Below are 71547 nucleotides of genomic sequence, written 5' to 3' on the forward strand. Positions count from 1 at the left end.
CCGTGCTCGAAAGCACGTCAAAGTGCAAGTAGATGAATAGGTACCACTCCGGCGGGAAAGTAAACGGCGTTTCCGTGCGCTGCTCTAGTTTGCCAGAAGCGGCTTAGTCATGCTGGCCACATGACCCGGAAGCTGTACGCCGGCTCCCTCAGCCAATAAAGCGAGATGAGCGCCGCAACCCCAGAGTCGGCCACGACTGGACCTAATGGTCAGGGGTCCCTTTACCTTTACCTAAGGGGGCCATAGCAGTGGTTTCTTAAAAAGGTATCCTACAAAGTCTGCTTGATTATTCTCCTTGGGTTCACCCTGAGAGCTTGTTTTAAAAATACAAGTTGAGCAAAGCTCAACCCAAAACATTAAGATCTTTTTGCAATAATCCAAGAAGCTCTCAGCCCCTTGTAAATAATTATCCTTCTTGCCACTGGGATAATTCCATGCTTTTTTCTGCTGCTGTTACAAATAAACAGATCCGCAGAGAGCAAAAATGCCATGCAGTCACCTTTTTTATTGTCTTATGCTTGGGAAATAGCTTTTGGAAGTTAGAATAGGAAATATGTTGGAGATGGGTACAAAGGAAAGAAAACAAGGCAGCAAGCCTTCAGTGACCCTTAGAAACAGACTTTGGAAGTCCTAAATACAAATGTCTTCCCTTTAAGGGAGAACACTGGGAGGCATAACATCTTGAGGAATATAAATTTAATGTCCGGATGCTTTCAAAGTGCCATAACTTAGTCGTCGTCGTCATCGTCGTCGTCATCATCATCTTCATCTTCATCATCTTCATCAACATCATCGTCTTCAGTGTTTATCTTCCCAGAAAGCACATCCTCTATCCAATCTTCCAATTCCTCAGCTGTTGGGAGGTCATCATCATCTCTGATATCCATCCAGACACTATCAGCCTAAAAGAAAAGGCAGTATAGAAAGAAAAATGAAGATTTGCTTCATGTAAAATAGCAGGAGATTGGGCCAAACATTTAAATCCTGATCTGCCCAGTTATGTGTATAATGAGAGGTGTTAAAAGGTAAAGGGACCCCTGACTATTAGGTCCAGTCGTGGATGACTGGGGTTTTGGAGCTCATCTCACTTTATTGGCCAAGTCAGCTGGCGTTTGTCCACAGACAGTTTCCAGGTCATGTTGCCAGCATGACTAAGCCGCTTCTGGCAAACCAGAGCAGCGCACGGAAACGCTGTTTACCTTCCCGCTGGAGCGGTACCTATTTATTTACTTGCACTTGATGTGCTTTCAAACTGCTAGGTGGGCAGGAACTGGGACCAAGCAACGGGAGTTCACCCCGTCGCAGGGATTCGAGCCGCCGACCTTCTGATCGGCAAGTCCTAGGCTCTGTGGTTTAGACCACGGCGTACCACCTTCCAATTCCTTTAGGTGTTTTCTCCTCAGCTGAGGGAAGGGTAAGCAGTGAGAGTCCAACTTTCCTTTTGGCTATCTGTCATAGCTGCTTGAGCTGAGATTCCTGCATTGCAGGGGGTTGGACTAGATAACCCTTGAGATCCCTTCCAACTCTACAGTTCTACGATTCTGTGACTCCTCCCCCTTGCACTGCTTTTGCTCTAAGCACTGGCCCTTACACTGTTCTGAAGTAAGCCCAGTTCATCCTCACTGGACTTTTGCTATGATAAGTATTTGCAGAATCAGCCCTCTGAGATGTGCATGGAACAATACATAGCAATACATACATAGAAAGTTACAATGAATAGAAATAAAAGTTGAATTTCCCTCCGCACCACATTCCTTTTTGTAGTTGTCACAGGACCCCAGCCACACCCCTGCCCATGTGAGCACCTCACCACACTCAATTGCTCTCCCCTTCCCCAGACTTCCCCACTGTCCCCAGGTGGAAATTCTTCATTTAACTCCCCTGACAGCCTCCATGAAACAATCTATGCTCTGCTGGACCTCGAGAACACCTTCGTAGATTGGCGTTTCAAAAGTTTACTTAAAAAATAAGAAGATATTTCTTAGTGGGGGGGTTAGCATGGTTATATGCACATAAAATGGGACACGGGTGGTGCCGTGGGTTAAACCACAGAGCCTAGGGCTTGCCGATCAGAAGGTTGGTGGTTCGAATCCCCGCGACGGGGTGAGCTCTTGTTGTTCGGTCCCTGCTCCTGCCAACCTAGCAGTTTGAAAGCACGTCAAAGTGCAAGTAGATAAATAGGTACTGCTCCGGCGGGAAGGTAAATGGCATTTCCGTGCGCTGCCCTGGTTTCGCCAGAAGCAGTTTAGTCCTTCTGGCCACATAACCTGGAAGCTCTCTGCAGACAAACTTCAGCTCCCACGGCCTGTAAAACGAGATGAGCGCCGCAACCCCATAGTCGTTTGCGACTGGACTTAACTGTCAGGGGTCCTTTACCTTTTGTGCACATAAAACATTCGCCAAAGGGAAAGGGAAATGAAACAGGATAAATACACCCACCTAGTCCTATCTAAAACTCTTTTTCATTTCCTCAAATTCTTTTAAGTAAGATTATTTCAGTGGAGAGTTCTTAGGCTCTTCTGTCTGCTAGCAGCCCTCGCTTTTTCCTCCTGCACCAGGCTAGAGTTCTTCAGCTCTTCCTATATGCTGCTTCTCATCTCTGCAAGCACACACACACACACACACACACACACACACACACACCCCGCCGCCATCTGGATCCCTGAGCTACCCTTTTGAAATCTCAACCCACAAACAAACCAGACAACAAAAAGTTCACCTTTGTCTCAATTCCATCTACAGACAAGATTTCAAGCAACCCACACTTTACCTCATTATTTTTAACACCTCCTGAAAGGTTTACCTGCCAGACAAAGTTGGCTCCAGTAAAATAATAATAATAACCATAATTCTAAAACCAAACTACATCCCAGATTTTTTTATTTCTTTGTAAACAGGAGGGCATCCAAGTCATTCCCTCAGCATCCCAGAACAGGATGAACTGTTTTTAACAAGTGACGGTTGGCAAGTTCTAGTCTACATCAGTTGAGATTTTAGCATTGTCGTGGGTCCCTTCCAATTCTACAGTTCTATGAGTTGCTACCAATGACTCCCAATAAAAACCACTATCACCAAGAGAAGGGTTGTAAGTTGTTCTAATATTGTTTTTAATGCTGTCACCTGCTCTGGGACCTTAGCGTGAAGGGTCTCTTATGAATAAATTAGTAACAGAAAGGAGTATGGGAAACATGGAATAAAAAAGGAGGGAAACGATAAAAGATATAAATGTAGGTGCCATACGGAGTCAGTTTATCATTGTATCTGGATTTGGGAGCAGACGGCCTCCAGTATGAAGTGTGGAAGATGGTTGGGAAAATAAAATGCTTGTAAAAATTTGATCAGGTGTAAGAACACGATTTGCAAAAAGAAATACAAGACTGCCCTCTCTAGTTTGGTGGTTCCTATAATCAGTTATAATAGTTTGAACAAGATATCTCACTCCTGACAGAACAGTGCTCTGCCAAATTGCTGAAATGAATGTTTGCTTTTCAAATTAAGAGCAATTGACAGAATCAAGCGGATAACGCTTTTTCTGGGCTGCTCCTCTTCAGACTGCATGCATACTCATGACAGCACTGAGTTTTCTGTGCCTCCCTCATGTCTTCCACTTGAACCGGGGAACCACCTATGGGCAGTTTGCTAATCTCACTGCTAGTGCTTCTCTAAGGGGCAGAGGCTGACTGCAATACAGAATATTTTACAATATTCAGCCAGTTTTATTTCTGTCCTTAAGAGATTTCAAAGCTCAAATTTAGCTCTTAGAATCAATTACGCAAGGCAAGAATCTTGTCTAACTTATTCTGAAGTTTGACTTGTGAAACGTTCGACTTCCAAAGCACGGCTTCTGATTGGCTGCATGAAGCTCCTGCAGCCAATCAGAAGCCGCAGAAGCCCCATCGGACATTCGGTTTCTGAAAGAACGTTTGAAAACCGAAACACTCCAAGTTTCTGATGGTTCGGGAGCCAAAACGTTCAACTCCCAAGGCGTACAGAAGCCGAGGGACAACTGTATCTGAATTTTTGTACCACTTTATTGACTTCATGAATCAAAGGAAAGATGCCATAACTGGGAATTAGCAGGCTTCCCTCCCCCACCCACTTGCTACTGAACTGACTTCCAAGCTATCTATGATGGATCAGGGTTGGCGCCACCACAACCATAAGTGGGACACCACTCCTGAGTCTGAATATGTATATGATCATCCTCAGCACGCAACTATAGTTCTGTCTCTGAAATAAGCAAGACTTAAGTTGGCAGAGGACTTCCTAGAAGTATACTGCAGTGGGATACCTGGAAGAAGAGAAGAGTATGGGTGCGCCAAACGAAGAAATCCAGTTTTTGGACTTTGGATAGGCCCCATGTCAGTTTGTCTCTTCCTTGAACCTAAAGCTACCAGGTACGTGAACTTGCTGATACTCACATCTGTGACATTGACCACACCAATCTGTGGCTTGAATAGGTCGATCTTGAAGGTCTTTTCCCAGTACACAATGAGCTGTAGGAGCAAAAGAAAAGGAAGCATTTCATATAAATATGGTGATTTATTAAGCGGTGCACAAATCCAAGTTCACCCAAATAAATAATGGGGCCTGACAAGGCAGAGACTAGAGGGAAAGAAGTGAGGTTGCCATCCAAATGTGTGTGTTATTTTTGTAAGACTTGGGCTGTTGTTCTCCATTTCTCGTTCAATATTTTCTTTCCCTTTCATCCTTTGTCTCCACCAACACCTTCCCGAAAGTAAGGGTTAATTTGAGCCAAGTACAGCTGGCAGAATGGTACTTTCCGTGCCAGAGTTCATCTCTAGGAGATTTGCCGTTGTAGAAGTAGATAGGAGGGTGCCTATGAATCTATCTGGAGCACTGGGAAAATTACAACAAAATGACAATAACGCCAGGCCATCGTACTCACCAGAGGAAAGTCGTCTGGGTCAATCCACACAATGCTCAGTTCAGGGTTGTCGGTATTGTCTTTAGCAACCTGCTTGACAATTTCCAGGAATTCAAAGCCATCTGAAAAGAAATACGGTTTAAGTTCCTCTCATGCACAGATGTCAGAAGAACCCACTAAGCTATCCTAGTCGTCGTCGTCGTCAGGGTGAGAACAGGATGTCCCAAGCAACCCTGCCAGTGGCTGAAGAGAATAAATAACAAATATTGGCCCTCTGCATTTTCTCATTGCCATTCAACTGTCCTTTCTGTTCTGGACATGGGGAGTAGGCCGATAATCTCTTCATTTCTTTGCCCATCTTCTCCTCTGCATGAAGAACATCATGACTTAGATGGCATGTAAACCAAACATTCCTGGAGCAACAAAGCCATGTTGGAAACCCCTGCAAACAAAGGAGCTGAGCTGCGGGGAAAGGGTTCCTGTGAGCAGCAGTAGTTGGCTGTCCAAAGTGCAGATTAGCTGGTGCCTCTGATATCACTGGCCCCCTTCCTCCAAATCCCTGAGGTAGTTTTGCAACTCAGGAAAAGCTGCACACTAATAATAATAATAATAATAATAATAATAATAGGGGACGCGGGTGGCGCTGTGGGTAAAAGCCTCAGCGCCTAGGGCTTGCCGATCGAAAGGTCGGCGGTTCGAATCCCCGCAGCGGGGTGCGCTCCCGTTGCTCGGTCCCAGCGCCTGCCAACCTAGCAGTTCGAAAGCACCCCCGGGTGCAAGTAAATAAATAGGGACCGCTGACTAGCGGGAAGGTAAACGGCGTTCCGTGTGCTGCGCTGGCTCGCCAGATGCAGCTTGTCACGCTGGCCACGTGACCTGGAAGTGTCTCCGGACAGCGCTGGCCCCCGGCCTCTTAAGTGAGATGGGCGCACAACCCTAGAGTCTGTCAAGACTGGCCAGTACGGGCAGGGGTACCTTTACCTTTACCTTAATAATAATAATAATGATGATGATGAAATGAAGCAACATATTTGCACTGTTCGTAGCCATGAAATGCAAGAACTGTAGTCTCCGATAGATTTACACACTCTCACATAAAGGAAAGGTGTGTTCACAACTGTCAGAGCTGCCTCAGGTCCCAGCTCACAGAGGACCAACGCCAGTCCGTTGTTATATAAAATAGTCTTTATTGAAGTTCAGTTTCTCATTTACAGCCATGGCGCGCAGCTCTACGTCTTAAACCCTAGACCGCCGAAGCTCCGTCTGAGTCTCCTCCCCCCAGACACCAGTTTAAGACCCTAGCCTTGCTCCACCTCTTCCTCTGCTCCCTCCTCCTCTGGGTCCGCTTGTCCGCCGAGGTCTTGCCCTTCCTAGACTCTTCTGACGCTGAGTCCCCTGAGTCTTCCCCCTCCCTCCGGCGGGCTTTAGGACCTGGTTCCCAATCCGGGTTTTCTGCTGTCCCGCGCGCCTGCACATTTGAACTTGGCGCGCGCGCCCAGCCTGCCACCTTCCTTCTGACCGTTACACTGCTCCTGTCGCTGCTCCCCTCTTCAGGGACGCTAGCTGGGCCTGACTCCTCCTCCCTGCTTGCCAGAGGAGACGCTGACTCTGACCTATGGGGCTCTTCCCCCCCACTACGCTCTGGTGGGGAAGCTGGTCCTGATTTCCAGCTACTGCTTTGGGAGTCTCCGCTGGCCCCCTGCTTCTGGTGTGTCCCCCCTGGGACCCCCCTTGCCCTGGCCATCGGCGCCCCCTTTTGGGAATCTTCTGATTCACTGGAGAGGCTCATGGAATCTCTCGGGTCACTGTCATTCTGCCCTCCGCTGCCCTCAGATTCTTCCCCTTCGCTCTCCATTTCCTCTCTCCCCTGTGCCTCTGCTCCTGAGCCCCTGACAACAACAATTCTTTCAAACTGTAGTAGCTTGTTCTTGCATTTACGTCAGCAGTAAATTACTTCACATTTATGCAGTTCAAACACAGCCAAAGCATGAGGGAGCAAATTACTGCTGCCTTTACTTTGTCCCCAGGGTGAGTAGAAAAGTATCACTGACCAAGTATGAATCCTACAGACATAGGAGGGTTAGAGATATCCAAGCAAATGGTTTTATTCCATGATCTGCTCTCTTGTGTTATTGCACGTAGGAAGGGATATGTTGTAATTTCCACTGATCTCTGAGCTCCAGAAAGGTGGACAAAGAAAGAATCATAGAATCATAGAGTTGGAATAGACCACAAGGGCCATTGAGTCCAACCCCCTGCCAAGCAGGAAACACCATCAGAGCACTCCTGACATATGGTTGTCAAGCCTCTGCTTAAAGACCTCCAAAGAAGGAGACTCCACCACACTCCTTGGCAGCAAATTCCACTGTCGAACAGCTCTTACTGTCAGGAAGTTCTTCCTAATGTTTAGGTGGAAAGATTCCTTACCTGGGTCATCTTCTTCAGCAAATGCCACAATGTGAATGCCATCGAGGTCATCCTCCTGTGGACAAGAAACATGTGATTGGTGAGCTGAAAGGGACGACAGTGCGCTGGGCATGGGGAGATGGACCTGAAGATCGGTCAACCAGAGAATGTCAAGAAAAATCTATGATTAGAAGTGTTTCTAGAAATTAACAGAAAGATAAATATGAACAGAATCAACAACAAAAAATTAGGCAAAGTTCAGTGGGGGTCTGAAAATAAATGAGCAGACACAAGATGGAGATACACTGGAAAGGGTTCTAAATGACTTGCCTCAATATGCTAATTCCGCATTTTATACTCATGGCTCCTACCAATAAAATGTCGTCCTTGTTTGGGTCCAACAGCAGTCAATAATGACAACCTTACAATGAATTCCAGGCTTCATTGTAGACTGTCTCACCAGAGTGGTGCATGCTCTGGTCATCTCCTGCTTGGACTACTGCAATGCACTCTACGTGGGGCTACCTTTGAAGGTGACCCGGAAACTACAACTAATCCAGAATGTGGCAGCTAGACTGGTGACTGGGAGCATCTGCCAAGACCACATAACACCAGTCTTGAAAGACCTACACTGGCTCCCAGTACGTTTTGGAGCACAATTCAAAGTGTTTGTGCTGACCTTTAAAGCCCTAAACGGCCTCAGCCCAATATACCTGAAGGAGTGTCTCCACCCTCATTGTTCTGCCCGGACACTGAGGTCCAGCTCCGAGGGCCTTCTAGCGGCTCCCTCATTGCGAGAAGTGAGGTTACAGGGAACCAGACAGAGGGCCTTCTCAGTAGTGGCGCCCGCCCTGTGGAATACCCTCCCTTCAGATGTAAAGGAAATAAACAACTATCTGACTTTTAGAAGACATCTGAAGGCAGCCTTGTTTAGGGAGGTTTTTGATGTTTGATTGTGTTTTTAATATTCTGTTGGAAGCTGTCCAGAGTGGCTGGGGAGGCACAGCCAGATGGGCAGGGTATAAGTAATAAATTATTATTATTATTATTCCTGTGATTGATCGGCAGGTTCCATGGTCCATAAGGCTCTTCCCCCACAAGTTATTTTTCTTGCAGAGGGACAAAGTGTCCCAGAACACATATGGCAAGCCACTTATTTATAATGACTCAAGAAAAAGACTTGGGGAGTACATAGATTCTGTCTAAGACATGTAGCACAGTTACTAATCTGAACTGCACCTGAACAACCGTTGACTAAATATTGTATTTAGTCAATTCACCAGCTCTCTCCTGTGGCCCAAACCCCAGCAATCGAAAACTCCCAACCGAAAACTCCAGCCTTTTTCACACAACTCCATCATGTGGTCAGTGAATGTATGAATGGCAAGCAAGAACACATCAGATAGTGAAGATCAGCAAATCACTCTGCCCAACCCTGATTGCTCCACATTGTTGTCGTTTAGTTGTGTCCGCCTCTTCGTGACCCCCTGGACCTGAGCACGCCAGGCCCTCCTGTCTTCCACTGCCTCCTGCAGTTTGGTCAAACTCAGGCTGGTAGCTTCGAGAACACTGTCCAACCACCTCATCCTCCGTCGTCCCCTTCTCCTTGTGCCCTCCATCTTTCCCAACATCAGGGTCTTTTCCAGGGAGTCTTCTCTTCTCATGAGGAGGCCAAAGTATTGGAGCCTCAACTTCACGATCTGTCCTTCCAGTGAGCACTCAGGTCTGATTTCCTTAAGAATGGATGCGTTTGATCTTCTTGCAGTCCATGGGACTCTCAAGAGTCTCCTCCAGCACCAGAATTCAAAACATCAATTCTTTGGCGATCAGCCTTCTTTATGGTCCAGCTCTCACTTCCATACATCACTACTGTACTTAAACCATAGCTTGAACTATACAGACCTTTGTTGGCAAGGTGATGTCTCTGCTTTTTAAGATGCTGTCTAGGTTTGTCACCGCTTTTCGGAGCTAAATATGTATGGCTGAACACAAATGTTGGGCTTCCACACCATCAGGGATCTACACCATCAGGGTTTTCAATTATTTGAAGAACAAAAGAAGCCTTCTGTATATGCAGTTGTATGCATGTAAGGACTCCTTTTATGCATTCAACTTTATATGGCAAGATGGAAAGGCCAACATAGGAGGCATGATTGCATGGTTCTCCTGTAACTTTGTATGAGGAATGCTTACGAAGTTAAGAGGGCTCCCACCTTTCTACAAAATTCTGATGGGTATAACATTTCAAAGACTGTAGATGGACTCCAAGTCATTAAGGACCATTAAAGTGGTTTCGTACAGGTCATGATCACCCATAAAGTTTGTAAGGCAAAGCAATAGACCAATTCATGAGAAACAAGGCAACCAAACAATCACAGAAGGTTCTTTCTGGTGCTGTCCAAAAGTGAGAATTGAAGGGGACAGTTGGGGCATAGGAATGGGAGAAAGGAACAAAAAGATTCTGGCAGGGGTGTCTGTAAAATCTAATAAGAGGAAAAGAGAATTGAGAAAGGTTAGCATTTAAAAAAAATAAAAAATAAATCTGGGATGGTTTTCTTTCCTAAAAGCCACAAGGTTGGCAGCAAGGCCTTGGGTATCTGGGCACAATGAAAATTATATTGGCAAAGGCCATCTGAGTTGGCAGTCAGGTTGTTTATTGTGCACCTGCTATGAATGTCATCTTGGAATTATACCATGGAAAACCCTCATGTTCCTTGTCTTCCACCAATCCCAGCTTTCAATTTCAATTGGTATTAATGCAAGAGGAAAAAAATCCATCTAAATGCTAATTTCTTTCCCCTCTGAGCCCACCAGTTACAGAACCCCCATAAAATGAAGAGCTAAAAGAATAAGTGGAAAACATCTCTGGGGGAAGGTGGGGGAATTGTAAGAACGAGGCTTTAGAGATGTTTGGAGCAGATTTACTACTGAAATGAGAGCAAAAATAGTCCACTGTAATGTGTGGTTTGTGTGTTTCTTTTCTCCCCCCGCCCCTCGCCCCACAAGACAATTCAAACTGTCTTAGCACAAACACAATTCCAAAGTCGATAACTCATTAAACAAGTGGCAAAGGCTCATCTCTGATGCAGTGGAAGAAACCCGGGCTTCATTTTCCTAGCATCTCCCAGTGCCAGTGTGTTAGAGGCTGCCATTCAACTACCAATGGATGGATCTGTCCATTTTGGTTTATCTGTGATTTTGCCATATATGCATATGACAATTTCTCTTAGATTTGTGTACACTATTTTCATGAATACTGCCTTTGACTGGGGGGGGGGGGGGTTGGTCCTTGAGGGTGCCCCCCTAGTGAATGCTGGATAGCAGAGCTACACGAGTCCCAGGTTCACATACCCAAGCTTCAAGTAGCAAGTGGGGGGGGGGTATTTCTTCCCAGTTCTTTGCTGCATGGCTGCGGTTTGCAGCTGTTAACATGCCCAGGAGATCCGAGGGCTGTGATTCTTCCTTATGACATAATCCACCTTCCCAGATGCCTTGGATTTGGTTGTAGCAAGCATAACAATTTTACCATATACTTTGCATTCTGAGTCTTCTTTACGGGTGTGCTTGACAATGCAGCTAGTCTAGATACTTTCTCACGAAAATATCCCCATCCCTACAGCTCCCAGTGCTCCCAATTTGTTTCACTTACCCAGGTCTCAAACATATCTTCTGGGCGCAGCTTGCGCAGTGTGGCTCTGAAAAGAAAGAATAGAGACCTCAGTTTTATGGGTGAATCTGTATGGTGATTATGATTGTAAGAGATTATGTGTAACAAAAGTAGACTCAGAAGACAGGAACTTCCACTGGCAGGCGTAAACCAGATGGACACAGTGGTCCATCTTTTTTTGCAACTGCAGTAAGTCTGATTCCAAACCATACGGGAGAATCAGCAATTTCCATTACCACAAACAGCAACAACGTGGGAGCAAGGAGGAATAGACCCTATCCGGGCACAACATATCATGTACAGTGGTACCTTGGGTTAAGAACTTAATTCGTTCTGGAGGCCCGTTCTTAACCTGAAACTGTTCTTAACCTGAAGCACCACTTTAGCTAATGGGGCCTCCTGCTGCTGCCGCGTGATTTCTGTTCTCATCCTGAAGCAAAGTTCTTAACCCAAGGTACTATTTCTGGGTTAGCGGAGTCTGTAACCTGAAGCGTATGTAACCTGAAGCGTATGTAACTCGAGGTACCACTGTATTTTTTTCTTTTGTGAGTCGAGGCCCCACCCCCACTTGGAGTGAAAATAATACACATGGACACAAGTATTTAGGTTAGTGAGCTAAGAAGGCCACAAATATATTGGTTACAGAATGTGAGTGGCATTGGCCTAGGCATTGGATCGGACAGACTATACTTGACTCCTGCCCGCTCTGCCGGGAGTCACACAAGGGTTAACAGCCAGTAGGGGGAACTTGTTGATGCAAATCAACTGGAAGCTTTCCCCTAGCATCACTGGGGGTCGAGCCATGGCCCTAGCCACCCCCAGGGCATAGGACAGGAACCACGACCTCCAGCTTCCTTTAACTCCCCTTCAAGGGGAGTGGTAGGTGATGGCCACAGCCTCCCCGCCAACACACAACAGCCAAACCTGACAAAGTTGTGACGAGTTGCTATGAGGTAGGCGAAAAAACCAAGTGGCTGGTACCAATCTGCCAAGTGGGAAAAAATTCCTACCAGGCCCCCTGGACAACCAAGGCGACCAACCGAAGTCCATAGCAAGGTCAAGAAACGAAGGAAGAAACCTAAGGGAGGGTGGGCGGGTGATCCGAGGAAGCCAGGAACAAGAAGGGAGAGTCTGTGTGCCCGCAATTGTTCAAATACAGCTAAGCCATGCCCCCACCCAGCCGTATAGGCTGGCTGGTGAGCGTGACGCGGGCACAAGACTCAGAGACGCAGGGGGCTGAGTTACGCCCCCTGCCAGCGCGGGAAGTGGTTCCCGCTCACAACACCTGCCCTCCGTGAAGAGGAGAGGCCTTTTCTGATAATTTTTATTTATGATTTTCAGTTTTATGCATTTCAATAATTTTACAATCATTTTAATGTTTTGAAACTCAACTTCCTTCCCCCTCTTTCTGCGGTTCCTTCAATTAATTTTTTTATATTTTCTGCATATTCCAAATTAACTTAATCATTTATTCATCTACTTTAAATGCAAACTCTTATAAAACTGCAGGTTATTACAATAATCCTGCCACTGTTCTTATCTGTTTACAGTTTGTTTGTAAATATTCAATAAACCATTTCCATTCTTTTATCAAAAGTTTGTTATCTTGATTTCTTATTTTTTCTGGTAAGTTTCGCCATTCCTGCATATTCCACAAATTTTTGTATCCATTCTTCTTCCGTCAGGACTTCTTCTGATTTCCATTTTTGGGCAAGTTAAATGTATCTTTTTCTACCCACCTACTATTTGCATACCTTTAAAGGGTTAGCAACAATGGTGACCACCAACATCCAGAAGGATTTATGGTATTTTATGCCACCAAAGAGTTTGGCAGAATCAACAGGAACGCGCTCCCTTTCCATGTGAAAGTCATCTACTAAGACAGCGAAGTTCATGTCTGTTCCACGACCAGACTTGAAGCCAGATTGAAATGGGCCTAGGAAATCAATTTCATCCAGGGAAACCTGGAACCAAGACACCAACACCTGTTTCTGTTTGGGCAACACTTTGCCCCCTAAGGAACTATTTCAGACTGACCAATAGTTGTGCAATGCTGTCAAGTCCAGTGACAACTTTTCAAAAAGTGGCCTTCCCTCCTCTTACTTGAAGCCAGATGGCATTATACCTTGCTAAAAAGAGAAATTGGGCACAACACAAACCTATGTGGCCAGACCTTCTCTGGCAGCTTTTATTAGCCAGGATGGGCAAGGATCTAAAGCACAGGTGGTGGGCCCATATCTCCACAAATCCTAGCTACATCCCTGGGCAACACAAGCTGCAAATAATTCTTCATTGCAATCCATGTCCTGTATGTGTGTGGGTGCAAACATGGCCATGCAGATTATAATGTTGTGAGCCTCTCAGGAACCCTTCATTCTATTGTTCTTTTCACAAATAAATAAACCCTGCAGGATTTCCAAATTATTGGTCTATTGGTACACCCCCATTTTGAGTTACCATATATCTGCAAATCACTCATGAAGAGGTTTTTGTGCAGGCTGTGAGGAGAAGGAGGAGGAGGAGGAGAAGAAGAAGAGGAGGAGGAGGAGTTTGGATTTGATATCCCGCTTTATCACTCCCCTTCAGGAGTCTCAAAGCGGCCAACAATCTCCTTTCCCTTCCTCCTCCACAACAAACACTCTGTGAGGTGAGTGGGGCTGAGAGACTTCAGAGAAGTGGGACTGGCCCAAGGTCACCCAGCAGCTGCATGTGGAGGAGCGGAAACGTGAACCCGGTTCCCCAGATTACGAGTCTACCACTCTTAACCACTACACCACACTGGACACAATAATCAAGAGACCTGCAATAGCAGGGCCTGTAAAACACAAGCCTTCAATAGGATGTTTGCCACTCTCAGATGAGAGACAGATTGGGAAGACAGACACCTGAACTCATACCCTCCAACATTTCTCTGATGAAAAAAGGGACGTCTATTCCATTCTTATTCTTATTCTTATTCTTATTCTTATTCTTATTATTACCCCACCCATCTGACTGGGTTGCTCCAGCCACTCTGGGCAGCTTCCAACATCTAGAAAAACAGTAAAACTATTACAGGGCTGCTTTCAGATGTTTTCTAAAGTTTATAGTGTTACTAATCTCCTTGGCTTGGGAGTCGCACAACTCCATATCTGTCAACATTTCTCCGTTTAAATTGGGAAAAGTGAGATGTTCTAGGATCAAAATCAAAAACCAGGATGGCTTCTGTAAATCTGGAACGGTCCCTGGAAAATAGGGACACTTGGAGGGTCTGCACTGCAACTGGGATGCCCTGACCCTATAGGACAAGGGGTACTATTCTGAGTTCCATGATTGATACCTTCTGTGCTCATTCACAAAATCAACCAGTTCTTCTTCTGTATATGGCTTGTCAGGGACATGGACTGGTTCATCCATAAAAGGCTCATAGAAATCCACCTCATTTAGCTTCAGGCCCAGTTTCTTTGCAACCTATAAACAAGCAAAGACACTGGTAAATTATGGGCATTTCTTTTGCTGAAAAACATTTCTCTCTAATATATTGTCAGCTCACACTGAATACTTTCTGAATGATGGAATTATTCAACATGTTAGTATGTGGAAAGTTAAAATACCGCAACAAAGAAATATAGCACTACATACTTTCATAACAACAAAAACACTGCTATCATCAGAATCAGCAATGCTCTTCTGAAAACAAACAAAGCAAAATTGAATCTAGGAAGGTTGGATGGCAGTTTTCGTTTGTTTGTTCTTTAATCCCACATGCACAGTTTTAAAATCCCCTTTCTATATTCATATACAATAATTTATTATGATAATTTACATCTAGTCCAAATATTTTAAGCGGCTTGCAGTTAACAACACAAATAACAACATTAATAAGTTAAAGCAAGAACATCCACAGTTGCTAGGAAAAGATCTAAAACAAGTTAGCATTAAAAGCATCAGGCAAAAAAAAGTGTTTATCTGGTGCGGAAGAGATATCAGGATCGGCAGCACTGAGTGAGTCTCCTTAGGGACAGTATCCCACAGCCAAGATGCCAGAACAAAAATACAATTTCACTGGTCACCATCCACCTGACTTCAGAAAATGTGGGAACTGAGAAAAGTGGAAACTCGGATGGCAAGGATACTGTTACATGTGGGCAGATTATAGGAGTGAATGATTATTTCACACGAATAAAGAAATACACAAGACCTTTATATGCCCCTTAACAACTATGAAACACTGTACACAAAAAAGAAGCAAGCTAAGAAAAATGCAAAAGAAATCGAATACACTCCTCATCTTCTTTTGAATTTCATTCCAAGTCATCGAGGTTTGAGTATCAAGTCCCAATATAAATGGCAAGAAAAACTGTGGCCCACACCCCACTTCATCAGAGGAATGAAGTGTTATCCTGAGTTGCAGGTACACAGATATACGATTGGGTGTGAGATTGTAAAAAGTAAAGTCAGAGGGAGATTAATTTTTGAAAACTACAGATAATGATAATTACATTCTCAGCAGCGGTAATTCACAAAACAATTTTGATAACACAAACATCAGCTCAACCACCCGGCTCTCATAAGCCATTCTTGAGTTACTATACCAATAATTTAGGAACTTTCACCACTTTGTAACTAAGCTAAGTGCTACTGCCTCTGTAACTTTTCTGACTGATGTATGGAAAAGCACATGACTCTGACCTTTGGAGAGTTTGTAAGTAAACTCTAAACGTGTTTACTAAACGTGGTCTTTTTCCTGTGCTGGGGGGAACGGGAAAGTTTGGAAAGAAACTTTTGAAGGGGACATTCTGGAATTTACTTGGTAGGGGATATTTAAAATGTCTAAGAGCCTATGTTTCCACACATTACTTTGCTGCATATTTTGTGACTTTAAACCTCTGCTAAGGTTGTCTCTCCAAAGAGTACTTGCCCCAAAATTGAATCTTGGCATTCAAGAATTCTCCTTTACACACTTGCCCCAACACCTAGGACCCTGAACAGGAGTTCTTGCAAGCCACGCAGTGAACAACTGGCAAACTCCCTTGCCATGGGAGTATTGCATGACTTAGGGATCAGCAACCTTTTTCAGCCGTGGGGCGCTCCACCGTCCCTCAGAACATGTGGTGGGCCGGACTATATATTTTTTTTTGGGGGGGGGGGGATGAACAAATTCCTGTGCTCCACAAATAACCCACAGATGCATTTTAAATAAAAGGACACATTCTACTCATGTAAAAACATGCTGATTCCCGGACTGTCCGCGGGCCAGATTGAGAAGGTGATTGGGCCACTTCCGGCCTCCGGGCCTTAGGTTGCCTACCCCTGGCATGACTCTTATTTAACCACCACCAGATTTAGCCATTGCTGCAATCCTTCCTAACAGCTCTTCTGTGGAATTTGCGGGGTTCCAGCTGCTTACCCCTTTGTCAAAGGTGGCAAAGAACTTGACGTAGGGCTGGAAGTGTTCCGCTGCCTCCTCAAATGCTTTGTAATCTGAGAAGCAGAAAGGAAGGAGAAGATTATTTCCCATTTGGTCATCTTAAATGAAGATTAACACATGCACTGGCATCAGCTTCTGAAAGCTGGATCAAAAATAACTCCCACGGTAGTCAGTCTAGAAACCAGCGCTGCATTTCCACCCTTGCTGCTGCTGCTGTGCTATGCAGCCTGGCCTGATTCTGCCATTACGGAGCCCCTCTTTCCTCACAGAATAAGTGGGAAAGAGGGAAAAACACAAAACCAAGCTATTCTCATAATATGAAACGGGACATGAGTTAAAATATCACTTTTCAAAAGCACGGAGAACCCTTTAAAATGAGATTTATTTGTCTATACTATCCTCGTTTGAAAACCACATGCATCCAGCTCTGAAATTTAAGGAATCCATGTTGTGGATTTGCAAGAGCTCACATGTGTTTTCTCTCTCTAGCTTTTGCAGTGAATGGGAAAGTGAAAATGTTATGTAGTTAGGAGAGGTTCATGGAGGTGGCAACCTAGCTGCGGCTTGAACTGAAAAGTTTAATAATAATAATACTAATAATACTAATAAGAATAAGAATAATTTACTATTTATAGCCCGCCCATCTGGGCAGCTCCCAGTATAATATTAAAAACTTCCCTAAACAGGGCTGCCTAGCTGTGGCTTGAACTGAAAAGTTAAATGCCTCAAGAGAGTGAGAGACGCTCTCCCGAAAAATGTATAAAGGGGCACAAGGGGCTACTTATACAGAGGGGTGGATCTAATCACCCCAGATCAAGCTTGGAGCCTAAGAATGGTTCAGGAAGTTCATGTAAGGACAGCCCCTGCCCTGCACTCCATCCCACATTGTTCAGGGGGATGCAGGAGTCTGCGGAGGCAGGAGGGGATGAGAAACTTTCCTTCTGTGTGTAAGCCTACACGCTTAGGATCTGCTCAGACTTTTGGATGTGCTGAGGATGGGAGCAAGGGCACCAGCCACCCCTTGCATTCCATCTCCACTGCACACATTTCGTGACCTCTTTCGGTTTTCCATTAACATGCTGAACAGAACACGGGAATTGCATCACAAGACCAATTCGGTAGCAAGGCGGACAGAGCTCCCTTAAGCAAGTCTGTCTATCTTGCTGCAGAATTTGGATGAGACCCCTTCAGAATCCGCCAAGACCTACGAATCCCCCGACCAAACCTACGTTCTGAGTCTTCTCCTTTGAAGTAGCCAATGAGTTTGGTCTCTTCTTCCATGTGGTCAAAGGCCTGCAGCTCCAATTTGCTGTTGATGATCTCCACTGGGTCTTCCATCAGCTGCCATGAAGAAAGAATTTGGTCAAGAACAACTTATTAGCAATGTAAATGGGGTGCTTACTGCCTGATATGAAACAAAGGGTGGATCTACAAACAGGGGGGAAAACACGCTATAAATAAATCAGAAATTAAATCATTATAACAAAAGGGGAAAAACACTATGGAAAATAACATAGTTGATTTTTTTTTGCTCTCCAGCACCATCTGGTGTTGCATGTTTGTAATGCATTCAAAATGCTGTTTTCTTTTACTAATGTAACTTTTGTAGTCCGAAGTGTCTCATCAAGTGGGACTATTTCTCTATATGCCATCTGGGATTCTTCACTCGGCTCCATAGTATTGAGCACTGGCCAGATATTTTTGACTATAATGCCCATCTGTCTGGCCAGTTATGCTGGCTTGGAGTGATGGGTGTTATAGTCCAAAACAGATCAGGGAAGATTGCTGTATACAAACTAGGTGCTGAGGATGCGGTTCTACAAGAGCTGATTCAATGGCATTGTCTGCATATTAAAATCTTCAGAATCAGCATTTAGGGAATATGCCAGAAATAACAGGTATTATTGCAACATAATCCTAAACAAGTTCACTCAGGAGTAACCCTGTGTGGGCTAACTTTCTAGTGTTACGATTTGTGGCCATGCAGTCCAATCTAATGCACAACTATTCAAAAATAAGTCCCATGGTATATAGTGAAGTTTACTCCCAATTAAATGTGCACAGGATTGCAGTCTCAGGTAGTGGCCATGCTTAGAACAAAACAAGAGTTCAAAATTTCTACTTGAACAGTATTGGAGAAAAAAGGAGACAGCGTTGAGAACAGCCCTTTTTAGACAAAAACACGTTTCCATTCACAATTTATGGCTTATATATTACATTTGCCCGGAGACCAAGAATAAGGCAGTGGCGTAGCATGGGGGGTGCAGGGGGGGCCGGCCGCACCGGGCGCAACATCTGGGGTTAGGGCAAATCCACGGGTTAGGGGGCGCAAATTACTTGCCTTGCCCCGGGTGCTGACAACCCACGCTACGCCACTGGAATAAGGTCTTACATAAGTTGCAAAGAGCACTAACACCAATACATTATGTCAACTATAAATGTGGGAGAATTTATTGGGCCAGTTCTGGTTTTGTTTGTACTTACATCTAGGAGGAATTCAACCAAGACGTCTGCAGCCATTTGCCCATCAAACTCGATGATGTGATCCTCCTTAAAGATGTACAGGCTCCCTTCTTCATCCAGACCTGGAGAAAGGGCATACAGAGAGAGCAACGACTTTGCAGTTAGACTAAATGGGCTGGTGAGGTTCCTTCCAGCCCTGTGATTTTATAGCTGTAAAACTGGATGGTGTTGAAAAAGAGCCTGCTAAAATGGTCACACTGGGTCTATTAAGAATCTGCTGTGTGATGTTAGCTGGAGACCCTTCTGGAAGGTGAACAGCCTTCCTTGGCTGGAGGTGGTGCCAGCAATATCTGCATCTGAAACAGAACAAAGGACAGTCGGGGCTCATCCACACTGCCCTTTGTCCCACAATTTCTCCTATTTGTCCTGTGACTTCAAAGTTCTTTTCTTGTCCTGCTGCTCTGCCTGGCAAAATAAATCATAGGACAAACAAAGGTGTGGATGAGCCCTCAGTCCTGGGACTGGAGTTGAAAAGATTCAGATGGCATACCCTCCAACAGTTCCATTTTCTCCAGGGTCACAGTATACAGCAAATATTCCTTTTAACTGTTTAAATATTTCAGAGTGTTGCACTCAGTTCCTCCAGGTCCTTTCCCTCTTGCTAGACAATAAAACATCTCTGGGCAGTATGAAGCTATCTTGTTCTATCAGCACAAGGATTTCCACTTGTGCAATGAAACTGTCAGGAGCTTGTCCTACACTCGAGTAGGATGCTGGAAAACACACATGCTCGACTGGCATGTTCTCTCCCTCCTGGTTGTTGGTTCGGGAGCTTCAAAAGCTTTCTTCTGCCTGAATATCACTGAGACCAATGCCAACAGACACCGGCACACTTAGGGATCCGCAGAGTCTGTGCAGTTTGCGTAACAGACCTCAGCAACTCAGCATTTTGGCTAAACTACTTTATTTACATATAAACACACACGGAGCACTGCAACATGGCTCCCTCTCTCTCTAGCATCAGACAGCAAAGAGAAAAAACAAAGGACAATAGTCCCACTTCATGGAACACAGTAACACAAACATCCTGTCTCCGTCACTTCCCACTTTGTGGAGTCAAAACAGACACCGCCATGTGATAGACAACAATCCCATGACTGCAATCATGGAGCAGGAATTCTAACAGAAACCTCCCCCCTCTTCTCTCCCCACGCCCTCCTCAAATCTTCTCTGGAGGGTTCAGGGGGGAACGCAGAAAAGATTTGAGGGTGTATGGTGGAGTGTTCCATTGCGCACATGTAAATCCTTGCAGTGATGAAACAAGTTATTTGGAGACTGCCCTTTGTCTCCATCTTCTCCTTTTAATCGACCACCGTTAGCTACAGACTGAATTCTTCCTCTGCTTCCATTGCTGTGCCAAGATCATTGTGTGGCAATCCAGTTCCCCTGGAGATGTCAGTGCCTCCATCTCTCTCTCAGTCTCCTTTACTCCTGCTGGGGGCTTGATCTCTCCCTTCTTTGGACTCCTTCGGAAGGTGGTGGACTCGCCTTCGAGGATGGACGGCCATCTGTCAAGGATGATCTAGTTGCAATTCCTGCACTGCAGGGGATTAGACCAGTGGACCCTTGGGCTCCCTTCCAACTCTAGAATTCTATTATTATTATTATTATTGTCAGGGGTTCAGGGAGAGAGGCACAGATGAGGGAGGAGACTGAGAGCGAGGGGGAAGAATCCCGGAACGAGGAGGAGGAGGATGACAATGACTTGAGGGTTTCCATGAGTCTTTCAAGTGAATCGGAGGATTCCCAAAAGGGGGCGCCCCTGGTCAGGCCAAGGGGAGCCACAGGGGGGACTCGTCAGGAGCAGGGGAGCAGCAGGGAAATCCCGAGTGGGAGTGGGAGATCGGGGCCGGCTTCCCCGCCGGAACGGAGTGAAGAGGGTGGAGTTCCCAGTGTGACACACGGAGCAGAGCAGGAAGCAGAGAGGGGAAGGAGATCGGGGCAAGACGTCCTGCCGGAAGGGGCGGAGAGTAGTACAGAGAGTAGTGTAGCTGTCAAGAGGAAGGTCAGGGGTAGCGAACGCGCGCCAAGTTCAAATGTGGAGGCGCGCGGAAATGCGGAGAGCCCGGAGGAGGAGCCTGGTCCCAAAGCACGGAGGAGGGGGGAGCAGGCGTCTGGGGACTCAGCGTCAGGGGAAAGCAGGAGGGAAGGAACCCAGGGGGGCAGAAAGACCCTGCGGAAAAGGAAGGACAGGAAGAGGTGGACCAGCACAAGCCTCTTAAACTGGTGTAGAGGCGGGACTGATTCAGAGGGGACTTCAGCGGTCTAAGCGTAACAGACGTGGGGCTGCGCGCCTCGGCTGTGGAACAAACAATGTACTTCAATAAAGACTTTTGTAAAAAAAGTGGACTTGGCGTTGGTCTCTTGTGAGCTGGGACCTGAGGCGGCCCTGACAATTATTATTATTATTATTATTATTATTATTATTATTATTATTATTATTATTATTATCATCATCATCTCATTTACATTTTAAAATATTCATTTAAACAAACTTTAATCAATGGCTTCCATTCTTCTCTTTCTGTGGTTCATTTTGCATACCATCCATCCCTGAACATTTTACATGAAGTAAACCATTCAGTAATCCATTGTTACATCCATCAAAACTTACTTACACTGTTGAATTTATCTTAATGCTACCAGCGTTCTTAAATAAACACAATTTTCAACCATATAAGCATTTTTCACCCATACAAACAATTTTCACCCATAAACGTACATTCTTCGTGTTCTCTTATTCTATATGTTAAATCTGCAAGCTGTGCGTATTCCATTAATATAATTCTATGAGTCTATGTTTGTGTAACCAAAGAGGTAACTTCCCAAGTAATATAAACTGTGTCCTTTACCAATGTACCGTAGTTTCTTACAGGTCCTACTCCAAGCCTTTCCAACAATCTCCGTCTTCTGCCTCCTCTCCATCACTTTCTGTTCCTCCTTGAGGCTTTGTCCCCTGCTATTGGCGGCTCTCACTTTGAGTGCCATACCTATTTTTAAGTACCCGCACAGTCCTTTTAAACTACCACAGAAGTACAGCAGCTTTAACTTTGCTCCAGCGTAGCCATGTCATTGTTGTCAAGGGCTGTTTCGTTCACGCTGGTATCATTGGAACAATTGCATATGAAAGACTGAATTCATCAACTGCTCTAGAGTGAAATTTGGGCAAGGGCCTCATTGCAGCCAGCCTGAGGCCAGATGGCCGCTGCAGCGCATCTTGTTGGATCAGGGCCCTGGCAAGGGAAGCCTAGGCGCTGGCGGTAATGTGTAAACACCCAGCAGAACATTGGCTGCTCTGCGAATCGTAATTTGACTTTGGTCACTGGATATGTGACACTGGAATCCCCTCAACATTCACCCATGATTATCTTCAGCCTTATAAACAGATCACACTTACCCAGCTTTTTGGCAAGTTTGGCATCTTTCTTGGAATCCACTAATCCAAAACCAATGCCTTTCTCTTCTAGGACCTGTGCAGCGAGCTGAAGGAAAACACAGACAAGGCTGTCAGTCCAAACTTCCTCAGGCAAGTATCCCACAGATAATATTTGATGGAGCAGAAGACAAAGCCGGCCATTTTGAGAGCCAGTGTGGTGTAGTGGTTAAGAGCGATGGACTTGTAATCTGGTGAACCGGGTTTGCTTCCCCGCTCTTCCACATGCAGCTGCTGGGTGACCTTGGGCCAGTCACACTTCTCTGAAGTCTCTCAGCCCCACTCACCTCACAGAGGGTTTGTTGTGGGGAGGAAGGGAAAGGAGATTGTTGGCTGCTTTGAGACTCCTTAGGTAAAGGTAAAGGTACCCCTGCCCGTACGGGCCAGTCTTGACAAACTCTAGGGTTGTGCGCTCATCTCACTCTAGAGGCCGGGAGCCAGCGCTGTCCGCAGACACTTCCGGGTCACGTGGCCAGCGTGACGAAGCTACTCTGGCAAGCCAGAGCCGCACACGGAAACGCCGTTTGAGACTCCTTCGGGTAGTGATAAAGCGGGATATCAAATCCAAACTCTTCTTCCTCCCATTAAGCGAAGTGCAGCAGTTGCTTCAGGACAGATATGCAAGAGGAGGCGTTCCAGCCGCCCCACTGCTTCCGCCCCACTGCACTGCCACTCGTCCTCCCCACCCCTTGGGGGAACAGGGGCCAGCCCTGTTTCACATCAGGTGGCGAAACAGGATGGGCTGCCCCTGGTAGAAGACCCTCCAAGTGTCCCAATTTTCCAGGGACAGTCCCAGAGTTACGGAAACCGTCCTGGTTTCTGATTTGGCTCCGGAATGTTCCACTTTTCCTTAGGACATCCCTATTTCCATCAGAGAAAGGTTTGAGGGTATGTTACGTGACCCCCGAGCCAAGGAGATAAGGAACTATAACACCTTTAGAAGACATCTGAAGGCAGCCCTATATAGAAAAGTCTTTAATGTTTTATTATGTTTTTATATATTATATATTATGTTTTTATATATGTTGGAAGCCACCTAGAGTGGCTGGGGCAACCCAGTCAGATGGGCGGTGTATAATAATAATAATAATAATAATAATTGAATAGGACATACCTATTTTCATTGGAGAAGTGTTGGAGGGTATGTAGAAGTTCTAAGTACAGGGCAATGATTTCCTTGTTTTGTTGTAAAGTCAAACCTCTCTTTTGCTTCTGCAATTGGAATCTGTTCTCTTGCTCTTGCTCCCCTGTTACTGGCATGCAAGGCAACTCAGCAGCCTGCAACTCCAGGCCCAAGGCTTCTTCTTTTGGTGACACATCTACAAGATATCCCCCCTTCAATGCATCAGCATCTGAACATGGCAACTGGCCTTGCAAAATTGGCAAAGGGCCACACTTGCAGGCAGATAGGCCGATTTTTAAAATTCCACCCACAATAAGCACAACACCCGGGAAGTCTGAGCATAAACTCAGGACTTGGGGCAGGTTGCTGTCATAGCACATGCCAAGACACATTCCCAAAGTGGCAGCTCCCAGAAAGGGGTTTGCCTGACAGCTTGCTTTCACCTTCCCATTGTGTTCAAGTGACACACCTCTGCCTGGAATGGAAGCATTCAGGTCAGGCAATGAGGCAGAGGAGAAAAACAAAAGTCAAGCCCTGCGGAATTTCACCAGAAAGGCCTGTCTCTTTTTCGCTCCGCTGCTGTCCATCTGCTCCCTTGTTTGGCAACACTTGGTTTCAAGTGTTTTCCTTGCAATCGATTAAAGGAAAAAAAGACATTTTGTCAACCAGAGCCAGGGCTTTTCCTGACGTGGCCCCGATCTGCTGGAACGCTCTGTCACAAGAGACTAGGGCCCTGCGGGACTTGACATCTTTCCGCAGGGCCTGCAAGACAGAGCTGTTCCACCAGGCCTTTGGCCAAGGCACAGTCTGACCCCCTCCTTTGGCAATCCTCACAGAACTCTAGCCCAATGGTTGCCATTAATTTTATCCTGAATTAATTTTATTCTGAATTGATTTTAGAATGTATTTCAATTAATTGATTGTGATTTTATGTAAACTGTGTTATTTTTACTGTTGTTAGCCGCTCTGAGCCGCTCTGTTGTTAGCCCCCCCTCCCCTGTCGCTGTGTTACTCCGTAGCATCAAATATTCCCGATGAGTCAGGAAACAAAAAGGTCAACATTTTTGGCTCCCCCACCAAAAAAAAAAAAAGCCCAATAAAAGTTAATTTGGGGGCGCTAGGTGGATCTTTGCTATGCTAAAGACGGCCCTGCCCATCTCCACCTTGCATTGTGCCCCTCCCTCTATCCGATCCTTCTCTTTGGGATTACTGAAATGTCATACAATAGCGTGGCTCTTGTGGAAGTGCAGCATGCCCTACATCTTTGTTATAAATAGCCCGAGCCCAAGTGTGCTCTGAAAGCACCAGGAGGCTGAAGAAGATAACAAATGCCAGCTGGAAGCCTCTTGGGGGGGGGGGGGTCTACCACTAAATCTGCTCATGGCGCTCACTGACGGCAGTTCAGGCTTTCGTTGTAATGTTAGAAGCAAGGGCAGCACAGCCAGGTTTAATCTGAGAGCTCTTTCCGAGGAGAATTAGGCTATTAATTTGCAGGCACAACTTGGAAGAGCAGTGTGGGCTATTTGCAAAATGGATTTTGAGCAGTCCGTTGGTGTGCTTTGAAGTCCCAGCAACTGGGGAAGGTGGCGATTGGTTAGCTTGGAAAGTTACGTGCATGTCGCTTGCAGCCGAACCTCTCCTTATGCATTCTGACATGAAAATTAGGAATTGTGTGAGGAAAGGATATAAAACAGAATGTGTGGTTGGTTGTGCCTAACGCAGTGTCCGTTGAAATGATGATATCCTAAGTCCAGCAAAACATGCCTCTCCTGTATTGGTCTCTACAGACACAGCAGGCAATGCAACCTTCCAATAGTTTGACTTCATTCCCAAAGACCCACTCCTCCATTGTCTTCTGAGAGCAATGGGATGTCCAATGAGATTAGGAGGTCAGTGGAAGATAGTTTATATTAAACTCTACGTATCTGATGCACCACTCTGCCTGCGTCATATTGGTAGCATGATCCTATTCACGTTTACTCAAAAGTATGCCCTGCTGTGCTCCCTGGAAGGACAGATCCTGAAGCTGAGGCGCCAATACTTTGGCCACCTCATGAGAAGAGAAGACTCCCTGGAAAAGACCCTGATGTTGGGAAAGATGGCGGGCACAAGGAGAAGGAGACGACAGAGGACGAGATGGCTGGACAGTGTTCTTGAAGTTCCTAACATGAGTTTGACCAAACAGCGGGAGGCAGTGGAAGACAGGAGTGCCTGGCATGCTCTGGTCCAGGGGGACACGAAGAGGCGGACACGACTGAACAACTAAACAACAATGCCCTGCTGAGTTTAATGGAACTGTGTCCCGCAACCATGTGCAAAAGATTGTAGCCCTAGCCAAAAATCCTGTACCAGTTGCATATGCCAGCGAGGAAACCGAAATCAGTAAGACTGCAATTGCTGCAATCCATCCAATTTGTTTCTTTTACCAGACTTTAACAGGGTGTAGGAATAAGTTCTGGAGTTTGACATGGCCTCACCCTAGGTTCACAGGGCTGCAGGATGCCTTTCGCTTAAGGTCACTAAAATTAGGAACACCCAGCCCAGCTAAAAATATGACCTAGTAAGACTATATGAAACCTTTTGTGAGGCAGTGTGCAGATCAGCCACCATTGTGTGTCCCAGATGCCTGTAAACTGAATTCCTGGAGCGTGAGCAGAGAAACCTCTCTCCTGTTGGTGAGGTAACTGGAGAAGATACTCTCCGAGGGAGATTTAACAGACATGTCTGCCTCCCTGGAAATGGGGGGAAAGTGTATCTCTCTCTCTTTCTTTCTTTCTCTCTCTCTTTCTCTCTCTCTCCCCACCCCTCACCCCATAACCTATCATCTCAAAACTGACATGGGAAACTTATTCTATGTTGAAGGCCTTGGTGGGTAATCTGGTGGGGGCCACATACTGTGGGGGGGGTGGGGCAGAAGCCAGCTGTGGGTCAGATCACAAATGGGTGAAGCCACTCCTTTCCTGTTTTTCTCTGCTTGCATCTTGTGCGCTGGGTAGGAACCCAGTACAGGAACACAGGACTTATCCACCCTTACTTACTTTTTGCCTTGCTCTTTCCAGGTGCAGATATGCACTTTAAAGAGCCACGTCCAAGTGTGGGGTTTTTGGGGTGTGTGTGTGTGTGTGTGTGTAGATGCCCCAGAGCTTCCCTTGCCAAAAACCAAAACCAAAACACTCTTTAGCACTCAATCGGAGCAAACATCCATTTGAGTTTTCTATGGATTGATGTTTGCTCCGAATGAGCGCTAAAGAGCAAGTTTTCATAGGGAAAGCTCTGGAGCAAAATAAAAGGGTGCTTGGACGCAGAGCTTTGAAGTGCGGAATGTGCTTGGAATTTGCAGAGGAAAGGCAAGCGTGGATGAGCCCTGACAAGAAGGATGTCAGGGCAGAGTCAGTTTGTAGTCTGTACACAGATTTGGCCAAAGGATTTAGACACCATTTGCCTAGGCGAGTCAAATCAGAGTGATCTACGCTGGCATCAGGGGCGGACGTTGGTAATCTTTCGTAATATGGCGCCCTGCGCTAGGTCAACATTTGGCACCCCCTAATGGATCTTCTCAATTATCAATCGTCTCAATTTTGTGCCCCTTTGGCTCGGTGCCTTGTGCAGGTGAACCACACGCACCGTCCTAAAACTGGCACTGCTGGCATCTGGGTCAAGCTTGCTAGTGAGCCCAAGGAAATCTGTTCCCTCTGCCTTAGCACACCCTCATCCAACAGATGCTGGTCTTCCGCTCTCCTCAGTTGTTCTCATTATACCTGAAGTATACCTGAAGGAGCGTCTCCACCCCCCATCATTCAGCCCGGACACTGAGGTGCAGCTCTGAGGGCCTTCTGGCTGTTCCCTCCCTGTGAGAAGTGGAACCAGGCAGAGGGCCTTCTCGGTAGTGGCACCCACCATGCGGAACACCCTCCCATCAGATGTCAAGGAAATAAAGAACTATCTGACTTTTAGAAGACATCTGAAGGCAGCCCTCTTTAGGGAAGTTTTTAATGTTTAATGTTTTATTGTATTTTTAATTGGGAGCCACCCAGAGTGGCTGGAGTAACCCAGCCAGATGGGCGGGGTATTATTATTATTATTATTATTATTATTATTATTATTATTATTATGCCACAGACTGATTGCCAGGCCTAGCAAGACCTGTAATTGCACAAAGGCCACCCAAGAACCCGCTTCAAAAAAAGAACAACACAATGTCGAAAAGTAGCCTTGTGAGCCAAGAATGGAACATCCCTTAGAATGGGACAGAGCTTTTGTTCAGAAAGCTCCAGAGCAAAAACAAGGCGCTCATACTATGCCCGGAAACAGCAGGGGGAAGGTAAATGGGGATAAGCCCACGGTCTGCCTTTCGCTGGCTGAGAGTGCACTATGGGCTGATTCCTCACTCCTCTTTACGGAAACAATTTGCTACAATTTGTCAAGCAAGTCTCGCCACTGCTAGCAACACTTTGGCACACTTAAGTCCCTTCGCCATAACTATTTCCGTGAACAAATTTCCCACCTGTCAGGGGTTCAGGAGCAGAGGGACAGGAAAGGGAGGAATTAGAGACCGAGGGAGAGGAATCCGAGGGAGAGGTCAGCGATGATAGCCATCCGAGGTCTCTAAGTCTCTCCAGTGAATCAGAGGATTCACAGAAAGGGGCTCCCGTGGTCAGAGCTAGGGGGTTGCCAGAGGGAACACCCCAGGAAGGAGGGGCCAGAGGGGACTCAGAGAGCAGCAGCTGGAAATCGGGACCAGCTTCCCCACCGGAGAGCAGTAAGGGGGAGGAGTCCCAAGCATCGGCAGCAGACAGCTTTCCGTCAGCGGAAGGACATGAGTCAGGGTTAGCCACGCCTGCATCAGAGAGCGAGGAAACGGTCAAAAGGAAGGTCAGGGGCAGCGCGCGCGCGCCAAGTTCAAATGTACAAGAGGGGGGCGCAATGAGCAGCCCGGAGAGGGAGCCGGGTCCCAAAGCCCGCCGAAGAGAGGGGGAGGAGTCCGAAGGGTCCGCTTCCGAGGCGTCCAGGAAGGAAGGCACCCAGGGGGGTAGTAGTAGGACCCAGAGGAGGAAGGAGAAACGTAGAAGGTGGAGCAAGGCTAGAGTCTTAAACTGGTGTACAGGGGGCGGAGACTCAGACGAGGCTTCGCTGGTCTAGGGTCTAGACGTAGAGACGCACGCTAGGGTTTGAAAATGGGAACTAAACTTCAATAAAGACTTTGTACAGTCCTGCTGGCTAGCGTTGGTCTTCTGTGAGCTGGGACCTGGAGGCAGTCTCTGACACCACCTCTCTGTGTGTTTCGGCCCCTGTCTCTGCCATGCTTCTTAGCCCCCTATTTTTGCCCATTGGGCTGCCATATTAAAAGGTTCGGCAATGTGATTTCTTTGGGGATGTGTTCTCATTCCCCTGCTATTAAATCTCCGAGGGGAGAGGATGCAGCTCGTTCCTGGCATGCAAGCCTGCAAAGGCATCTGCGTGGACATGAAGGCAACCTGCAGCCCTGGCAGGAAGATGACCTGGATGCAGCAGGTGGGAGATGCTAAAAGTTGCCCCTGTCAACATGAATTTGCTCTACCTGGGATTAGTAGGGGAACAGACTTCCTTCCTTCTCATATCATACTGTTGCCTTCCTTTGAGGCACCCACAGAAGTTCACAAGACGCAGCGCTAGGAGGAGGCCGCAGTAGGCATTTTAGCTGGGAACAGGGCAGTGTAGGACGGCTTCTCTGTAAGAAGGAGCTGCTGCATCTCTTTCTCCCAATTCTTAGCTTGGCCATTTCAGGAGAATCAGATTGCCAAAAGGTATCCCTCCACTATGCCTTGCAGTCCTTTACATGTTTTACAGTGGATGCTCGGGTTGCGAACGTGATCCGTGCGGGAGGCACATTCACAACCCACAGCGTTTGCAACCCACAGCGCCGCGTCTGCGCACACAAGGGTTGTGATTCGGCACTTCTGTGCATGTACAAAGCGTGATTTAGCACTTCTGCGCATGCTCGAGTGCCAAAAACTGGAAGTAACCCGTTCCGGTACTTCTGGGTTCTGCGCGGTGCGCAACCCGAAAACACACAACCTGAAGCATCTGTAACCCGAGGTATGACTGTACTTACTTATAGGATTCCTCTGGCAGCCAGTATAGCATTTCGTTTTGCTCCCTGGTAGTGGAACCTTCTCAGCACCAGAGCATTAAACACATTCTTGGCTCAGAAATAGGTTTTGACAATAAATAAACATGAACAGCAAACGGTGAAGAGATCTGAAAGCAGCAGCAGAGAACAAACCGGCGTCTAGCACAGACTGAGGCTTTCTAAGTAATGGAATATTTTTTTCAGCTTGATTTAGCAGAGGCTTGCTTGGGTCGGATTCCTGACAGAGGCAGAACAATGGCTTTGATACCGGAATGCAGATGGAAGAAACACTTGGATTAAACATAAGTGACTGGGAAATTCGTTCCGAGAGTTTGGCTAGTGGATGAAAGCCTATCGAGCTTGCATTTGTGATCTTGTTGAATTGCTCTGATGTTCCCCACTTACTGCAACTCAGAGGCAGTGACCTCGTCCCACAGAAACATGGACAGCTTTGAGGAGGTTCATTGGCACAAACCTTCCAGACCGGAAAAGTTAAGATTTAGGTGCAAGTCTGCACTCAAGCATAGTTCAAAGGCCTCTTTGGAGGTTCCCAATTTGGTGTGTGTGTCCGTCCGTCCCCCCCAAGGTGCTGAGTGTGACCGTGACATGCAACTCACACTTACCTCCAGCACCATCTCAGTCATTTGAAAACGCCTCTGCGAAATCTTGTCGGATGCCACAGGCTCATGAAGGAGCACGCCGACCATGTCATACTTCTTGAAGGCCTGCTTGTAGTTCTTCTCGCTCAGGTCAATCACCCGATCCTTCCCATCGTAGGTAGGGAACTCCAGTCCTTCTTCTGCCCTGCAGCCAGTGAGCACATAAAAAACTGCCAGGAGCCAGCAAGCTCTTTTCATCTCGGGGGGTTTCTTGTTTATCTTGGGGGAAGGAAGAGGAATTCCAGAGCCTGCGGAGGTCCAGCTCTCGGGGTGCCAGCTTGATCTGCTCCCCTCCTGCCACCTCAGCTTCCCCTATGAATCCGTTTAGATAGATTGAGGTCCCTGAGAAGCAAACTAGCAGCCCTGGTTGGAAGACAAAGGCAAAGAGACAGACGGGAGAAGCTGGAGACCAAACCCTGGATACCTTACATAGCTTGGCCCGGCTTCTGGGTCATTAAGAACTCCATTTTTAGGAAGCAGTTGTTTCGGGCTATAAATAGACCCTGCAATGAATAAAAAGGACAGATATGACACGATTGAGGGACTTCGCTGGCACTCTGCTTTGCCTCAGAGAGAGAAAGGGAATAGCGGAGAGGGGAGGAGGGGCAGGAATGCGCAGAGGTGCCTCTGCTGTACAGAAAATGCAGGCATCTCCCTTTGAGTTTCAGAAGGGGACAAGCAACTACATGGACCTTGTGGGTAACTGGCCTTAAAATACCTCCATTATTTATCGGGAGGCGATTAGGGGTTTTCCAAAGAGATGTTTTATTTTCTGCATTCTTATTTGCCTCCATGAAGGAGAATTCCCCTAGACATGTTTGGCTGCTGTTAGGTGCTGAACTAAATACAAACTTGGACTCTCCCTCTCCCTATGTTCTTATGAAGAGGAACCAAACCCCCAAAGTGATGCAACCAAGAGGATTTGTCGCACTCCCCACCCCCGCTTTTTTGTGGGACTGAACCAAAGAGACACATTTTAAGGCACATGGGCCGCATTTGTTTATTACATTTCTAGCCTGCCTTTCCACACAACGGAGCTTAGGGTGGGTGCTTGCCCATAAACAGATCTATTTATTTCTAAGCTACACTGCTAGTAGCCCTACCAGCTTTTGAAATGGTTCACTGATTAAAATAACAATGCTATACAGACCCTCCAAGTGTCCCTATTTTCCAGGAGCAGTCCTGGATTTACAGAAGCCATCCCGCTTTCTGATTTGATCCCAGAACGTCTCGCTTTTCCTTAGGACTTTCCTATTTTCATCCGAGAAATGTTGGCGGTTATGGAGTTATGTGACACACATACACACACAGCCAAGGAGATAAGTAACTATGGAACCTTTAGAAGAAATCTGAAGGCAGCCCTGTATAGGGGAGTTTTTTTAATGTTTAATTATGTTATTATATATGTTGGAAGCTGCCCAGGGTGGTGGGACAATCAGGTTTCAGGCTGCAACTCAGATTTATCCCATACCTGAAATGAAACACGCAGACCCCTGGCTACCAGAGCACAGGAGTACAGAAAAACATGCTAATCTTTCTCTGGTTGTAGATTCTGCCCCAAACAGCTCGATTTTGGTATTTTTCAAGGCACACAAATCTCCACAAGACTTTAAAAGGTTTTGTTGAAACAAATCTCCATTTCTTGCATCTAGAAATTATGCCCCCGCCAGATGGGCTTGCTGAAAAACTGCGGATTTTCATTTGATCTGAACAAAGCATTTCCAGGAGAAAAGTTATGTGCAGTTTTATTGACACACACTTTCTCACTTCACCCCCTGGTTCAAGATGATTCAAGTCACCAGGTGGTAAATCGGGGGGGGGGGGGGGGAGGATGTAAAGAAGATGCAATTGCTTCTGTCTGTCACTAGATAGAGATGTTGCACAAAACATTTAGAGTTAACTGCTCAAGCTGAAGGGACCACAAAGTTGGTCACAGGGAAAGTTTATTTAGCTAAGGAGGAGTTTTGCAAAAACGAAATACCCAGCTTGAGAAAATCCATGGCATTTTTCAGCTACCTGCTGGTGACTTAGCCTCCGGGTTCTTCTGTCAGGTAGGTAATCCAGTTGCTGTTCAACTCTGCTATATGAATAAACACAATTCGCATTGAAATCTCATATTACTACTACAATAACATATAAACACAGAAAGTTAAGGGTGTGCAAGATTATTATTATTTCAATTTGGGATTACATTCATTACTGAAAACCCAATTTGTTTCATGTTTATGTGTTAGAATCTCGTTTCACAAAATTATTTGTTTGTTTGTATGTTTATTTATTTATTTAATGTCTATACCTCCTTTCTGTGAAAATCACAGGGCGGTTTACAGCATAAAAACACAAAAATACATACCATAATAACAAAAACAATAAAGGTAAAGGTAAAGGTAAAGGTACCCCTGCCCGTACGGGCCAGTCATGTCCGACTCTGGGGTTGTGCGCCCATCTCACTCAAGAGGCTGGGGGCCAGCGCTGTCCAGAGACACTTCCGGGTCATGTGACCAGCGTGACAAGCTGCATCTGGCGAACCAGCGCAGCACACGGAAACGCCGTTTACCTTCCCGCTAGTAAGCGGTCCCTATTTATCTACTTGCACCCAGGGGTGCTTTCGAACTGCTAGGTTGGCAGGCGCTGGGACCGAGCAACGGGAGCGCACCCCGCTGCGGGGATTCGAACCGCCAACCTTTCGATCGGCAAGCCCTAGGCGCTGAGGCTTTTACCCACAGCGCCACCCGAGTCCCTAACAAAAACAAACCAAAACAAAAACAAAAAACAACACCCCCAGTTTAAAACATTGTGGATTTACTATAATCATTTACCACTCTTTCCATTTACGCCCCCCCCGCCGCCGCCCCACTTGTGCTTTTCCTGCTGCCTGCAATGGGAACAGGCATTTTATTTGACCAAGGGGCATTTTGGGGGAAACAAAGTGGTAGTCCCCCAGAGCATCCATCGAAGGCAGATGCAGCCACAGCCCGTGCTGCCACAGAAGGCAGTCCTCGCCTATTCACAAGTGGGAACCCATTAATTTCCCTCTGTGTCAGCTTCTGTATGAATGGAAAATGAACTGAATGGGCCCTTCTTGATTCAATTGCCCTGAAATTTGTAGACTCCTACAGGAAATTTGTTATAGTAGGTATCTCTGGGGTGAATTCAACACCACTCTCTCCTGATCATTTCGTCAGCACCAGCATTTGCGCTTCTTAGATGCAACTATTTGCCTCTTCTTCCCCTGCACACTGTTCTGGGGGGTTGTCCCCCCCCCCCGAGCCAATTATGGGAGCATGTGGGGGGAAAGGGCAAAGCCCCACTATGCAAGACAAAGTCCTTGTGTAGGGCTTCTGCTGGTTGGACTCCCCAGGTGAATCCCCACCATATATATTTTTTTCCTTTTCAGGAAAAAATTTTTTACTGCTTCTGGCAAGTGGTCTGAGTCGATCAGCTCATGTCCCTAAAGCAATTTTAAAAGACAGCTGTGGAAATTAACAAGATCACCAATAATTAGAGTGCCAAAGTCATTTCTCCAATCAAAGGCAAATGTTTGGGTCCAGCAATGTAAAAGGATATTGAAAACTAATGTTATGAGTTTGAGTGAAGATCTAGGAGCTCCTGATTCAAATCTATAAATTGCTATGAACAGAGTTTGGAAAGTCATTCTCTCAGTCTGAGCCCCCTCCTCATATTATTGCCCCTATATGGGGCGGCGGCAGCAGCAGCAGCAACAACAACATTGCCCTATCCCGCTTGCTGGTAAGGATCCCTATGCTAATGTATCAGAAGTGCTTTGAACATTCCAAAGCACTATGGAAATGCTTATTACTGATCTGATAATTCTTTTAGAAAGAATTTACTGGATTCCCAACTACTATCCCTGGAGCATTACTGAGAAATGTCTCAGGGCCTGGACTGTACCAAACACCTATTGCTCTAAAATCGTATACTTTGACATCCTTGCTTACACAGACAGCGTTTGTCTAAATGCTAAAGGGTTTCACAAGGAATTCATTTGCTGCTCTTCAGCCTGCAAATTCAACCATGAGGCTAAACAACAGATCAGGAACATAATTGCTCAGGTCGGCCTGACGTATTCCTATTTTGACATTTTCCTGCCGCTGAAAATATTTTTGAAAGGGATCCCTATATAAATCAAATTTGCAGTTGCATTGGCCACAATTCCTGAGAAGACAAGATTCAACCAACCACCTGTCTCCTTGATCCTTGCCCATCCTGGCTTATAAAAGCTAGCCGGGAAGGGCTGGGCGATGGGCTTCGTGGGGTGGTGAACAGGGGCGCCGACTTATAAAAAATATTGGGGGGGCCCATACCGGGGTCCTGCCCCGGGAAGTTTTCTAAGTTCCAATGTCAGCGGCGCCCGGCAGAGCAGCCCTCTCGGCCACGGCAGCCCGGCTCTCCCAGCCCCCGGGGGCCGCCCTCCTCCCTCGCGCACCCGCAGCGTTCCCGCCCGGGGAGGCGGCGCCCCCAGGAGAGGCGGCGGCGGCAGCAGCAGCCGCGCGCGGCCCGGGCTCCCCTCGCCGGCCGCGGGAGCCAAGGCGCGCGACGAGGGCAGCCGAGGAAAGGAGCACGCGGCCCCGTCCCGCCCTCGCCACTCACCCTTCTGCAGCGGCCCCGCCGCGGCCGCTGCGACTCCTGCAGCGCCTTTTTCGCAAGGCCCGGGTGACGTCACCGGCGGAGGACGTTTCCGCTGCGCGCGCACAATAATTTTCTTAAATTATTGGGGGGGCGGAGCCCCCCCAATAAAATTTTTGAGGGGGCTCGGGCCCCCTCAGGCCCCATGGAGTCGGCGCCTATGGTGGTGAATGCTTCCCTCCATGAGGGAGCCTTCCCAGACCCGCTGAAAGAGGCGGTTATTAAACTGCTTCTTAAAAAACCATCTTTAGATGCGGCCACGATGGCCAACTATCGCCCAGTCTCAAATCTTCCATTCTTGGGCAAGGTGATTGAGCGAGTGGTTGCTGAACAACTCCAGGCATGCCTGGAAGAAGCGGACCATTTGGATCCCTTCCAGTTGGGATTCAGGCCTCATCATGGGACTGAAACTGCCTTGGTCGCACTGGTTGATGATCTCCGGCGGGCTAGGGACAAAGGTGAGAGCTGTTTCCTAGTTCTGCTGGATCTCTCAGCGGCGTTTGATACCATCGACCATAACATCCTTCTGGACCGTCTTGAGGGGCTGGGAGCTGGTACCACTGTTATACAGTGGTTCCGCTCCTTCCTCCTGGGCCGTGTCCAGAAAGTGGTGGTGGGGGATGAGTGTTCAGACCCCTGAGCTCTCACTTGTGGGGTGCCTCAGGGTTCTGTCCTCTCCCCCATGCTTTTCAACATCTACATGCAGCCGCTGGGAGAGATCATCAGGGGATTTGGGCTGGGTGTTCATCAGTATGCGGATGATACCCAGCTCTACCTCTCTTTCAAATCAGAACCAGTGAAGGCAGTGAAGGTCCTGTGTGAGTGCCTGGAGGCGGTTGGAGGTTGGATGGCGGCTAACAGATTGAGGTTGAATCCTGACAAGACAGAAGTACTGTTTTGTTGGGACAGGAGGCGGGCAGGTGTGGCGGATTCCCTGGTCCTGAATGGGGTAACTGTGCCCCTGAAGGACCAGGTGTGCAGCCTGGGAGTCATTTTGGACTCACAGCTGTCCATGGAGGCTCAAGTCAATTCTGTGTCCAGGGCAGCTGTTTACCAGCTCCATCTGGTACGCAGGCTGAGACCCTATCTGCCTGCGGACTGCCTCGCCAGAGTGGTGCATGCTCTGGTTATCTCCCGCTTGGACTACTGCAATGCGCTCTACGTGGGGTTACCTTTGAAGGTGACCCGGAAACTACAACTAATCCAGAACGCAGCAGCCAGACTGGTGACTTGGAGCGGCCGCCAGGACCATATAACACCAGTCTTGAAAGACCTACATTGGCTCCCAGTACGTTTCGGAGCACAATTCAAAGTGTTGGTGCTGACCTTTAAAGGCCTAAACGGCCTCGGTCCTGTAGACCTGAAGGAGCGTCTCCACCCCCATCGTTCTACCCGGACACTGAGTTCCAGCACTGAGGGCCTTCTGGCGGTTCCCTCACTGCGAGAGGCCAAGTTACAGGGAACCAGGCAGAGGGCCTTCTCGGCAGTGGCACCCGCCCTGTGGAACGCCCTCCCACCAGATGTCAAAGAGAACAACAACTACCAGACTTTTAGAAGACATCCGAAGGCAGCCCTGTTTAGGGAAGCTTTTAATGTTTGATGTATCACAGTATTTTAATATTCTTTTGGAAGCCGCCCAGAGTGGCTGGGGAAGCCCAGCCAGATGGGCGGGGTATAAATAATAAATTATTATTATTATTATTATTATTATTATTATTATTATTATTAAAGCATTGTCATTGGCATCAAGAAGCCCTTCGAAGAACATGAACTATGGGAGAGCAGTTCAGCTAACTGATACCAGCTGGGCCATTAAAACATCACAATCAATGATATAAGAAGGATCCTTTGAAGACTAAAAGGCCATCATGTCCCTCTGTTCAGTTTCATCGGGGTGGCTGGGCAGAGAACTAGCAGAAGGAAATACTGTATTTTCCCGTGTATAATATTATATTTCCCCCAGATTTTTTAAGTTTAAAATTGGCGGTCGTCTTATACATGGAATGTTGCAATTAATTATTTCTTCATTTTGGGCTAAAAAAAAAATGGGTCATCTTGTACGTGGGGGCATCTTATACACGGGGAAATACGGTAGTTAGGAACCTCAGGAGTGCCTTCCTGGATCAGATTAAAGGCCTATCTAGCTTAGCATCTGTCAGGGGTTCAGGGAGAGAGGCACAGATGAGGGAGGAGACTGAGAGCGAGGGGGAAGAATCCCGGAACGAGGAGGAGGAGGATGACAATGACTTGAGGGTTTCCATGAGTCTTTCAAGTGAATCGGAGGATTCCCAAAAGGGGGCGCCCCTGGTCAGGCCAAGGGGAGTCACAGGGGGGACTCGTCAGGAGCAGGGGAGCAGCAGGGGAACCCCGAGTGGGAGTGGGAGATCGGGGCCGGCTTCCCCGCCGGAACGGAGTGAAGAGGGTGGAGTTCCCAGTGTGACAGACGAAGCAGAGCAGGAAGCAGAGAGGGGAAGGAGATCGGGGCAAGACGTCCCGCCGGAAGGGGCGGAGAGTAGTACAGAGAGCAGTGTAACTGTCAAAAGGAAGGTCAGGGGTAGCGAACGCGCGCCAAGTTCAAATGTGGAGGCGCGCGGAAATGCGGAGAGCCCGGAGGAGGAGCCTGGTCCCAAAGCACGGAGGAGGGGGGAGCAGGCGTCTGGGGACTCAGCGTCAGGGGAATCCAGGAGGGGAGGAACCCAGGGGGGCAGAAAGACCCTGCGGAAAAGGAAGGACAGGAAGAGGTGGACCAGCAAAAGCCTCTTAAACTGGTGTAGAGGCGGGACTGATTCAGAGGGGACTTCAGCGGTCTAAGCGTAACAGACGTGGGGCTGCGCGCCTCGGCTGTGGAACAAACAATGTACTTCAATAAAGACTTTTGTAAAAAAAGTGGACTTGGCGTTGGTCTCTTGTGAGCTGGGACCTGAGGCGGCCCTGACAGCATCCAACCAAATGCCTCCAGAAAGCCCCACATAAGGGCAATAACCCTCCTGTGGTCTTGCTGCCTAGCAACCTGTAGTGCCATCATGGATATACAATTTAGCAGCCATGTAGCTAAGAGCAATGGATGTTGTTGTCAGTGGCGTAGCGTGGGGGGTGCAGGGGGGGCCGGCCGCACCGGGCGCAACATCTGGGGGTTAGGGCAAATCCACGGGTTAGGGGGCGCAAATCCACGGGTTAGGGGGCACAAATCCACGGGTTAGGGGGCGCAAATTACTTGCCTTGCCCCGGGTACTGACAACCCACGCTACGCCACTGGTTGTTGTTTAATCGTGTCCGACTCTTCGTGACCCCCTGGACCAGAGCACGCCAGGCACTCCTGTCTTCCACTGCCTCCCGCAGTTTGGTCAAACTCATGTTCGTAGCTTCAAGAACACTGTCCAACCATCTCGTCCTCTGTCGTCCCCTTCTCCTTGCACCCTCCATCTTTCCCAGCATCAGGGTCTTTTCCAGGGAGTCTTCTCTTCTCATGAGAAGGCCAAAGTCTTGGAGCCTCAGCTTCAGGATCTGTCCTTCCAGTGAGCACTCAGGGCTGATGGATAGACCTCGTGAATTATCTGAAAAGCCATCTAAACTAGTGGCTGTCACCAAACCTGGCAGTGAATTCCATAAGTGAGCTATGCACAACATACTACTTTCTGAATCCTTGCAAGACACAGACTCTGTGGGTGAGGACTTCAGGAAGCTGATACGTTGCCTGCCCTGGGTGATGTCACCTTCTCCCTGAAGGAGCAAGTTCATGATCTGGGGGTGCCCCTAAATCCTGCCCTGTTCCTGGAGGCCCCAATGTTTTCCATTGCTGGCTGTGCCTTTTACCAGCTTTGGCTGGCAAGACAGCTACAGCCATTCCTGGATTTGTATAGCTGGACCACAGTTTTCCTTGCATTGGAAACCTCAGAGTTGGATGACTGCTTTCTGTGGGGCTACTCTTGAGGTTGATACGGCGGCTGCAGCTGGTACAGAGCACAGCAGTTTGGGGGGCAAACTGCCATTGTTTGTGGGATTTGCATTTGCTGCCAATCTGCTACTGGCCAAGTTCAAGATTTTAGGCCCAGTGTAACTCAGGACTCGGTTACCCAAGAGATCAACCGATCCCTTATATACCCAGCAGGTCACTGCATTCTGCAGGAGAGGTTTTCCTTCAAGTCCCAGAATCATCAGAATCTGCTCCGCAGGAACTCAGAAGAGGGATTTCAGCATTCCTGTTGCAATACAACAGCCGCTTTGCTATCTCATCTTAACGGAAACAATTAAAGGCATTTTTCTTTTGACCAGCTTTAACTTAACAGATGGATGGAAAGGTCATTGCCTCAGATGTTCATTTTGCAATGTTTTTGAACCTGTTGGGTTACTTTTTTATTTACTTTTTAAAAACTGTTTCTAGCTGTTTGCATTACGTTTGCAAATAACCTTGACACCCATGTAATGGATGGTTCATAAACTGCTACTGCTAATAATAATCAAAGTGTAATGAAAAATTCACATTGTCACTGAGGACTAACTTACATGTGACCTGTAGCTTGTCTACCTTTCCTTTCTCTGCTGTGTACAAATCTGCTGGCTTCATTAACTACGAACCCTGAAATTTTGGGATCGCCTTCAAACCTGTGCCAAAGTTTTGAAGTCATTTTGCAGCAAAAAACCCCGTGTTTTGCAGTGTCACCCATGCTGAGTATTCTTCAGAGGAGTCCCCAAATTTCAGGATTTTTAGTTAATGAAGCTCCACTAGTCTACCTGCTGCACAGGGTGGAGGTGATCTGCATCTTACTGCTAATTATAAATGTAAACAGGGGCTGGATCTCTAGACACATCAAAAAAAGCGTTTCAGGAAAACACATAAACTTCATAATCAAAAATCACATTGGTGAAAGACGGGACTCCACAGCGCTCTCTGGTGTCACAGTGTTACAACGCATATAAAACGCTTTTTCTTTCCTAATGTAGCTGAGTCCTTTGTCAAGCTACGTAGAACTGCCAATGCTCCTTCTTAATTATAAGTCTTCTGAGAATGTGTTCCTACCTAAAATAGTATTTCTGCAATTAAAGGGTTTGTCCTAATTAGCTGAAGGCAGGGGACACCTTTTGGAACATGTCTGCCTGAATTCAGTGCCACTCTTATATGGCTGCCACTGGTTCTCTACCGTATACTAAGAGATGGGAGCTATTTCTCCCCAACTGGGTACTGCTTATTTTGTCCTCTTCAGAGATGAGAATATGTGACCCAATTTCATTGGGAAACTTCCCATTGGCTGTGGTCTTTGTTGGAGGCTCTTTTCCGTGTGACCCTGCCATGGGCATAGCCAAGGGGGGGGGGGGCAAGTAAAATTCTTACTATTTATTGTTCATTCTGTACCACCCCTCCTCCTATCGAAGCCCAGGGTGCTTTACTATACAAAATACAATCATCTCATAGTGTTACTTAAAACATAAAAAAATCTAAAAGCAACTGAACTTAACGCAAACAGACCATAGTAAAGTTACTTGCTCTCTGGGTTTTCATCTCTCAAAAGCCTTGGTGAACAAATACATCTTTGGCTGAGATCTGAAAACAGGCAATATGGAACTAGCAATAATAATAATAATAATAATAATAATAATAATAATAATAATAATAATAATAATTTATTTATATGAGGCACTTCTCCTGAGAGGAAATTCCCCAAACCTGCCCTGTTTTAGGTAACCACTCCCTGGACCAGACCATTTAAAAAAAAAAACATTTTTGCAGGGTCTCCCCCCTCTAAACGCAAGTCATGTATTGAAGACAAATTCTGGGAGAGCCAACAATGTGAGCCAACATTTTACTGACTGGCCCTCTGAAACTCTGACAGGGGTGTGGTCTAGGAGAAAAATATCATACCCTCCAATATTTCTCCAGTGAAAATAGGGAATAGTGCTATTCCTCCATTATTATTACAGCCGTACTTCAGAAGCTGAACGCCTTTAAACTCAAACATTTTGGGTCCCAAACGATTGAAAACTGGAAGTGATTGTTCTGGTTTCCGAACATTTTTCAGAAGTGGAACATCTAGCATGGCTTCCATGGCATCCAATTGGCTGCAGGAAGCTCCTGCAGCCAATCGAATGGACTCCCGGAACAGATTAAATTTGAGAAGCAAGGTATGACTTTATTATTATTATTAGTGCTCCAGTCACTCTGGGTGACTTCCAAGATAATAAAACATTAAACATTAAAAAACTTCCCTATGCAGGGCGGCCTTCAGATGTCTCCTAAAGGTTGTACTTGGCTAAATGTCTCCAACATTTCTCTGCTGAAAACAAGGACGTTCTAAGAAAAAGCGGGAAATTCCAGGATCAAATCAGAAACCAGGACAGCTTCTGTAAATCCAGGACACTTGGAGGGTCTGAAAGATGCTTCAGGACAGGCTATTGTCCACAATGTCATGGGTACTAGTGTTCATCTGGGAAGAAGTTGGAACTGATCACATTTGGAGAGAAGGAAGGTAACCTGGATGAATAGTCTGTCCATCATTTCTGATATTCTTCTTTTGGTTGGGCAAGTCCTCCTGATACAGCTCCCAATATTTAACACACCCGTCAAGAAATCATTTGACTCCATAGTTTAGGACTTTCTCCAGCTAAGGTTTGATAAAACAAGATGGTCTTGTTGTTTTTTGAGTTGTAGGGCTGAATAACATGAATGAAATTAATGGTTATTATTTGATATCAAAATAGAGAGGGCCCCTTAGGCAAATGTCTATTTTTGTGTGCATCTTGTGTCTTCCTTTTGTACACGGGTGCATATGGCCACAATTTGTGTGTGGAGTGAAAGCAGGCCTGTTTCCTGGGTCCCCAGTGCTCAGGTCTCTGTTTGTGTACTGGGAGAGTTAATGAGAAGAGACTGCTATTCTTTCCCTCTGTTCCCCAATCCCATCTGTTCAAACAAAAGGCTGAAAGGGAGACAGAGCTGAGACCCTGCTGGTCAAGAGGGGAGGGATAATAACACATATCCTTGGGCTACATTTCAGCACATGCAGCCCTTTCAAGCTGTGCTGCCGCTTTTATCCAGGCAAGAGAAAGAACAACTTGTATACAGAGCATATTAAAAACACAAATAATAAAAAATATGCACCAGACCTGGGACAAAGCATCATTCCTCTCCTTCCTCGCAGAAAGCTTGGGCAAGCAGCTGGGAGAGGAAAAAAGATGGGCCGTTTGTGTCATACCATGCAGAAATATTGCACATGGAAAATCTGACCTTCAAACAGGGTATGCCTAAACCGTGGCGAGGTCAGTACACTGAAAGCAACTAAAATCTTGTGTTCTACCGCCAGCCAATTTGCGGCTTGTTGAATTGTTGTTGTGGTGATACTGTCAGGATGCACAGCAGATCGCTGTCCCCAGGAGTTGACAATCCAAATGTCAAGAGCAGGAGGGACAGCAAAGGGAGGAGACAGAGGCAGGTGACCAGCACCCTTACACACATCACACACCTTTCAGGTGTATCGGCAGCAAAGAACAAGGCTGGGGCCATCTTGTGAGCATGCATGCATACCTGCACTGAGTTTGAGGACAAGGAAATACCTCAATCTGGGCTGCTCCCGGATCTGTCATTGTTGCTGGAGGCACAATGGACCTCAGCAGCAAGGAGCATCTTTTCCCCATTTCAGATCCTACTACACCATTCCTGAATAAATATAGATTAGCTGATGGGGTCCATACACTACTTTGGCTGCAAGTTCTGGAAGACCTGCTCCCTGCCTTGCAGGCTTTTCCCCACCAGTCCTGGGAGGGCAGGATCCAGATTGACTCCAGCTATAGAAGCTGAGGCTGCTGAGAAGACCAGAGACCATCTTGGCAGACCCAGGTCATTGAGCCTGTGCTTCCACATCCGTCAACCTGCCATGAACCACCATTGGCACCACCAGCTTCTATGCTTACTGTAGAATGTTAAAAGGTAAAGGGACCCCTGACCGTTAGGTCCAGTTGTGGCCGACTCTGGGGTTGCCGCGCTCATCTCACTTTACTGGCCAAGGGAGCCGGCGTACAGCTTCCGGGTCATGTGGCCAGCATGACTTAGCCACTTCTGGCGAACCAGAGCAGCGCACGGAAACGCCGTTTCCCTTCCCGCCAGAGCGGTACCTATTTATCTACTTGCACTTTGATGTGCTTTTGAACTGCTAGGTTGGCAGGAGCAGGGACTGAGCAACGGGAGCTCACCCCATCGCGGGGATTCGAACCACCAACCTTCTGGTCGGCAAGCCCAAGGCTCTGTGGTTTAACCCACAGCGCTTCTACCTTGCTAATTGTGCTGTTTTAAATGTGCATCATATATTTGCCTTCCATTAGCAATGTTTTCTTTTGAAAAGTAAAGATAATTGTTTTGATTAACTTTGCTGCGTTAAATGTACATTCTGTGCTTGGCCTCCTTTGTAATGTTTTGTTTTCAAATCTTCTAAGATAATATTTTAGTTTCCTGTTAATTATGTTGCTTTGAACGTATACTTTAAATTGGACTTTCTTCTGCAATGTTTTATTCTGGATTGTTTTATTTGATATTTTAATGTGCATTGTAAGCCACTTTGCCATTTTTTCATTTAAAATATAAACCAATGTAGAATTGAAATTAATCATAAGAATAAGAATAGTAAGAGTAGATTATTGTACTCCACTTTATTTGGGGCAGCCTTGGTTCAGAAGCTGTAGCTAGTGTAGAGTAGGACAGTTGGTGCGGTTTCCTGCCACATGACACAATAATAAAAATAATTTTATTACTTATACCCCTCCCATTTGGCTGGGTTGCCCCATATAATACCCAAGTTCAGGGGTCTGCAAGGGTTACTGGGCCAGATTACTCCTGCGGAGATCCTCCGTGGGCCAGACCAGCACACCACAACGCCGGGAATCGCTTCTGTGCATGCCCAGATGCCGGAAATCGCGCCTGCGCAGAAGTGATTTCCAGAGCTGCGGAAAAGAGTCCCCATGCCGTGCTGCGCCGGTTTAGTGCAGTGTGCGGGGATTTGCTGAGTGGGCGGCTCAGTTCGGGGGCGACTCGTGGGCCGGTTAAACAGCCTCCGTGGGCCACTTCCAGCCCATGGGCCTTAGGTTGCTGCTCCCTGACCAAGTTGAAGGAGCTGCAGCTGAGCTAAGTTTAAAGTTTCAGAAACCTGATATTTCCCCTTAATTTGTGCCCACCATTCTCACCAATTCACCACGGATAGATTTGTCATTATAAAGCGGAACGCCCATTCTGAGGTTGATTTTTCCACTGGTGAAAGTACAACTGCAGCATCCTGCAGTGGAGACCAGAATGCAGAGTCAGGAGCATGGGTCGGCAGAGTAAAGTCCGTGGGCCAGATCAGGCCCAGTTGCCTTCTGGATCCAGCCTGCGGATGGTCCGGGAATCGCCGCATGGATCGCCAGCGCGTCCCTTCTTTCCCTCTCCCTCACATAGTGGCGGCGGCGCCTTCCTCCCTCTTCCTGGCTTCTCCCTGCCCTGCCTAGAGGAGGAAGGGGGCTGGGCTTTGTTGGTGCCAGCAGCAGCAGCAGCAGCGCTTGAGTGGCCACCATTTTAAACAGCCCCTCTCTGGAACCCTTTTGCGCGCCGCTCATTGTCCTGCCGCCACTGCCAGCCTCTGCCGCTTGCAAGACACAGGTAAGCAGCTATCGGTGCTCGTGGGGCTCTTGCATCATTTATTTATTTTTCAAAATATAGCCTGGCCCCCCACAAGGTCTGAGGGACAGTGGACCGGCCCCCTACTGAAAAAGTTTGCTGACCCCGGTCAGGAGAAATCTGCACGACTTCTTCCTTGGCAGGCGACTTAGCTAAGGGGACGGGAGAGAGACTTCAAAGATGAGAGGTCCTAATATGAAGGGAAAGCCGGGACAACAGTATCAAAAACTTGGAGAAAAACCTGAGTAGCTCACTTCTGATTTGGCTAGCAGGCAAAGCGTATCGTGACGTTTGTCACTCAGCACTGTGGAATAAGCCAATGAACATGTGCTAGCATAGGATTATTTGCATTGTTGCATCATAACCAGCGGATTGCTGCATAGACAAGATGTGTCAAGGCAATCGGTAGTGAAACTTTGCAGATAATCACACTCTTACACGCCGCCCCAATCTCTGAGCGGTGGGATATTCTACACTGTGTAAGATAAACAGATTTCAAAAAGTTACCTTTCAGAGGCGCGCTTATTAACATTTTAGGTATTACCTTAAAAATCCAAGTCCACACTATCCAGGTTATCATATTTCAGATCTTTCTCCCATTTTCTTTTACCATATTGGCCTGAATATAAGCCTCACTCCCCCCCCCACTCCCCCCCCAAAAAATTCTGGCCGTGAAAAGTTAAAGTGTGGCTTAAATTCACGACCTTACGAAAATGGGCTTCTACGACATCACTGCTGAAACAGGCATAGAGTAAACCGGAACAGGTGTGAGGACCTGCAGAATTTTGAGGGAGAGGCTTATTTTTGGGTATTGTCTTTTTTTCTCTTCCACCCCCCTGAATTTTTAAGGTGTGGCTTATATTCGGGCCAATATGGTATATGTGAATTTCAACAGAATGGACGATATCAGAAATTAATCTTTTTCTTAGATAAGGGCTTAACATTACACTTGTGAGAGCCATGTCTGTCATACTGTAACGCTGCAGTTGTTACTGTTTGATTTGTTCATTTGTTGATTTCAGTTTCACTTTCTGATGTTTGATAACCTTACACCTCTGTATTGGTGATAGCAAGCACTGTCTCAGCGGCTGTAGTCTTTTTGTTAATATCAAATCTTAATTTAAAATATAAGTTAAAAGCAAAAGAAATCAGTATATACTACTGAATATCCTCACTGGATTAGCACTAACCAGTATATTTTAAAATGTAGTGTTCTGATGGGGTATTTAGCTATTATTCACTCTATAACATGACTAAATTGAATATATTGAAATAATTCAGGTTTTATTTTGATTCATTAATATAGTTACTTGGGTATATGAAACGATATAACCATCTTTTAGCTGAAATGCATAATCTTTAGTTGAGACCAAATAGATGAGTTTATAGCCCGGTAGAATTGCTTAACTGTAAATGCATTTGTTCCTATGGATGTCAAGAATGGGAGACACAGTGAGAGATTATTTGGTGAGAGATTATTTCATACTTTCAAAATAAATTTAGTAGGGGGAGGCATTTGAGATCAGAGATAAACATTGCAGGTCTGTGCCACAATATTTCCCACAGCTGTCAACCATATAGATTTTTCTCTGCTGTTGTCAAACTATCTATTTCAAACCATTTAGTAGCAGAGGCTAATTCTATGGCTTGATAATATCTAATAATATTAGAAACTCCCAAACCTCCCTTGTCTGTTTTTCGATATAGATTTTTGTTTGCCATTCTATGCAGTTTGTCCATACAGGTGTATTTCATAATGCCATTCTGCTAACTTGCAATTTTCTATTCCCAATGGGAGCGTGCTTAATAAAAATAATATTTTAGGTAAGGTGATCTTGATATCACTTCTATTCTGCCCAGCCAAGATAATGGATAGCGTCTTCATTTTTCCAGACATTTCTCCATTTCTGTTGCCATTTCTTTACAATTAGGTTCTTGTATTAGTTTTATTTCTGGATGTAACCATATCGCCAGAAACTTGATGGGAGTCTTACATCTGTCTGCCCTAATAAGTCTCCACATAGCCTAGCAGAAATATTGATCCCAAAATATTCTGACTTGGAGGTGAAAGTTAGTTCAGACACATGGATCTGCCCTGTATTTTCCACTGTGAAGAGAGATGGAATGAATTTATCCAGCTTCTCTGCAATCTCCTTTTCCTCCTTTAGAAGGTCATTGACTTCCTTGTCACACAAGATAGCAGGTGCACCAATGGTGTCCGTAACTGCTCTACAACTAATGCGTTTAAATAATTTGTCGCTTTGTCTTGATGTTTTTAGCAATGTGTTCCTCAGATTCTTTTCTCTTGCCTCTCCCATCCTATCCCTGCCACATCCCTTTTTGAGATTTGTGCGGGCTTCAGTTCTGCCAACTTAATTTCTGCTGGCGCAACCTGGCTCAGCCACAACAGCCCACTGGATCCAAACTTCCCATTGTGGCAGATCTGGGGTTTAAATTGTGCAGTAAATTGGTACATGGTCAAAGTTCCAGATTAATATAATTAACAGCACAACAAAAGGGTGTGAAGAAAGATATAGTCTTGTCCCTTTGGGATCCAGAACATTCTCTTACTCATCACCACCCCCTCCGAACTGACCGCTTTTAAATAGCTTACTTTTGTCATCATGCCAAACGCTTACTTGAACATCAAACCTGCTTTATGCAGGGACTCTTAATAGGAAGATGAAGGGAGAAGGGACTCCAAGATGCTGCAGCACCGCTGCTGAGGCAAGGCCTCTTAGCGAAGGCATTAATGGCTTCTGGGAGGGCATGGCCCCTGTGTCATTAGTTGAATGCCTCCTAAAGTTATTATATTTGTTTTAAGTGTGCTTGCAGAACTCTGGGGATGCCACAATTAAAATAAGAAAAGGTATCCCCATAAATACCATCGAGAAAAACCAGGTTGTAGGATTCCTAGTGTAGATCCTAATTTCTTCTTCAATTCATAAGCACATTTGCAAACTAGGGAACTGGAATTTGAATGGTTGTACATCTAAGTGGGCAGGGACCCTGCAGGCAATTTTCCTCAAGGCTCCCTCCACCCCTCCTCCTCCTGACATAATATATAAATCAGATGTGGGACAGACACAGCTGCAACGGAGCAACCAGGAGCCTTAAAGTGTGTGCCTGGCTGTTCCTTGGGAAATGGTGCTTGCATTAAATTTGTCCCAAATGGATTGGCAGCTCCTGACTGCAGTTCCCAAGCATAGCTGACCCCTGATCAAAGCCCTGCTGGGATCGGTTGCACTCTACAGTTTTCAAGTGGGGTTTGATGATAGCGCTGATCAACTGATCAGCAGTGTCTTCAACTTGGATCAAGTCAAGCTGCACAGGAAAAATAGGTTGCCTGGTGTCATGGTGATGCAAGTTGATTGATAGAGCCGTCCACCTGTCAAACTGGCCTGTGGAGGGTGGGGGCAGAGCTAAGCATCTGACCCATTGCACTGAAAAGTTCCCCCACCCCACTTAGTTCAAGATGCTGTAAAAATAAATAAATGATTTAAATCTCCCCCCATTAAAACATTTCATTTCTGTCTTAACAGGAACCTATGGTGGCATTCATGATTCTCCTCGACTACAATTTATCTTCACAGTGGATGGATGGGACGATACCTGCTCTTGGTGGGGTTACACTCCCTCACAAGGAGCAGGTGTGAAACTTGAGGATACTCCTGGATCCTTTGCTGTCGCTTGAGGCTCAGGTGGCCTCAGTGTCGGCACACCCCGGGCACCCACTGTCACAGGAGCAAGGCCTGCTCACAAGGAATAGTCTCAGAGATGCTGATTGATGTTTGCTTGTGTGGGAAAGTGAGTGCTCTAGAGTTCTCTAATCATCATGCATTTAAAATATTCAGTAGATTTAGAAATCAAGGTTTGTCACTAACCCTGTAGACATCTTCATGGATATATATAACTAAAACACAGGATTGCATTCATTCCTAGATGTTACGTTGGCAATATCCAAGTCTGTATGTGCCCAGTACAATATGGGGTGCAGGTGGCACTGTCATCTAAACCACTGAACCTCTTGGGCTTGCCGATTGGATGGTTGGCGATTCGAATCCCCATGATGAAGTGAGTTCTCATTGCTCTGTCCCAGCTCCTGCCATCCTAGAGGTTTGAAAGCACAACACTGCAAGTAGATAAATAGGTGCTGCTGTGGCAGGAAGGTAAACGGCGTTTCCGTGTGCTCTGGCTTCCGTCACAGTGTCCCGTTGTGCCAGAAGCGGGTTAGTCCTGCTGGCCACATGATCCGGAAAGCTGTCTATGGACAAACACCAACTCCTTCGGCCTGAAAGCAAGATGAGCACCGCAACCCCACAGTCGCCTTTGACTGGACTTAACTGTCCAGGGCTGGGCGATATCTGGTTTTCAACATTATGATATATCACCAGCTAAACATTGTGATATACTGATATATCACAATGTCTGAAATAAGGATGGAGCTATGCAGATGCATTTGCTGGCCTCATGGTTTTTCCTAGTGATTTTTGCATAGCACACACACCATGATTCGCAATATATTGCCAGGTCAAAAATTGAATCTCAGATAAAAGGGTGAAATATCATTTTATAAAGGCAATAGTCCGATGCGTTTTAATGTTAAGTTTCTTAGAAACACCACCACCACCCACATTTTAAGGGCTTAAAAAAACACCCCCAAATGCCGAAGTATCACAGAAAGTCACCATTAGGCTGTGCATACAAGACTTGCCTGAATTTATGCTGATGAACCCACAAGCTGATCGCACAAAAAGGTGCCGCTAAAAACTGTTTTCTTTTGCCATTTATCAGGGTCAGTCAGAAATGAATTCTTGCCTAGGTCAGATTTATTATTTAACAGGGCTTTTTTCTCAGTCGGAACTTGCCAGAACTTAGTTCTGACACCTCTCAGGTGGGCGCCATTGCCATTATGAGAGAACAAGGGAGGTGTTCAGGGAGAGTTCTGGCACCTCTTTTTCTAGAAAAAATAGCACTGATATTTAGCCATCCAGCATAGATGTCATGAGTCTTATAGCACCTTAACAGATTTATTACAGCATAAGCATTCATGGACAATATATAGAGATATTCAAAGGTGAAGGAAAGGAAGATGCGGAGCTAACCTAATAGATACCATTGAGTGCAGCTTCTGAATTTTCTTCTGTCTATATACTAATGATGTTTCTATTTCCAAGGGCGATCCCTGTTTTAGGGTGGAAAGCTGGCCAGGGACTGGAGTGACTCATGTTTTCATTCTCCCATCCGCACCGATAGGAAGCTTTTCTTCTCTGTCATGTGGCCTCCCCCTCCCCCTCCATCTCCCAAAGGAGGTGACAGACGGTCCTGTAATTTGGTTGCCTGCGCTCGACTGAAGCAACACCTGCCTCCATCCCAAGGGGGCTCATAGGGGCTCATCCCAAACCAGCGAAGAGCCAAAGACAAATCCGAAGCCCACATCCTGGGAGGGGGAGAGAGGAGAAGGAGAGAGATTTATCCTGCTCTTAATGGAAGGAAATGCAGAAGGGGCTTCCAGTTGACAGAGAATAAAAGAGCAAAGGGAAATGCGCCTGGTATTTAAACGACACAGAAGGGTTATATTAATTGGGTACAGGGTTATACAGTTCAGCGAAGGAAGGAAGGAAGGAAGGAAGGAAGGAAGGAAGGAAGGAAGGAAGGAAGGAAGGGATAGGAAGATGCAAAACCTATTGAAGGGACAGTAAGAAAGCTAGACTGTAATAGAGGAGATAATCTCAAATATCTATTCATAGAAATGCACTGGGGAAACCCCTTGTCAGGGTAGCTCCCAGATGAAACTCAACTGGCCCATTTCTCCTCCACATGAGCAGAAATAAGAAAAAGCCACCAAAGCCCATGGAAACCCTTTTCAGTATTTTACCAAACTATCCTAAGAACTTTGTTGAATTATTCATCCCTTCATCCCAACAAAGCCATATTTAAGAGGGGAAAGACTGGAGGCATGTCCTGTTTATGGGGGTCCCCATCCCACTGCAGGAGAGACACTGCTTGACACCCAGGGCGCTCTAGGCAATAAAAATGGCAAGTTGTCACAGACAAATCATGAGAGACGCTTTGCCCAAAAAAAAGAAAAGAAAAGAAATTAAAGGACAAAGTCCATTTATGTAACCCAAAATGCCGTTGTCTGTGGCTGACTTGTATTTTGACACATCTGATGCACTGGCATATGAAATAAAGTTCTGTCATATAGTACTGAATGTTTACGGTTTGAGTTTGGCAGGGGAGAGAGGTTGTATGTTATTGTTTTTTGTTCTTACATATTTGAAAACCTGATAAAAAATAGAAAGTTGTAAAAATTATATTACATGCGTGATTAATTAAAATTGACCATACAGTATCTTGATAGCTATGGAGGAATTAGATGACCTTTGATAAATGAGTAGTTTGGGATGGGAGCAAAAGCTGAGCAGGGACCGGATATATTACGTCTCCTATTGTATGTCCTCAACCTACTTTTGTCTCTAGCAAACAAGTTTAGCAAATTTTTATACTTGTATAACCTGTTTGACCAGAGATAGCACAGCAGATGAAATGTGTATTGTATCCTTTGAATGGGTGCATCTTCCAGAATGATTGTATCCAGCCTGAGCTAGGAGCCAGGAAGTCGCCCGTTCAAATCCTGCTTCAGTCACTAAAAAAGGTAAAGGACCCCTGACGGTTAAGTCCAGTCACAGAGTCTGGGATTGTGGTGCTCATCTTGCTTTACAGGCCGAGGGAGCCGGCGTTTGTCTGCAGAGCTTTTCCTGGTCATGTGGCCAGCATGACTAAGCCGCTTCTGGCGCAATGGAACACTGAACCCAGAGCAGCACATGGAAACGCCGTTTCCCTTCCCGCCAGAGCGGTACCTATTTATCTACTTGCACTTTGACGTGCTTTTGAACTGCTAGGTTGGCAGGAGCTGGGACCGAGCAACGGGAGCTCACCCCGTCAAGGGGATTTGAACCGCCGACCTTCTGATCAGCAAGCCCAAGAGGCTCAGTGGTTTAGACCATAGTGCCACCTTACATAAGGCAAGATGGGTGGTGGTACCATCTGACAGGCTCCCTCTCTTCCTATGTTTGCTTTGACGTTGCTTTGGAAGTTCTTGCTTCTGTTGGTTTTATATAACTGCTACTTTGAATCCATTTTATGTAGAAATGAAATAATTAATAAGCTATCTCCTCTTCATCCCTCATGTACAGCATGAGGATAATAATAATGCTGAACTGAACTGACCGTTCCATTGTATGGATTCTGAGAGAATATACCTGAAGCATATTGAACATTCTAAAATGTTGTGTACCTACAAAGCACATGGAGATAGATTTGCATTATTTACAACGATGCCTCTGCTTTGAACACACCTTTTCTGAGACACAGTGCCAATAGAAATCCAAAATGGCAATTTTAAAATGTGATAAATAAATCCATTAATTCCACTCACCCATGCATTAGTACTGGTTTGCTACACCCTTACTACGCCTGCATATTTGCAGACTGCACTGCCATTTCCCTACATGCTTTATTCTTCTATTTTGTACTCACATTCCAAGTCCAGAGTTTTGCAAATAAGCATACTAAAACCAGTACAATTAAAGACAGGAATACTGGGTGCCTATGAGAATAAAAAGCTAGGTTTAACTTCTTTGTTTCCTCATAGCATAGCCCATACTATCATACAAACACCTATGTTTCTTTATCCTTTTGGCTAGTGGGCACATTTGGAATTTTGAGAAACTGCCATGGCTGCCATTGTGTGTCTGTGTGTGTGGCATAATGCAAAATGGCTGCCATAGGAGAGGTCAAGCCTGTGCAAACCGGAACTCTATTCCCTCGCTGTGGAAACATTGATCAAACTGTATTCCATGCATTGTGAATTTTAGAATTTTAGACCTTGCACACCAGCGTATAAAGTTCTGGTGGGTTCAGTTATGCCCTCAGTTATGCCATGTTGGTGACCCCTGCAGTAGACTAATAAAAATCTGGATTAGAAGGTACAACCAAATGTAGCAATGGCCTGGAAACTTCCGTGGTGGCTTATGGGCTTAGCTCAGCCCAACAGGTATCACATTTATTTCCTGTTGGAGAACATGACAGTCAAACATTCAGGTAAAACATTTCCCAACAATGTATCCCCATGCCAAACTGTTGTTGAATTCCTGTCTTTCTAGGTGCTGTTAAGGGCATCAGAATTGTGCTAGAATGTGCTCCTTACTGAGGCATTTTTAAAAAGAAATGTCCACAGCAAAGAACGCAGCAGATGTTTCCTTATCAGACTAAAGGGTAATGCTAAGAACAATTAGTCAGATTCTTAAAACTCCCCAAATCTGCAAATGTCTATTTAAAAGGGCACCGTCGGTATTTCTGTACATCTCCCATTCCTTTCAATAGGATTTGCAGAAGATTTCCTGCTGGGTTGTGTGGGGGAAGTATTGCGTGTTCACCTGCACTGTAACCTGAAAGTGACAAAAATGAAAACTTTTAAAAGCGCAAGATGTGTCAGCAGATGGACTGCCTTGTACCAAGGACCAAGTGCCAACGTCGCCTTCGGCCATTTCGATGCTGCTCCCATTGAAGGTGGCACAAGAAGGATCTATTTTACAGATGCAGCGTTTAGTCATGGCTTGAGGAGCATCTGCAGTCCTGAGGATTTTAGTGCTCTGTTCATCTCAGTTAATGCAATTAAGTATTTGGATTCCAGTGAATAGTAATTGCTCCCCAAAAGCTGACCTCTGGCTTCTCTCTCACTACATTCCGTATTTTCATAGCTGTGAGATTCGGGGAGCAGGAATGGCCACTGCGCTTGAAAGTGAAACCTCTTGCTGAAAGGCTGATCCAACTGCTAACCAGAGTACAGTGGTGCCTCGGTTACAGACGCTTCAGGTTACAGACTCTGCTAACCCAGAAATAGTACCTTGGGTTAAGAACTTTGCTTCAGGATGAGAACAAAAATCGTGCAGCAGCAGCAGGAGGCCCCATTAGCTAATCAGCTGCCAACAGAATATTAAGAACACAATAAAACGTCAAACATAAAAAACTTAAACTTAAACAGGATTGCCTTCAGATGTCTTCTAAAAGACAGATAGTTGCTTATTTCCTTGACATCTGATGGGAGGGCTTTCCACAGAGCAGGCGCCACTACCAAGAAGGCCCTCTGCCTGGTTCCCTGTAACCTCACTTCTCGCAGCGAGGGAACCACCAGAAGGCCCTTGGAGCTGGACCTCGGTGTCTGGGCTGAACGATGGGGGTGGAGACACTCCTTCAGGTATATAATGCAATGGTCACACTCCTAGTGAGTGACACAAAGAGAAATTTGTCCTCCTATAAGCTGCCAGTCTCTTGGGATAAGTCATCAACCCAATGCCCAGGGGCACCATGCCAACCACAATGGCCTTCACTGGTGCCTCTGGAGTCCCAGGCTGCAAACTTCCATGTTTTCCTGTTGTTGTTGTTTTTTAAAAAGTCTCTAGCCCCCCAAGAAAGAAAGAAAGGTATAAAGCAAAATGTGCAGCTACCCTTTCAAGCAACTTCTGTGAAATAAGCAAGCTTGGTCACTGCTGCCCATCACTGTTTTTAACCAATGAGTGAAGTCAGAACTGCAAATGTTAAGTGTGTTGTCCAGACCTGAGCCAATAGGAATCCTTAGGGTCCAAAAGAGGTGCTGTTTTCCCCTCCGCTTTCTGTGATTTCATGCCCCCATGGCAGCCATTTTGCGACCGGCACTCCAAGCAAAAAGATTGGCAACCCCTGCCTTACAAAATATTGGGGGTAGGCAGATCGAGTGGTACTGATACATCTGGCATCGTGACATCCACAATGCCATTTCGGATAATGTAGCTCTCGTGTGCTTCTGTCCCGATAGGCATGGTTTTGAACTGCCCATCCGTTGCCCCATGGTACCCTATGCCATGCTGGCACAAATGCACCTCACAAGTATGCACAGGGTTGAAAGCACGATAAATCAATGGAAGGTCCCCAAAGATTTCATATGCAATGAGCCCCAAACCTAACCTAGTCACAACTCTACATTTTCACAACTGGGTCTATATCACTATAGCATACTGCTATTTTAGTTTTTGACTTTTCATCCTGGTCTTTGGTGGCTTTGCAGCAATTTACAGAACAAGAATTTGGCGGCAGCAAACCTGCATTCGGCTGCCATTTCCTGAGCCCTTTGACTGTGTCACTGCAGTTATGCATGAAACCACTAACTTTGTCCTGCCAGATGTTTCTTTATTTATTATTTCGCCAACTTATATAGGCTGCTCGGCATGTATGAAAGTATCTCAGAGCCGTTTAGAATCAGGAGACAAAGACTCTAAACGAACAAAGAGTCAAGGACACTAAAACATGGAAAATAAATGTGTGTATGCAGAGAACAAACAAGCAAGAGATAAAAGCATCGAAAGAGATGGGGGTGGGGAATCAAATACTCAAGATTACTCCTCAGGTCTTGAGAGGCCACCGTTGTGCTCCCGCTAACAAGGAGACCATGCAATTCAGTACCATTCACACATGCACTCAGGAACCAAGAAGTGGATTAAGTACACATCCCTTTTCCAAATCACAATCTGTATGTATTCAAAATAATACAGTAATAATAATAATAATAATAATACATAGTGTTGGTCTAGCAGGGAGATGCAAGCTCTGCAGGAGGGCAAAAACCTTTAGTGCAACCAACCAGAATCACACAAAAGAGTGAGCAAACTCTCCTTTAAAAAAAAGGGGGGGGATTGCATGACTGGGAGAGAATGAGAGTGGCGCCATACTTTGCCCCTTAAAGGCTTAATTGATTTTATTGTGGCGTTGCTTTTGTGGACTGGAGCCTCTTTCAACAGATGCAAGAAGTGTCATCTTCAGCTGCCCGATATAAACTCTATGACGTATCTCTTGCATTTCCTCCTGGGGTCCTGTTTACATCCACATGGCTCAACTGCTGGAGCATGAGACCCTTAATCTCAGGGTCGTGGGTTTGAGCCCATGCTGGGCAAAAGGGTCCTGCATTGCAGAGCGTTGGACCAGGTGACACTGGTGGTCCCAACTCTGCGACCCCCAACCACCACTGTATCCAAGAGGCATTATTGAGGCACAACACTAATAATCACTCACCGCATTGCATTTCCCAGATGCTGTTCTGTCTGGCTGACGGAGCTCTGGCCTGCCTGTGAGAGGCTCCAGGAAGACCCTGGTCTCACAGAGCAAAGTGGACTGAGTTCATTACATTTCACAGGCACTTCATAAGTAATATGTTCCCTATGTGGAGATAGTCTCTAGAGCAAAGAGGGGGGAAAGTGTCTTTGAAGCACTGCCTGGGATGGGAACACAATTCACAGTAGCCCGGTTCAGACAGATGGAGCAAAAGAAAAACAGAGCATAGCATACATGACAATCTACATGGGTTTTTTTTCTTCCTGGCTTTCGGCTATATTATCCACCCTTCATCCCTTTTATTTCTGCCTTGATCTGCTCAGTTCATTGTTTGGAGGTTTCAAGTCAATAACACCATGAGATCCATGGAACATTTACTCAAAATTGAAATCCATTTGTTTTTAAATTCTTCATTCGATGAAAACATCCCTGTTCTTTAAGAATTTGCAAGCCCCCAGGGATACGATTGTTTTCGCAATCATCTCTCAATGGTTTCCCCGAGTTTCTAATTTCATGTTGTTCATAAATGTTGCTATTTATCCCAAAGAACTGAGTCACTGGGTGTATTCCTCACAGAACGGTGGATTTGTAAGAGACCCCAAAGGTCATTAGTCCAACTCCCTGCCCTGCCCTATATTTAAAAATGAAAACACATTCACATGTGTGGGCGCATGCGTACATTGGCTTAATATTTTTTGCTATTTAATAACACTATAATCACAAGATCTTTAATGCTTGCTGGTGTTGTTAAACAGATTTAACTTTATTTTTTCCTTTTGTTCTAATAATGTGGAGTATTTTGAATTGGTGCTGTCTTTGTACTTGTTATATGTCTGTATGCATTATGTCTATGACAGACCACTATAGTAGAAAAGAGTCTGGTTTAGTTATATTTAGGCTACTATATACATTACCATTCTGTTTTGTGTAATCATATCCCCATCTGAAGGTGTGGTTTTTTTTTAATGTAGGGAAAATCTAAGACATGAAATGACCTTGAGGAGTTTTTTCCCCAGTGCAGTAGATTCATGGCAGACAGAAGATTTGCACAATGCAAGATGGAGTGGTGGTCATTAGCTTAGACACCTTTAAAGGGAAATGTGACAAATTCGCAGAGGACAGGCTATCAGGTTAGCCATGAGCACTAAATGAAACCTCCACAAGCAGCAAACCTCTCGCCATCAGTTGCTGGAAATAGTGGGGCCGGGCTGTGGCCTTCAGACCCTCTTCCTGACAGGCCAGCTTCTGACCCCCAGATATAATAAATGCATCCACGAAAAACGATGACATACAAAAACAAACTAAGGCATACTCACATACTGAGACGAATGAGATGTAATTTGATTTTCTTTTTTCTTCGAAGGAACAGAGATGTATTTACAGCAGTGTGACTAGTTCCTCGGCACTAGGTGCTGAGCCAAGGGGGGCATCCCAGGGTACCACAACTATGGCGGAACAGAAGGCAAGAGGCGGGGGCTGCAAAATTGGGGCCCTGCTCAGGCCACCGCCAAAATTTGAAAGACCAAAGTCCAGGATGGAAGGAAACCATCCCTTGAGTTTCTGCTAGCCAACTGGTACAAACTCTCTTCCTGACCCTGAATCATCTCGTTGCTCTTTGAATAAGCTTTCTCTTTCTTTATCACCTCCTGGTCTTCTCCCTTCTTTTCTGCTTCCAGTTATCTTCATCTATTTCCACGCTTGGAGCACCTAACCTCATTTCCCCGACATGCAAAATCCCTGCCAATTGATCTTCTACTCCTGTATTTGGTCTTCAATAAACTCTTTCTCCTAGCAGCACACTCTTGAAATTTCCTGTGACGTCCCCCATCTTCCTTTCTACCAGCCTATTGGGCTTCAGACATCCTTTTTAAGCTACACAACTAACACACCTCGAGTTACTGCCCCGCTTCTTGAGTTGTTCTCTCACAACCCACTCCAGCTTTCCATCCTCTCTGCACATCTAAAATTACACTTTGTAAATTGCTTTCTTCTCTCACTCCTCTTGGCTCCCTTGCAACCTTTGATATGGCTGATTTCTCTACTTCAGTTGCTCCCCAGCCTTTGTTCTTAGTCCTTCACTTTGTACTCTTCCTCATAGTCATTTAGTCAGTTAATACTTTCTGCAGCTAATACTTTCTGCCCTTCTGGGTCTTCTAACAACTCCAGATGTCTTCCCTATGCTACTTTTTTCCTATATACCTGATCACCACCTTGATATAGGGGGAAACAAACAAATCCATGTTGTCAGGGTTGCTTCAAGATCCTAGCTCACAGAGGATCACGCTAGCCAACGGTCATTAAGTAAAAGTCTTTATTGAGTTACAGTTTCCATTCTCAAGCTGCTGCGTGCAACCCTACGTCTAGTAGCTAGATCGGCGAAGCTCCGTCTGAATCTCCGCCCCTCGTACACCAACTTAATATCCTAGCCCTGCTCCACCTTTTCCGCCTGACTGTTCTTCTCTGGGTCCCTCTGCCCCCCTGGGTCTCTTCCTTCCGGGATTCTTCGGACGCTGACCCCCCGGACTCTCCTGTCTCCTTGCGCCGGGCTTTAGGACCCGGCTCTCTTTCCGGGCTGCCTACTGCGCCTCCTTCCTGTGCATTTGAACTTGGCGCGCGCGCCCAACCTTCCACCTTCCGTCTAACCGTTTCTTCGCTCCCAGATGGAGGTGTGGCCACCCCTGACTCGTGCCCTCCCTCCTGCTGTGAGCTGCCAGCGCTTGCCCCCTGGCTTCTTTCCTCTTCCTTGTTCTCTGGCGGTGACGCTGGACCCGATCTCCAACTGCTCTCCTCTGATTCCCCTCTGGCTCTATCTCCCTGGGGTGCCCCCCTAAACTCCCCCCTTGCCTTGGCCACTGGTGCTCCTTTCTGTGAATCCTCCGACTCACTGGAGAGACTCGGAGATCTCGGGTCGTCGTCATCGCTCATCCTTTCTTCTGCCTCCTCCCCTTCGCTCTCTGTTTCCTTCCTTGCCCTTGCCTCTGCTCCTGAACCCCTGACATCCATCCCCCCCTCGAAGCCCCCCACTCCCCCTTCCCCTCCTTCCGGTGCTGGAGCTGGGTGCTGCTGCGTCAAGGAGACGAATGTCGGGTACCGTTCGGTTCCCGTAGCGGGCCTCCCTCCGAAGTCTTCCAGTTCTTCCTCCCTTCTCTCGTCGACGACGGTCACCTCTGCTTCCATCTCTGTGCCGCCGTGCTCGAAACCTGGATCGTCCCCGAAAATGTCCATGTCCGTCTCTCCCTCGCTTCCTCCAGGCGGCGTTGCTCGGCCTGGACCTTCTTGCCACTTCCTGCGCCACTGTTCCTCTGGTTTGTCGTCCCACCAATACGAGGGTTCTGAGGCAGATCCCGAGGGCGACCCCTCCGGGGAACGGACGTCTCGTATCGGGTCCTCGTCCGAGTCGAACCCCCGGAACGTGCTGCCCGAAAGCGTGGGTGTGAAAAGCCAGTCGTCGAAAAAGTCTGCTGGCATCGGTCTATGTGGGAAGAGGGCATGAAACTCGTCTTTGAGCAGAGGTTCGTCCAAGGCGTAGTCCGGCACCCAACTGTTCGCACTGGCCGGGGTGCCCTCCCTGGCGAGAAAGTATTCTACCCCTTCTTCCCCCCATCTGGAATCCAAAATCTCTGTGACTTCGTTGATGCGCTCCTTCTGTGCCACTCCTGCGTGCCCTGTTCTGTCTCTGGCCGGACTCTGCGCCGTTCCGGGTTCCTGAAACCTGTGCGGTGCCTTGTAGGGAGTGAGCACCGATCTGTGGAATACCGGATGCATTCTGGAACCCTCCGGAAGCGCCAGCCTGAAGGCCACCGGGTTGACCTGCTCTTCGACTTGATAGGGCCCCAGTTGCTTATGCCCTAGTTTCTTCTTGGCCAACGACCTGGCCGGCACTGCGTGGGCTGCTAACCAGACCCAGTCCCCCACGTGTAGCTCTTCGCCAACCCTTCTGCGTTTGTCCGCTTGTACCTTGTATGCGTGCTTGGCCAGTTCCAGGTGGCGCCTCAGCTGATCGTGGACTTCCTGCAGTTCCGACGCGAACGCATCTGCCGTCTGCGGCTCCCCTTCCCCCAGCCTTTCCAGTCCCGGGAAGGTTCTGGGGTGCCTCCCGTTGTTGGCGAAGAACGGTGTGACCCCCGTGGACACGTGCTTCGTGTTGTTGTAAGCGAACTCGGCGAGCGGCAGGTAATCCACCCATGTCGCAGGCTGTTGATTTGCATAACACCTCAAGTACTGCTGCATGATGGCATTGACCCGCTCTGCTTGCCCGTTGGTTTGCGGGTGTCTCGCCGACGCCAGGTTGATCTTGACGTTCAGGAAGCCCATCAGCCGCTGCCAGAAATTTGAGATGAACTGCCGCCCCCGGTCGGACAGAATAGACCGTGGCAGACCGTGAACCTTGAACACGTGGTCTATGAACAGTTTGGCGGTTTGTTCCGCCGTGGCCACCTTCGCACACGGAATGAAATGTGCCATCTTGGAGAACAAGTCCACCACCACCAGCACTGCCGTCTTGCCCCTCGAGCTGGGCAGATCCGTGACAAAGTCCAGGGCCACCCTCTCCCAAGGTTCGGCCGGAGTTTGCAGCGGTTCCAACAGTCCGGCCGGCGGTCTAAGCACTGGCTTCGCCCTCTGGCAGGTGTCACACCTCGCCACGTAGTCCGCGACCTCCCTTCTCATTCCAGGCCACCAGAAATCCCTGGCTACTAGTTCCACCGTCTTCTCCTTGCCGAAGTGCCCTGCAGTGGGCGCGTCGTGCATCTGCTGCAGCACCTTGGCGCGAAGTTCGTCTCCCGGCACGTAGATGGCCCCTTTACGGATGAGCAATCCCTCTCTTAGCTGGAAACCGTCGGCCGCTGCTTTGCCCCTTTGCACCTCTGAGATCTTTGCTTGCGCGAAGGAGTCCCCCTGCAACGCTCGTCGCACCGCCTCCAGATCCACGGTTGCCGCGGCGCACGCCCACACTGTTGGTGCGAAGATGTGCATGGCGGCCGCTGGCGTTGCTTCCTCCAGATACTGTGGCTTGCGGGAGAGAGCGTCCGCCATGATGTTGGTGTCCCCCGGGACATACTCTATTCGGAAGTCGAAGTTCGCAAAGAACTCAGCCCAACGTATCTGCCTTTGGTTCAGGAACTGTGCCGTGCGCCAGTGCTCTAGGTTCTTGTGGTCCGTGCAAACCTGCACCGTGTGCTTGGCGCCGATCAGAAAGTGCCTCCACGCCTTGAACGCTGCATGAATGGCCAGCAACTCCCTGTCCCATATGGTGTAGTTCTGCTCGGACTTGCTGAGCTTCCTGGAGTAAAACGCTCCCGGTCGCCACACCCCCTGCGGGTCTTTCTGCAGCAGGACCGCCCCCACGGCTCTGTCCGAGGCGTCAGTCTCCACCCTCATCGGCTTGCTGGGGTTGACATGAAGCAGCTGCTCTTCCGACGCGAAGAGACGCTTGAGTGCCTGAAAGGACTGTTCCGCCTGCTCTGTCCAAATGAACTTCTTTTTCTTGGAGCTAAGCGTGTCAGTGATGGCCGCCGTCTGCATAGCGAAGCCCTTGATAAACTTGCGATAGAAGTTCGCAAAGCCGACAAACCGTTGGACCTCCTTCCGGTTGCGCGGGCTCTTCCAATCCAACACCGCTCGAACCTTGGCGCTGTCCATGGCGAGCCCCTTGTCAGACAGCTTGTAGCCCAGAAAATCCACCTCCGTCACGTCAAATTGGCACTTCTCCAGCTTGGCGTAGAGCCTATGGTGCTTCAGCCTGTTCAGTACTTCCTTGACGTGTTTGTCATGCTCCTGTTGCGACTCCGAAAAGATCAGGATGTCATCTAAGAAACAGACGCACGTCTTGTAGAGAAGTCCCGCCAACACGTGATGCATGAATGCTTGAAAAACGTGGGAGCCATTTTGCAATCCAAAAGGCATAACTCTATATTCGTAGGTCGCCAGTGGCGTGAACATGGCTGTTTTCCACTCGTCTCCCTCCCGCATGCGAATGAGGTTGTACGCACCTCGCAGATCCAATTTGGTGAACACTCTGCCCTTCCGCACCTTTGCGAGGAGGTCGTCAATTCGGGGCATGGGGAAGTCCGACGGCTTAGTCACACTGTTCAAGATCCTGTAATCCACTACGAGCCTCTTTTGGGGCGTATCCCGCTTCTTAACGAAGAACACCGGGCTGCCTCCCACCGCCTTGGACTCTCGGATGAAACCGCGCTCCAAATTATGATCTATGAACTCCTTGAGTTCTTGCAGCTCGTCCTCTGACATGGAATACAGTTTCCCCTTAGGCAGCGCCGCCCCTGGCAGCAGGTCAATCTTGCAGTCATATGGCCTGTGAGGGGGTAGCCTGTCTGCCTCCTTCTCGCAGAAAACTTCCAAAAATTCTGCGTACTTGTGGGGAATCGCTTGCAGCGTGCCTAGCAGTAGCTGTGACTCCTCTTCCTCTCCTTCCTGCCTGGGCACTATGCAGTGTTCAGCACAAAAGGAAGAGCCGAAGGTCAGCTGCCTCTGGTACCAAGCCAGCGTTGGGCTGTGTTTGTCCAGCCAACTCATGCCCAACACAATGGGCGTGTCCGACAATTGAGTGACGTTGAAGCTGATGACTTCTTGGTGATTCCCAAGTCGCATCACCATCGGTGGCGTCTGCTGCACCACTTGCCCTCCTAGCAGCTCCCTGCCATCCACCGTGACCACCTGCAGGGGCAGTGTGGCCGGCAGCAACTGTATAGCATGCTGGTTGACAAAGTCCTGCCCCATAAAGTCCGCATTGCTGCCTGAGTCAATGGTGATTGGCACGTCCATGGTGATGCCATTGGGCAGCTGGAGCGACGCGGTGAGCCTCACCACTGGTTTGGGCGGGAGGGGGTTCACGGGCTGTAAAACCTCTGGGGACTGCATCATTAATACGTCTGGCTGGGCCCCAGTGCCTCTTCCTCCAGCCAGACAGCGTCGTTTCCCTGCTGTGGTTCTCCTTGCTGCGTTGCTGCAGTCGCCATTGCTGAGGCTGCAGTGAGCTTGTGGAGCCTCTGGGGACACTCTTTCGCCATATGCCCTGGCTCCTCACAGACGTAACACTTCCTGTTCCCTCTAGGAGGCTTCGCTTTCACTGCTGCTGGTGCTAGGGCTCTGGTTGCTGACTGAGCCCTGGCACCTCCAACCTCCATCGGTTCAGCTCCTCCCCCTGGCGGAGGCGTGGATTGCGTACGTGCTGCTTCTCTGGGAAAGAAGGAGGAGCCCCTGGCTGGTTCGCGCCCTCCACGCCCTTCGTCCCTGCTCCACGGACGTCCTTCCAGCCGTACCCCCACTGCCAGCGCCCTCTGCACGACCTCCTGGGTGGTCCGGGGTCTCTCCCCCCTCGCAATCTCATCTTTTACAGAGCTGTTTAGTCCCTCCCAGAAAAGGTCTCTTACAGGGGTCGCATCTCTGTCCCATTCTAGGGCACTGGCCAAGGCGAAAAAGCGGGCATGGTACTGCCGTACGCTGGCCCTTCCCTGCTTCAGTCCATGAATCTGTTGCCGAGCAAGATCCACGTCAATGCTTGATAAAAAACACGCATCCATCGCTTTAATAAAGGCATTCGCATTTTGGAGCGCCGGATCGTTATCCCTCCATAAATTGCGCAGCCATGCTCTGGCATCCCCATGCAAATAAGACATGATGAACCCCACTTTCTCTTGCTCATCTCTAAAATCTTTACTCAGCAGTTGCAGTGCACACAGTACGTCTGCTTTGAAATTGGGATACTGTTGCAGGTTCCCATCGAAGTGAGAGACCAGACCGCCTGTGCGTCTCCCCAACCCAATCCCCTCTGGTTTGGGTGTCTGTTGCCCTTGCTTCGTAAGCACTTCCAACCTGACCTGGAGATCCCTGTAGGCGGCAGCTGCGTCCTCCTCTCTCTTCCTGGATGCGAGAGCCTCGGCATTCAGCTGTGACACTGCTTCTCTGAGTTCCGCTATCTGCTGTTCAGCCGTCATGTCGGCTGCCGTTCGTGAGCTCACTAGTAGGCACCTGCTTCTCTCCTCTCCTCGAGGCTGTAGATGCCCACAATACGAGAGACGGAGCTTACTGTCAGGGTTGCTTCAAGATCCTAGCTCACAGAGGATCACGCTAGCCAACGGTCATTAAGTAAAAGTCTTTATTGAGTTACAGTTTCCATTCTCAAGCTGCTGCGTGCAACCCTACGTCTAGTAGCTAGATCGGCGAAGCTCCGTCTGAATCTCCGCCCCTCGTACACCAACTTAATATCCTAGCCCTGCTCCACCTTTTCCGCCTGACTGTTCTTCTCTGGGTCCCTCTGCCCCCCTGGGTCTCTTCCTTCCGGGATTCTTCGGACGCTGACCCCCCGGACTCTCCTGTCTCCTTGCGCCGGGCTTTAGGACCCGGCTCTCTTTCCGGGCTGCCTACTGCGCCTCCTTCCTGTGCATTTGAACTTGGCGCGCGCGCCCAACCTTCCACCTTCCGTCTAACCGTTTCTTCGCTCCCAGATGGAGGTGTGGCCACCCCTGACTCGTGCCCTCCCTCCTGCTGTGAGCTGCCAGCGCTTGCCCCCTGGCTTCTTTCCTCTTCCTTGTTCTCTGGCGGTGACGCTGGACCCGATCTCCAACTGCTCTCCTCTGATTCCCCTCTGGCTCTATCTCCCTGGGGTGCCCCCCTAAACTCCCCCCTTGCCTTGGCCACTGGTGCTCCTTTCTGTGAATCCTCCGACTCACTGGAGAGACTCGGAGATCTCGGGTCGTCGTCATCGCTCATCCTTTCTTCTGCCTCCTCCCCTTCGCTCTCTGTTTCCTTCCTTGCCCTTGCCTCTGCTCCTGAACCCCTGACACATGTCTTCCAATTTAAGTATTCCCTATGCTATTTTATTTCTCTCTCCATCGATATTCTCAATCCTCACTCTTCTCAACAGGCTGATCTTTGATTTCTCTCTTTTCTGTCCCTGCACTTGTTTTCAAGCTAAATTTTTCATTTGCTTTAAACTTATTGAACTCCCTTCCTCTCCCCCTAGCGCCTTGCCCTACCAAAAACTGTAATTTATGGTATTTAACCATTTCATATGTAAACTGCTTTTGTTTTCCCATTTCACTTCTTGAGCTCATCTCAGAGCTTGAACGTGGATCTAATTTTGCCTCTTCTCTTTGCTTTCTCCTTCTGTTTCAAAGTTCTTATATGCTTCTTCTTACCTTTAAAGGTAACCATGGACTTGGGACGTTCTTACTTTCTCTTTAGTTGCCTTCTCACTACCCTTCTAATGCCTAGCAGGTAAAAATGGGAGGGCTTGGCTGAGTATTGCAATCCCCTAGCCCAGTGCTTTTTTTTCCTGGGGGGGGGGGCGCAGGGGGACGCATACCCCTCAACATTTTGTGAATCTAAGTTTGGCCTCATTGATGGGCAGTATTTCAATATGAGTAGGAAAAGGAGAGTAGCCCTAAGCATTTTTGGGGGGAAAGCACTGCCCTGGCCCATGGCTTTGTACCACCCCAGCTCTACTCTGTTTATTTATAAGGTTTCCAGCAGATAGACAGCAGCCAAAGATAAAAATAAAAAAGTCTGTCAGATCCGCCAGCCTCTTCCCAGTGTGTGCCATCCTTCAAGCCTCTACTGTTCCTGAATTATAACACTCAACATTTCTATAATGCACTTTACATACATTAACCCAGTAATCTTTACAAGCGCTTGTTAAACCTATTATCCCCAAAGGGTTCTCATAGGACAGGCTGCTGCCTCCTGGGACTGAGCTGAACCAAGGACATCCCACCCCTCTCTTAGCCAACAAGACCGGACTAAAACTAGTGCTCTGCGGGTCACACACAATGCCAAATATGTCCAAATTCTGATTGTTCAGCTGCCTGCGTACCATCCTCATGTGCTCAAGCATGTATGGTTTGGCTTGAGCATTTATTGCAATCTGCTCCCCAAGATCCAGCTCAAGATCCAGATTCTTACCAAACCCTTTAAAGCTCAAGGTTTTATGGCAGGTGCTTCCATGGACTCCATGAAATTTGAAGCTAGAGCAATAGCATTCCAGGTAGCTGCTAGACTGCGGCTAAATTCCTGGAAGGCTGGTGCTGCCTCTAAAGTAAACCTTTCCACTGAACCTTTTTCAGGCGGTCAGCTTTTTGGAGAAGTGGCGTTGAAAGATGTCCTTACAGAATCAAAAGATAAGAGAAAAATCTTGCTGACCCAAAGAGATGACAAGCGCCCTACCAGGCATTTCTCTTCCTACTCTTCTCACTTTCGGTCCCTTTTGCTCCCAGAATAGGCAACGGGACATCAGATTCAGACCTCAGTTCTTTAGAGCAGCAGCAGCAGCAGTCAAGTGTCCCATTTTATTCTACCTAGTTGTCACTCTTTTGCGTTTTTCTCTACAGATCAAAGTTGCACTCTGACTTACCTGGGAGTAAGTCCCATAGGATTCCATTGGACTTACTTCTCAGTAGACGCGCACACTACTGCACTGCAAAAGGGTATTAATAATAATCAGCAAATAAGAGGACAATCCAATTTCCAAAGGATCATACCTATATATATACAGTTGGAAGGAATAAACTATTTTATATGCATAATACTTATGCAGTACTATAGGGCTAGCCCTCTAAACACAGACAAACAAGAGTGATTTCCTGTTTCTCTGTGCAGAGTCCAGTGGGGCTATCTATTACTGAGGTTACTGCAAAAGTTCCACACATTTCAGGTGGCTTAGAAGGGAGGTACTCTTAATGGATTGTACGCTTGGAATAGCTGATGTCTTGTTTTTGTTTCACCTTAAGGGGGGGGGGGGAAACAAACCAAAATTAAAAACATTGGGGGGAAACCAGTTTTGCTTTATAATTTTATTTATATGCAAAACAGTGCACCATTCATGAGAGATATGAAAAACGCTTCCGATAGAAACCAGATTTTCTATTTTCACTACAAAATATTGCCTTATACAAAGCAACACACACACACCAAAAAACCCTGAAAAAGACTAAAATCTTTGGATAACAGATGGTTTTTTTTCTTTCTTTCTCTAAAACGTACTTTTGTTTTAAGAGATTCACAGCAAAAGAGCATGAAACATTTTCTGGTTGTCAACTTTTTTGGTTGTCATAAAGGAAAGTAGTCCTGTTTCTTCCCTTAAAAAGAACAAAACAAAAAAGTCTGTAAAAAACACACATAAATATACACACGCTCACAAAAAGACAGACATACGGACAAACAAACAAAAACTACTTCCCTTATAAATGGTTTGCAAAATACCTTTTAGACAGAATTACAAGTCAGAATAACCATACACATTAAAAAAAAACAAAAAACTTCAAGTGAAGTGCTAGTTTTGATTCCACACACAAAATAAATTCTCAAGGACAAAGTCTGAATATATAAAATACGCTTAGAAACAGGGGAAGTGGTCCAATAAACCCAGAGCAAGACGAAACCCACAATCTGGTCCCAACAAACACTTCCAAAGTCAGACAATTATTCCACAGAAGAAGAAAATGTAAACACTTGACTATAGAAAACCAGTTGGCACAAAAGTCTTCAACGCAAAACCTTTACCACTCCCAAAATTTTAAAAAATAATCTCGGGGGAAAATACTCTACTTCTGCTAACCCAAAATAAAAAATAAATAGTTACTTTTGAACTGCACTCCTGGATCACATGTTTTAAGGTCGCAAGCAGTCGAGACTTTTTGGATCTAGAGAAAGGGGCACTTTGACAGTTCAGGGTCTTTTGTGGGTTTTTCTTTCCTCCCGCCGCCCCCCCCCTCAAAGGAGATCTCCACTTTCTGCAATGGGAGCTGCCCGGTGGGTAGGGGGAAACTGGCACGCGGCAACCCACCCATGGGAACCCCCTCGGGTGGAGGGACCCGGTCCATTTCAAGTTTCTCTGTTAGGGCCCGATTCAGGAAAGCCCTTTAAGGCACGAGCTTAAAGCCAAGGGATCTCCCGCCAAGCTGCCGTCGGGATCTTAAACACTTTGCTGAATTGGGACCCTACCGCGGAGCGGGGGAGTTGCTTCAGGGCGGGGATCAGAAGGAAGAGGCGCGCCAAGAGTGAGCGCCCTTGGGGCGCAGGAAGCCGCGTGGAGCGCACGGTGCGCTTGGCTTCCAGTGCGGGCAGCGCCTCTGCAAAGCGCCGGGGGAGCCTGGGACGGGCCTTCGGGGGACCCCTGCCGGCTTGCCACTGCCGTCAACCCCACCCCGGGCCCTGGGTTTCTTGCCCTCTCCGCCCCGCCTGGCGCCGCCCCTGGAGGGAGGCGCGCGCCTGTCCTACACGTCGAGGACGTGGTTGAGATAGGAGATGTAGCAGATGGCCAGGCGCAGGATCTCGATCTTGGAGAGCTTCTTGTCGGGCGGCAGCGTGGGCAGCAGCTTGCGCAGCTCGGCGAAGGCCAGGTTGAAGGCCTCGACGCGGATGCGCTCCCGGGTGGCGTGCGCCGAGCGGTACTTGGCGGTGGCGCGGCGCCGGCGGCGCTTCTCCTCGCGGCTCAGCGGCTGCTGCGGGTGCGGCCCCGGGCGACCCTCGCCGCCGCCTCCCGCCCCGTCGCCGTCGGGCGCCTCCAAGTCCGAGGCGCAGCAGCTGCGAAGCCCTTTGGCCTCCAGGGACTCCGGGTCCGACGGCGCCGACGACGGGTGGTCCGAGTCCAGCGCCTGGTCCGGGCTCAGCATCATCTGGCAAAGAGAGAAGGCACCGTCAGCAGCGACCCCCAGAAAGAAGTGGAGCGCCAGCCCCTCACCCTCGACGGCAGCCTGGGGAGCCCAAGCGTCAGCCAGTGTTTCTCAGACTTATGGAGTAGAAATACATTGGTAAGCAAAAGGAAATAACTTCCAGCAGTGCTTGATTTATAACACAGAACACAACTGCTTTATAATATAATTGTGGGGCGTCCAGAAAGTGGAAAGCGGCGCAGCTTCATAAGAACTTGAAGAACGTTCCCAAAATATAATTCGAAACGAGCCTCTTACATGTGCACCTAAAGTAAGTCTAGAAACTCAATGAGAGGTGTGAGCTTCCTTTTGCTGGACAATCTCATTTCTACTATGGGATGGTCATCAGTATCTCTTGATGCTTTTGCTCTCATTTTGAGAACAGATCTATCCATATTCTGCAAATAATATTTCTTTTGATACCATACCACGCTACACTGAAATGTTTGAATGCTTATTTGATTGTCCTTGAATCTCCCGGCCAGACCAGGGTGGCGCGCCAACACGCCTTGAAAACCACGGGGTTCGGCTCTCCCCTCACTGCGACTGGCGCAAGCTTTGCAGTGCAAGCTTTGCATTGGAGGAATCCCGTTTCCATCAACTGTGGCTCCAAAGGAGCTGGAGAGGGACCAGGCAAAGAGACCCAGGAAGCTCTGGGCGAGGGCAGCTGGGAGGCAGAAGACGGGCATAGAAGTACGTCCAAGCGGGCAAAGCACTTCGCCATGCGCAGCCCTTGCCATATTTGTTTGTTAAATTTGTAGAGCGCCCTTCACCCGAAGATCTCAGGGTGGCTCACAATAGAGAAATACAAGATCAAATTACAAAGCGTGAAAAAACTTGTCAAGAATTCTCCCCCTCCCCCGCGCACAAGTGCATTAAAAAGCATATAGGCTGTAAATCAGCCCAAGTTTTGGTTGAAGAGGAACGTTTTTGCCTGGTGCCTAAAGGTGAACAGGGGCAGACTTCGGTAATTTTTCGTAATATGGCGCCAGGTGTGAAGCCGACATTTGGTGCCCCCAGATAGGTCTTCACAACTATGGATCGCCTCAATCTTGTGCCCTCTTGGCTCGACACCCTGTGGGAGAACCACCTGCGCCACCATAAATCTGGCGCTGAGTAAGGAAGGCGCCAGGCGAGCCTTCTTGGGGGTGAGCATTGCACAAACGAGGACCCACCTCAGAAAAGGCCCACAGCTGCCAGGGGGTCTCAAATTTCAGCGGTACCCTGTGGGGTGCCAAAATTCAGCGCCCCTCACCCGCCTCTCGCCTTCCAGTCTACCTCCTCGTTGCGGCGCCACTGAGGACCCGCACTGGTCGCGCTCCCCTAAATCTGCCTCTGTTGCCCCTCTCTGGACCTCTCACAGAGGGGGCACACGAAGAAGGGCCTCCGATGGGGAGACCGGTATTGTTATCGCTACTCTTCCATTGTCTCCTGAGACAGACGGTGCCAACCAAGAGAGCAGCATGTAGATAGGGGCAGCGTTTGGGGCGGTGCAGAGTGCTGCGTGACGACCCTTGAGCCATTCTCCTTCCAGGGGGCTGCCAGGACCCCCGACTGGTCCATAGGCAGTTACAAACGGGGCGGGCGACGTGGGCGGGGGGGGGGGGGTGCCTTGTCTAGGCCACCTATCTAAGTCCAAAGGAGAAGCGAGATTCAAAGCAGGGACCTGCATAGAGCCAGAGTCAGAGCTATGTCTCTTTAGCCACCACGGCCGCGCTGCCCAAACTCCCAAACAACTGTCCATAACGCACGCCCTCTCTGTCTCACACAAGCAATATGATTGCCGTTTTTACGTTGCTGTTCTTTTACAATTGCGTTTACATCACTATGCTATCGATACCAATCTGCCAGCACAACATTTTCAGCAATCCAGGCAACACATTGAGGGCGGGCAGGATGGAATCGTATCCAGCTTCTTGATCAACGGGTGCTGATTAACATTATCATAGAATCATAGAATCATAGAATTCCATAGAATTGGAAGGGACCCCGAGGGTCATCCAGTCCAACCCCGTGCAAAGCGGGAATCTCAACGGACCCGAACATTTCATAGACGGGAGGGCGGAGGAAAGGAGAGAAAGCTTAAACGAAGGGCTCTGTAGCCGCTTTTGTTGGACCTGCTATGTAACAGGGCAGTTAATCGTTCTTATCTATTCTGATTTATACACTTTGTCTTAATTTATAGCTGCGCGGACACGCTCAAAAAAGCCCGCTGCTCCGTTTATGTTTCGTTTGTAAAAGAAAAATAACAATAGCCTTAGCAATCCAAACCTTAGCTCCCAAAATCGACATTAAAGGTTTCGAGGTGCGCTATCCTACAAAGGTTTATTCGGAAGTAATCGAAACTGTCTTAAAGAGGGACTCGCTCCCCCGTAAAGGGTGTGTGGGAGTGACGCAAATAAGACTGGTTTTGTGTTCCCGCTTTCTAAATCCAAATCCAAAAGTTACGTTGCCATTGCTAAGGAGAGACCTGTTCTGAACTCAAAAGGCCGGCCCGCTCCCAGGCTGAGCCTCGATTCCGACCTCGGTGCGAAATACAGGAAGTCAGACTATTTGGGGAGCTATTTGGGGTTTGTTGCGCCTCGCTAGCGGATGCCAAGGCGGTGAACGTCGAGGAATGCGGTTTTTAAGTCGGCGAAGGCCCCCCCCTGCTGGACATGGGGGTGTGAAAATGCCAACGTGGGGCACTATTAGTTGGGCATCGGAAGGAGAGAGTGCCCTCCTCTCCTGGCGAGAATCTCAGCTCCCGAAGGCGATCCGTTTTCGAGTCACCACCTAACAATGGACCAGACAAGGCAAGGTCCGAGATCAAGATTTCGACCGTCGGGAATAGTTGACGACGCGAGGATCCAACTACATTAGAAACAGCAAGCTTAGGGAGAAAGCGCCGGGTGTTGTTTTTGTTTAAGGATCCTGTTCGTTTTAGTGTCTGGTGGTTTTCCTTGCGCGCGTAGGAGCAGGCGACGGGGGGGGGGGCTGTTCAAAGGGATGTTAACATGTTGCAAAGAAGGGGGCCTGTTTTGCAATCTGTGCCCCCCCCCCCGCGGCAAAGCAGCACCCCGCCCCGCCGCTTTCAAATGCATATACCAGAACAATGTTGTGAACCGCCCTGTGACTTTCAGATGAAAGGCGGTATAGAAATACGTATAATTCAGGGGCACTTAAACTCTCTCGGCTCCGGTAGATTTAGCTTGCTTAGCAGGTGAAGGAAGTGCGGGGCAGCAATCAGGTGCAC

At 47.4% G+C, this 71547-nt stretch overlaps 2 protein-coding genes across 2 annotated transcripts in view; both read right to left on the reverse strand.

Annotated features, from left to right (window-relative positions):
• Positions 1–485: 485 nt before the first annotated feature.
• CASQ2 (calsequestrin 2) lies at positions 486–30724 on the reverse strand. The gene is made up of 11 exons (XM_077921442.1): positions 30183–30724; positions 22292–22376; positions 18856–18956; positions 17601–17712; positions 16351–16424; positions 14281–14411; positions 10944–10989; positions 7316–7370; positions 4910–5010; positions 4422–4496; positions 486–902 (listed from the first exon to the last, which is right to left on the reverse strand). Exons 1-11 carry the CDS (start codon positions 30414–30416, stop codon positions 729–731), a joined length of 1188 nt encoding a protein of 395 aa, XP_077777568.1. The 5' UTR covers positions 30417–30724; the 3' UTR covers positions 486–728.
• A 36136-nt stretch (positions 30725–66860) lies between these two features.
• The window catches only part of NHLH2 (nescient helix-loop-helix 2), a 7323-nt gene continuing 2636 nt past the window's right edge, over positions 66861–71547 (reverse strand). Inside the window, exon 2 of the mRNA XM_028712753.2 lies at positions 66861–68276. Coding sequence (XP_028568586.2) covers positions 67875–68276 — 402 coding nt within the window. The 3' untranslated portion in view covers positions 66861–67874. The remainder of the gene's footprint in view (positions 68277–71547) is intronic.

The sequence above is a fragment of the Podarcis muralis genome, chromosome 17 (genome assembly GCF_964188315.1).
Source record: "Podarcis muralis chromosome 17, rPodMur119.hap1.1, whole genome shotgun sequence".
NCBI lineage: Eukaryota > Metazoa > Chordata > Lepidosauria > Squamata > Lacertidae > Podarcis > Podarcis muralis.

What these genes read in the sequence shown, in the direction of transcription:
- CASQ2 (XM_077921442.1), bottom strand. Translation starts at nt 30,416, where the DNA reads ATGAAAAGAGCTTGCTGGCTCCTGGCAGTTTTTTATGTGCTCACTGGC. An exon ending in CAAAGGAGAAGACTCAGAAC is followed by an intron (nt 16,425 to 17,600) that starts GTAGGTTTGGTC and finishes TCTGCTTCTCAG; the next exon opens with ATTACAAAGCATTTGAGGAG. An exon ending in ACCCAGACGACTTTCCTCTG is followed by an intron (nt 4,497 to 4,909) that starts GTGAGTACGATG and finishes TTGCTCCTACAG; the next exon opens with CTCATTGTGTACTGGGAAAA.